We start from the raw sequence: 72089 nt of genomic DNA on the forward strand, positions 1-72089 counted from the left end.
AAAGCTTCACCAACAGTTCCCGTACATTTTGCACGTGAATTGCCAGTGAACGAAAACTCTCCACTTTGTTCTCCACTCAGCTTCACGAGCAAGTTCACCAAAAACTGAAATTTGTATGGGTTCACGAGATAGTTCACAAGTATTTACTAGGCTTAAGTAGTATTCACATGAGCGCGACCAACGAACGACGAATGAATTACAAAATGTGAGTTTATATACGTTTGAAGACATATTTCCACACAAATTCTTAACAAAACGATGGCAATATAGTTTCTATTTGATTTATGATACATACTTTTACTTTTCAATATAATATATTAATAAATTTAAGAAAACAAATGTATTCGTCGCGAAAAATATTATAGTTGATACGAACTGTCAAACTTTATTCGCGTTCCACATTATCCACACTCGCAACGAATAAAATAATCGCGCGTACTTAACCTAAAAATCATTCTTATTTTGATTTCGGTGATGAATGGTGTTCGACTCTCATGTGAAAGAAACGTCAAAATCGACGAATATTCGTTCATTCGTTGGTCCTTGGTCGTGCTCATGTGAATAGTACTTTATTTCTTCTTGCTAATCTTCTTACTTTCGTTGAATTATCCAGAGTTGCCAGATCTCTAACACATATTTTGAAGTATGGTCAAATGTCAAACAAACTTATGACATAAATAAATACTTGCATTCGGCCCATTTTTTTTCTCGAATTCGCTCAGTTATATCAGGTTCACTCCTGGGGTGGAATCGGCTAAGGTGATTGTTGACTATCAATTTTTTGATAGTCAAATTGACTATCATTTTCATTTCGTCTGCGTAAGATGATTCAACTCAATTCAATTCGATTGAACAATTTCAGATTCAAATTGTCAAAATTCGTTGTTGCCTTGGTGAAATTTTAAATTGATTCTTATAAAATATCTAAATAAAAGTTTCAAATTGGCTGATTTTGAATAAAATTCTTACTTTTCTTGCTTTTTTCGAATGTCGTAAGCTTTGTCGGTCACAGGAATGTGTTTTCTTAAAAGAAACATAGTGAACTAAGAAAATGTTCCAGTCGTTTGTGTAAGCGACTGGTAGCTCTTTTCGGAATAAACAAATTTGTTTGAAAACGACTATCACATTTTTTTGTGATAGCTTTTTAGGTATCAATTTGACTATCACTTTATGTAGATTAAATTATATCATTTTGATTGTCATTTATCAACAATCACCTTAGCCGATTCCACCCCTGGTCTTTCAAACTATGCAGACATTACGATGCCATAAACGTCATCTTTCTCATACTCGGTGTATAAGTACAAGCCTCTTCTTGTACTCATTGCGAATGGATGTACATATGGATTGAATATGGAACTTACAACTTACATTACATTGAATTGAAAATTTGTATTTCTGCAATCAGTTCGCATCGAATAAACATGTCGCTGATTTGTATCGTTTTCAATCCGGTTCATTACATTTTTCCCACACAATTTTTGGCTTCTTGTCTCGGCCTTTTTTCAAATGTTAAATGAGTTCGTGATCGAGGTTTGTACGTACATATGTATGTATAATTTTATTAACCATCATTGTAGACTTTTATTTACTATAAGTCTGAGTGCAAGGTGGTCAGATATAAAGTAAATTGGATTTTATGTAGCGAAAAGATTGTTATCGGAATTCACTGCAATGTTAAATTGTTAAAGTAGTGCAAATTATTATGCATTGAGGTATTTCGACTTTGTGGAATTTAAATTATTTTTTTTTGCAGGTATACATTTGTATAGAAGTTAACAAATTTTATCTTACAGCAAGGCCGTAAAGAAATAAAAATTTCATTGGTTAATGTAAGTTTTTGAGTGTCTAAGATCTGAAGGAGGTCATTGCATAATAATATTGATTTTGAAAGAATATGTACTAAGGCTAAGACTATAAAATTGTGTAGTTTAATTTAAAACGAGGACAAGCTCAACAGCCTGAAGCGTTCTTCATAGAGCCAAGCCCATTTCATACTAGTAGTAAATCTTAAGAAAAATTATCAGTATGTATTAGGAGCCAAGTGAATTCTTCTAAGACTAAAGCTAAACCGTAGATTCCGCGTCCGAAAAAAAAACATAATTTGACAGTTGACATTTTGATTTTGGATGAATGAGAGAAGAAATTGGGCAAGTTCAGGCGACATATAAAGGCATTGAAAGTAAGTCAAGTTTTTAGTAATTAAGGTAACTTTATTGGAAAGTTGACTGGAAAGTTAGCCAAGAAAAAACTCCCTAACAATTAAGCTAAGCTCACTTATGTCAAAGTGACAACCGATCATGCTTTTTTATTCAACTAAACGCTGAACTTATTTATTCGATTTACAATTCTTTTTATTGTTTTATGTAAAATGATTCCTTGTCAAATTTTAAATAGGAAAAATAATATTTCTGTACAGTACAGAATTGAAGTAATTGTGAACTTATAGCATTTTATAAGGAGTCTTCAATAGTTTTTGCACGATCAACAGAAGTAAAGTTTCAAGTTTAAAAATGATGACACTTGAAAAACTAAAGCTGTGGATGTTCACATATTTCGACTTTCCCTTCACATGGGCTTTATTTCTATTCACAAACTGCGACGAATTGAATTACTCTTTTCCCCATATTTACCCCAACCATGATCTATCACACAAAAAAAAAACAAGAGTGGTATAATTCTGAGATTATGTTGCGCGCGAACAATTTATTCTTTGCAGTGTGGATTTTATGTGGAACGCGAATAGAATTTGACAATTCGTTACAACCACACTGCAATTCGTTACTACCAAATTGTTTTTACAAAATTTTCTTATTTTAGAGAACAAAATGCAAATTTTTTTATCCTTACATTAGTGCCAATTGGTTTCTTATAACTTAAATGTATTTTTGTTTCAAATTGACTTTTTGAAATGTGTAAAATCACGTTTGTTCGTCCAATAGTTCATTCGTTGTTCGCTCTCATGTGCAAAGCCCTTTATTCGTTGCAGTGTGGATGGTATGTGGAACGAGTTTGACAGTTCGTAGCAACTTCAGAGCAATTCGTTACTACCAAATTGTTTTTACAAAATTTCCTTGTTTTAGAGAACAAAATGCAAATATTATTATCCTAACATAAGTGTCAATTGTTTTCTTATATTTTAAATGTGTTTTTGTTTGAAATTGACTTTTTGAAATGTGTAAAATCACGTTTGTTCTTCCATTCGTACATTCGTTGTTCGCTCTCATGTGCAAGGCCCTTAACTTGTCAATTTAGTTAAAAAAAAATTGAAATTGACATTTCACGCTGTCTTTTAAGAAAAGCCTTCACTTTGGTTCGAATCTCGCATAGATTTTGAGACACCCTTTATTTTCAACGAAAAGAGCTAATCTCAGGTTAATAAATAGAGAATTTTTATTTAGCAAACATTTCTTTGCCTCCAAAGGTAGGAATAAATTGCTACAATTTTGCATATGATTTAACAAGAATGCTTAAGGTCACCAAAATATTGCTTAGCCCTCTTCGCGGTCTAGACTTTTATATTGTAGTTTGATGCTACATATTTCCAAAAACTGGTCGAAGAAGATGTTATTGTTTTTTTTTTTTGATTTTAGGTTTATTATTGTTTATTGATAATTATTTTAATTATTTTGCAAATATGAAGTCACTAATTTACATAAATACAAAATAAAATTGTTCACAAAATAAACTTTATTTTAACATTTTGAATTCCATACTCGTTCAAGGAATAATTAAAAATTATTAATTTTGGAAACTTTGTTTTTATATTACAAATTATTTAGTTTCTCAAAAAAAAACTTATAATGCAACATAAATTTAGTCAGAAAACACATTTTTTAAGATTAAAATATTTTAGTTTGAATTTTTGACATATGATAATTAATAATAATTATGACATTTCTACCACAATGGCTTGTTTTTATTTGTCATTAGAGATGCACAACAAAGATTAGAATCGCATGTTTAGGTTAACCCGCACCCAAAAATTGTATTAGTTAAAGTGTGGATCGGATGTGGAACTCGAATTGAGTTTAACAGTTCGTGTGAATAGTCCTTTAAACTTAAAGAAACGTCATATTTGTTTCCAGATAACTATCAAAGTCTTATAAATCCATAGATAATGATTGAACAAAAAAAATTATAAAACAAAAACAATCTCGATTTCTTATAATTAAGCTTTGAAATTTATAATCCAATGAATATTTATTTATTTTTCTGAATATTTAGATTTTTGTCTAATTCGACTATTTTATTTGTTTATACTTTTTTGTGTTGAAAAAAAAATTACAAAATAACATAATTTAGGTCGAAGATTAATATAATGTGCTATATCTAATCAAAAAATGACGCGCTTTGATTTCTTATTTAAATATTTATTATTTCTTAATAAATAAACTTGAATTACAAAGAATTCTTCACGCTCAATTTCATTCATTCATCTGTTAATATTTATTATTTATTTAAGTAATTTGTAGAAAGACGGTACATCGTTCGTTCGTATGAGATTAAAAAATTACCACAATTCTGTTAACTTTATTTGTGTCGAAAAAAAACTGTAGAAAATTACTTAAATATGTGCATATAAATAAATGAAATGAATATGTATGTTTTTTTAATAAATATTTATAATGAGAGATGTTTCGAATATTAAGAACAAGTAAAGTAAATAATATAAGTAAAGATATATCGAGTACTTTTCCAAAAGTTCCCCGCGATGCTGTTATAATTTATCCAATATTTACCTATAGCTTTATTATTAACACTTGGATTTAGACATTCGCTAGACAGTTCTCACTTTTAGGGTTGCCATTTTTTAATAATTGACTAAGAAAAATTTTAAAATTCAATCAATTTATACTTTGACAGACAATTGTCAGATCGTACAACATTGTTCGATCAATCAGTTATCTGATAGTAGCTTTCAGACAATAGCCAGTTATGACAGCTATCAAATTATGTGTCAATAGGGAGGTGTCAGATGTCAAACGTTTCAACAAACTCTAGCATGCAAGGTCTTAGACGCAAAAAAAAAAATAAAAAACGTCAGCATCGTTCATATCGAAGAGATCTAATTCATAGATTCGCTTTTTCTTGTACATTTCTGACAACTCAACAACTGCATTACTCAACGGCGCGGCACACCGCCAACTTCCATTATTATCACTGTGTAATTAACGGTGTGTTTTGAAAGGACATCAAATGTTGCGACATCATAGTAGCCCCCTTCGAATGAATTCAATGTTAGACAACAATATAATGATACATAATATTAGTTTTGATTTTAATTTTGATCATCGTAAAAAAAAGTTAAAAACGTCAAAAATAAATTAAAATATTTTTAGGCAACACTAAAGGTTAATAAATCTATTCGAACTCTCGCAGTATTTTGATAAACAACAATAACTCTCATATTTGTAGAGTTGTGGAGACTTGATACATTTATTATAATGATGACGTTTATTTTTTATTACCGGTACTTTTTTTGTTGTTGGTTTAACTTCCTCTTTCTTCTCCTCATTCGTAACTGTTGTACATTGTATGTAGATATTTACTAAAAAAGTTAATCTTATTGTCAAATTTATTAAAACTGCATTTTGCATTTATTTTTTTTTAACGAAAGCTGTCAAATGTCAATCACTATAGTTCGGCTTAACGTTAACTATAAGTTTGCCACACGTCGACCTCTCTTTATCCACATTTACACATATGATGCACAACCCCTGTTTAGAAAATTCCTGCTTTGGAGAAAAGGTAGTTCATCATGCGAAACTTTTAAGTTTACCTGTTTGCAAAAAAATAACTAGTAAAAACTACTGTGTAAATCCCCTAAGGCCATGGACAATTCAAAGAGCTATACAATAATTGTTGTTAACATGACCAGAATGCCTTTTAAGGCACACCTGCAACTGTATGTATTAAAAAGCCAGAAGAGAAAAAAAAACGGTTTTAAAAAGAGTATCACAGGTATGGCCAGGCCAGAAGACCAGACCAGACAAGACCAAGACAACATAACGATCGCTTGGGATTTTTCATTCACTTTCTGGTAATCAAAGCGAACAGACGCTCTACGCTCCACGATCAACGCTCCAGCTTTAGAGCTTCTTAGAGCTACATATTTGTATACCTACTAGCTTAAGCTGGGTAGATCTCTTTCGGGTTCCAAAAGTGCGCTCTTAGAGGTAAAACATACTAGGTGCTTTCATTTTCATCTATATCCGCCGCATTTCAACAAATCAAACATAACTAAAAACTGTATAAACTGTCAAGAGCGCCATTGGTGAAGTTAACCCTAAGTGACATTGTTATTTTTATTTTAGATGTATAAAGTAAATCGTATTGGAATTCATTTAATCATTCCTCGTGTGATCGTCTGTTCCGTTGCGTCTTGTTGTCGCATCGTCGCTGTCGTGTCTTTTGTGTGCTGGCTCACCTGTTAACCGGGAAAGGCTAAATAAATTAAAATAAGGAATTATAACTGTCGAAATGTCGCTTAAAAATATTATTTAAATAATTTATTTTTTGTTTCTTACTTGTTTGTTTTCTTTGTATTATTAAGTTTCGTTTCGATCACTCAAAATTAAAAGTGTTAAGTTTTAAAAAGGGTTTAAAAGCTTATTTACTTTAAAAACGCTTATTGAAACCAAAATATCCCATTTTACAGTTAAAAATCTTGTTAAATGTTTAAAAGTTGTTTATGAAATTGGGCATCAGAGACTTAAATAAAATAATTAAAAATACAAAATGCGTTCACCACATGGTGTTCTGTTTTCTAAATTTTAGTGACTTTGATTGTTTTGTGTTGTAGCCGCGCTTCTTCAAATTTAATAAAAAAAGTAAAATCGAAGACTTTACAAAATTGCAGTGATATTTAAAAATTTAATAGTATGGGAGAACAACCAGCATGGGGAGTAAAAATATCGAATTGTAAGTGTAATTTGTTTATAATGTCATTTAAGTGACAATTTAAAAAAATAAGTTAGTTTTTTTCACACTTATTGATTTACATATGTATTTTCAATGACATGAGAAATTTGTGTGGCAGAACACTGTAGGTACAGACTTTCGCAAATTAAGTAATTAATTGTGCCATTTGGGAATATGTTATTAAACAAATAAATAGAATAATATGTCTTGGGGTTTTATGAGTTCGTTGGTGTTTATTTAATTATAAACATACGCTTATTTAATTAATTTAACCATAAAATAAATGCTACAGGTTTAAACTTTAATAAACGAAATTGGTTTTTGTCTTCAATATTAAATTTAACTATTTAGGTGTCTACTTGAAATTAAAAAACAGAATATTTGTACGCCATTAAGTAACGAAACAGTTTTGACTAGCGGTGTGAACAAATCTAAAGAAAGAATGTTATTGTCAACTCGTTGCAATGTAACGATTAATTAAATTATTTAAAGGCTTCGTTAGTTATTCAACAGTCATTCGTCATTTTGATTAGCGGTATTAAAAATCTAAAGAAAAAATGTTATTGTCAACACATTACAATGTAACGATTAATTAAATTATTTAAAGGTTATTCAACAGTCAAAAATAAATTTCGTTCAAAAGTTTCAAATTGAAATAAATTAAATATTTTACAGACATAAGCTGTAAGAGTAGACCATAGTGAAAAGGATATATTTATACATAACTTACATATTTTTAAAACTAAAAAAACATTTTTTACCAATAAGAGATGTCATTTTGAATAATGACAGTTATCACTTTTGATCCTGTCATCTTTCGACATTTGACAACTAAAAACTACATCTTTACTAAAAATAAAATGATACAAGCAATTTAATGAAATTGTTAAGACTCACTTAAAAAATTATGTACATTTTGAGGTCACATCACGCTGTTTTGAAAGAAAAGTTTCCTGGTCGTATTATTTCTTCAAGAGCTGATCACAATTGGCAACAATTGTGTTTAAACTTTTTTTTTCTTTTAGTCAAGGAAGTATTTCATAAAAAAAAAACCTGAAAAATAGAATTGTTAAGTCATCGCGGGTCAATTCGCTTTTTTGACTTTAGTCAAGAGCAGGATTAACGGTACTTTAAAAACCCCAGTCCTGCTCCTTCTTCATAAACATAAATTAACTTATAGATTGATAGATAGATATATTCTTTATTTTTTCTTATTAAAGTTTAACAATAATTCTTACTTAAAAATAAGCACTGGCAATTCTGTCGTCTGCTTGATGTGACATTTCATAATAAAACACAAAACATTGACTTATATTGTTTCCTTCTTTTTTTCATTAAAAGAATTTAGAAGACATGTTTTAAGACTCAAATATATTCCAAGTTTTTAGCCATCTCCAAATACGATAGCTAAACTATAAAAATCTTAACTTCCCATTAGAATTAATTGGAATCGGAGAGATTGTTTGAATCGGAAATTTTGACATTTCTTGACGTTTCACGGTCTCTAGAATCTACATCAAAGATTTTTGGAGAGATGTCTGTGTGTGCGTTTGTACATACGTTCGTTAGTTTGGGATTTCATTTTTTGTCATCTATATCTTTAGAACCAGTATATATATATCGACTTAAACTAAATGCTGCTATAAAGATAATAAGACAGAAAGATGCAGATAGGTCTTTCAAAAAACTTGATAGGGTGGTTGGTTTATTTATTTAACCAATTCATAAAAAAAGGAGTACCCGTTGCATGACGGTTAGTGCGTTGGACTGTCATGCAAGGGATCTTGGGTTCAATCCCTGCCTGTGCCACCTAACATTTTTCACGGGTACTGCCTCCAAGCGTAATTCTTGTCATGAAAAGTCCTTCCTCAAAATCAGCCGTTCGGATTCGACATATAAGCTGTAGGTCCCTTTCATCTCTGATAACATTAATCGCACACAGGAATGGTTGAGAGTTTTAAGTCACTAGGCCCTGGTTCTTCATGGACTGTTGCGCCACAGAATTTATTTATTTATAATTTTAAAAAAAGGCTGGGATGCGACCCACACTGATAATTTCCCATTCCGTTTGTCAATTTTTCTTTCTTAAAAGTTTGTAGATTTTTGTGTTTTGTTAAAAAAGTTGTCAATTGAATTATTCTAAGAAAATAAAAATTATTCATAATATTTTGCATATGGTGAAATAGTTTTACTTCAAAATCTATTTTTGCTAACGAGATTTCTTAGTCGTTAACAAATTTTTACCAATTTTAGTAGCATTTGTTAAAAGTTTTTAATCGTTATATAAACAAATACAAATTGGATGAATGAAATTAATTTGAAGTCAATACCTTCTATTGTTGACGTGATATCGAGAACTGAACAATATTTTTAATAAATGTTCGTACTGCTTTTTGTATAAATTATTTCTTATGAAAAAACCGAATGTTGGATTCTTATCAAAAATCCACTGAATGTCGAAAATAATTTGAGTCGAAAATCAATTTTTACGAACTTTTAGAAATGCTTTTTTTAGGTCTTTATTTGTTGTTAAGAAACTTTCAATTCGATTTTCAAAAATTTGTTTCGAACGTTCAAAACAATATTTTTCATAAGATAAAATTTGTTTCCAGGCAAAATTTCAAAGTATTGAAAAGATTTTTAAGTCGAAAACCAATTTTTGGATTTTATTTTTTGTAAAAAAAAACTGTCAATTCGATTTGTCTCCAAATTTAACCAAATGTTCGAAACAATATTTCTTTTAAGATAAAATAAGTTGAAAGCCAAAATCTCAAATTTTTGAAAAGATATTCGAGTCGAAATTCAATTTTTACCAACTTTGAGTAATGTTTTTTTAGGTCTTTATTTAAAAAAAAACTGTCAGTTCGATTTTTCTCAAAATTTTACCAGATGTCAAAAACTTTTTTTTCGTTGCACAAAATCATTTTTTAGTTCGTAAAATTTTCGAGGTTAAACATTTTTTTTTTATCAATAAAAAAGCCGTTAATTGGACTTTTTTTCAAAAAATATGTTTGTTTAGCATCAAGTTCAAAATATTATTACAAAATTTTATTCAAGTCTCTAGCGTTTTTGGTTGATGAGATGTTTAGAGTTAACCAACATTTTTTTGTCGAATTGTTGAATTGAAGATTTTGACATTTCTCGACGTTTCAAGGTCTCTAGAGTTCGAGTAAAAGATTTTTAGAAAGATGTACGTCCGTCCGTTCGTGACCTTTATCTCGTAGTCCATAGCTCAAGAAGCAAAAGAAAAGAGGAAAAGCTTATCAGGAAAGCTTTTCGGAACAGTCCGTTTTTACATACAAAAATAATATCTACAAAAAATACTACGCAAATTATTTCTCAAATTAATTTCATTCATCCAATTTATAAAAATTTAAGAAATTTTACTAAAATTGATACAAATTTGTTTTCGACTAAAAATCTATTTAACAAAACTAGTTTTTTAAACTAACCTATTTCTTGATATGAAAAATATTGTTGATAATTTTAAAACATTTAAGAATAATTCAACTGACGACTTTTTAACACAACACGAAAACCTATATACTTTTAAGCAAGACAGATCAACAGGCGGGATGAGAAGTTATTAGTGTGGTTCTCATTGCACCGTCTTTTTTCTTTAAAAAGCGAAAGCACAAAATCTTAATTTGTAAAAAACTTCTACCACATACAAATTATTTTGATTTGAACAATCCAATGACATTAAATTTTTATTTCTCATATGTTGGTACCATTGATATTACGTTTGTATCTCGAAGGCTGTGTTCGTTGAGTTGCTTTGAATGTATGTGTTTTCCATTGGGGAAAAAAATTAATCTGTTACTGTTGATATTATTTAGTTTTGTTAATGGAAATGGACTAGCTGGGCTTATTTTGCAAGGGAAACCAATAGAAAAAATAAAAAGTTTTGCTATGTTTCCACTAAAGGTTTATCTCAGTTTAGATTAAATAAATCTTTTTGTTGTTTCCACCGCACAAGAAGATTTAAAAATGATTATGTTTGACAGCACTTTCTTTAATGCAAATGGTGTTTCGATGTTTCTTATGAAGTGCAAGTGAGATACTTTGATTCGTGTTAAACAATGAATAATTGAATAGTTCAGCACCATAAAAGAATATGCTACCTACTCAATATGCAATTATTTTTTTTATTTAATTAAAACAAAACTATATTTTTTTAACACAAACATGCAAATAAAAAGACCATACTGCATTATCTGTAAAACCAACTCCTCCACATAGATTTTGACTTGATTCCGATCGGAGAATCAAGCTCATTTCAACTCGATTTAGGTATATAAAGAATTGAGGCGAGCTTCATGCTCACTTCAACACGATATGTTAATGTAGTAGCCTACGAACAAACCCCCTTCGTTTTAAAAGACTCTCAAATTCCAAATGTTTTCCTACTATTTCTTTTTTCGCTGAAGTTAATTTTAACTTTTGATTTTCACAAAACTTTCTTCTATTTGTGTTTTGTATTATTATTCTGACAAGTCTTCTTTCAGTTGTACCAATTTTTAAATAGAGAACTTTGGCTACTGCCGATGGGTTTTCTTGGGAATTTTCTACTATACTATTTATAGAATGCCAAAAACCACGGGTATTGGAAATTATTAAACTACATCTATGTATGCTGAAACTTGACAAAACGTTTTATGACTTCTTGTTTTACGTACACATCTTTTTTTATTGAAATGTCACATTCGATAAAATTGTCAGAAAGGAGTCGATATAGAATGTACATCCTCATAGGTTTGTATTAATTTAAAAGCTAACAAATTATTTGTTTATAACTTATTTCTGTTTGATAATACGAAAAAAAGAAAGAACTATCAGAAGAATAGAATTAGTTTTGCATAAAGTAAAACAATTTAAAAAAAAATTACGTATACGCCATAGTGACCATTTCAAATACGGTAATCAATTTTAACTAACTTATATTTGAGCTTGATGGGTATCAACAAAATACAATGTGCCTCACGCACTCTATATTTCAAAATTCACACGACAAAAGTTAAGTTCTCAACAATAACAATTTAAACGATAAAAAAAGCTGTACTAATTAAATAAAGATTTTAAACAATTATTAATATTTGCAAACACAATTGTTGTGGTGTTAAAAAAGCTTTGACCATGATTTTTCGGACCTTCCAATGAGAGCCTATATAATACCCAAACACCAAAAAATAACAAACGAAAGAAAGCTTTTGTTAATTTTTTTTATATTATGTTAACCATTTTAAAACGTTTGGGCATTATTATTTTTTTTAATTTTCCCTGACTATATTCTAATCAAAAGTATTTATAGACTCCAACAACAACAATAACTGGATGATGATGGTTTTGGATGGTGTGATGGTGGCCAACATAAAGGCTTATAATAATTTGAACTTGCTTATCTTCTTTTATAATTCTTTTATCGGTATCGATGACCATACGTATAACCGTCGTCCGTCCGTGCAGTGTCTAGCAGGGCTATCGCAACTTAATAAAATTTTCGGTTAACATAGTGAAGTTCAAGTCGTATAGTCGAATAGAAGTGTTGGACTTATAGTGATATATATTTTTATAAAAGTTTTTTTTTGTTTTCAAATTATTGTCAAAATGGCGAAAGATTTTTCTCCCGGTGAAGATAGAAATCTTATTCATCAAGCCGAAACACTTCCTTCAGGACGAGATTTGACTACAACTGTTCATCATTTTAAAGTTGATGGTAGTCAAGGGGCGCATAGTAGACCCGTTAAATATGAAAGATTAAGTAGATGTAAGTTTGACTTTTTTTATCACTCTTTACGAAAGAAAAAACTATCAATAAAATACTATGGTGTTGAGATAAAGAAACATCTAAAAGAACTATTTAGAAACTTAACTCTTCTTATCATTTTGAGTAATATTATGTGAAACATTAAGTTTTGAGTATTCTAAAAGCCGGCCGGCGTTCACTATGCAAGCATCATATAACAATAGTTAAATAAGTTTGGTTTAAACTTTCGCGGACTGTTTTTAAGAGGGCTTATATACCAAATAACAATGCCATGTGTTTTGTTCATTGAACTTCATTCAAGGCATACACAAAGCTTAAAGTCATTTCTCGCAAAACAAAGAGTTAAATAGTTCTTTTTTAGGTAAATGAAAAAAAATAATTATTGTATCTTCTTTGGGCCAGGTCGAAAGGGTCGAAAGAATAAAATGAACAATATTTGGTAATGACGTCACGATTAATAATTTTTTTCTTTGTATTAAAATACTCACAAATAAAAGAGTTCTTAACCTACAATTTAAAAATGAATGCCCATGTTCTGCATTTCATTTATTGTGAATAGACTTTGCGAAAGTGAATTTGGGTGTTCCACAATTCGTTATCGTGAATTGGATTTTCGAACAAGCAAATGGATGTTCTTTATTTCGGTTTGTTCCATTTTTTTAACGCATTCAAATCACATTTTTTGTTTCTATGAATTGATCTTTGATAGCTTCCTTCTGCTAGGAATCGGAGGGTTGCAGCAAGTCTTTGATTTGAAGGAATCGATGAAGGTTTTAAAAAAGGTTCTCTTTCCCTTAGAATACATAAAAAAGAGTCTTTGCTTAATTTAAAATTACAATGAAAGCTTAAAAAAGGAAATCAAGAATTTACTTTGTTTATGAGAACAGTTCTACATAATTTTCATACACTTACATTGTGTCAGGTAAATCCAATATATTTAAATTCTTATTTTTTCTCTTGAATTCTGTTTCCTTTTTTTTAATTGAAATTTCCAATAATAGGTCCGTTTGCGTACCCTTCTAAAACAGTCCAATTTTACGTAAAATAAGAAATTTAAACAAAACCTGTTCGCGTATTCAAAAAATTTCGTAGTTTTTCGTAAAAGAGAGCGCTCACGACAGAGTCAAATATTTCCCCAACCATCCATCTTAAAAACAGCAAAAATTTTACTTCAGAAACAAAATAAAAATGGATGATCCTTCAGTTCTGACAGTTCGAAATCGATCATGAACATGCAATTTTATTGCAAGTGGAATTGAAAAGTGATTTCAATTCACTTTCGATCGAAATTAGGAACGTTAGCTTCTTAAAATTGATTTTTGGAAGCATCTTGACAAACAAATAAACGTCATTTAATCAACAACTTGAAACAAAAATAATCAAATTGGCAAAAAAAAAATAAAGGCTGGATTGTCTGATAACTTGTTCTTTTGTGGTTCAAGGTTTCAAATTGGCTCTAAGCGTTATCATTTATCAAATAAGAATCTGAATAGCATACACATTATGTACGTAAACTCTTAATTGTTGCTACATGTTGTTTTTTTTTTCATTAAAGAAAAAGTATTTTTTTTTCGCAATTTATCAAAGGACTTCGAGAGTTTTTAAGATCGAGCTTTGTGAATCAGAAACACTCTTCAGCTTCGGCTTCGCATGACGTTTACGAATTCAGCCATAGGAATTCAATGCATGCTACCACAATGGAGCTTCGACCTCACGTTTCATTTGACAATCGTAAGGAAAAGAACGTAATGTAACGTAATGAGACTCCAAACAGAAGCTCTAGTTCAATTATCTGAACATTTGCTTTGTCTGACAGCTCAACAGCTGTTAAAAAATGTCAAGAAACAAAATATTTGCTCTTTGGAGAGATGAAATAATAGAAATGTCATTCAAAGCAACCTGGAAGCAGGCCCACCTTAAGGCTCCAGTTAAAGCTATAATTGGTTTTTTTCATGGGAAACAAACATTGGAATTTTGTTGGCAGGTCGTTTATAGCAATCATTAAAAATTTCTGTCATTGAAAAAATTTCCTCATTGTAATCCACCGAAAAATGTTTACTGACAGAAATCTGTCATTGGAATTGTGTGAAATTAAAACACAAATCACTGGAAGGATTCGTTTCACTTTTGAACATAAAAGTATCAGCTGTTCAGGAAAATGAATTTCCGTCAGAAAAATAGAAAAATATATTTTTAGAGAAAAATAAATGCGTAATTACACTTTCCTAAAAAAAAATCTTTTTGTGATTTCCGATCGATCGGTATATAATTTTTATTTCTAATCAAAGGAAAACACCGTCAAATATCGATTCAAAAATTTTTCCGGATCGATTTCAATGAAAGCTATAACTGGTCCCTAACGCAGGCGAAGTCGAAACTGAAGCGTGTTTGTGATTCAGCCATTAGGAGTTTTAATGTTTGAACAAAGTTTATTTCTGTCTAAAATATGACCCCTTTCCCCCATTTTATTGTAAAATTTTATTTTAAAAAGTAAATAACGTCTAAACGTCTAAAAGTTCATCTAGTATCGTGATTTTCTAAAAGTGTTGCTTTAATTTTTATGAAATTTATGTTTTGTTAGAAAATCTATCAATAGTATAGTAGGATTTTACACGAATAACAGAAAACAATATCCGTAGTAGAATCTTACTACAGATGGCTTTTTGATATTTATAAGAGTCTCGAACGGATCTTATGTGATTTCGTTGTCAAATGTTGGTACGATTGATATTGCATTTGTTACTCGATGGCTGTGTTCGTTGAGTAGATGTGCACTTAGAATCATGTGTTTTCCATTGGGGAACAAAATCAATCTGTTACTGTTGATATTAATAAGTTTTGTGAATGGAAATGGAATAACTGGGCTTATTTTGCAAGGGAAAACAATAGAAACAATAATTAAGTTTTGCTATGTTTTCACCAAAAGTTTATCTCAGTTTAGATTAAATAAATCTTTTTGGTGTTTCCACCGCACATGAAGATTTAAAAATGATTAAGTTTTACATCACTCTTGGATAGTATTGAACGTAGAGCATCTAAATTTATAGATGATAATATCATCATAAGTTCATTTACTTCGCTTGAACATCGTCGTAAGGTCTCTTGTCTGACTCCTTTTTACCGTTATTTTAACGGATTATGCTCTAGTGAAATAGCCAGTTGCATTCCTCCCCTTATACAGTTCAACCGTAATACTCGCGCTTCTAGGAATGCTCATCAGTATACCCTCGAGCCCAACTTCGGTCGTACTGTCAAATACAGAGATTCGTTCTTTAGCCGTACTACGCGAATGTGGAATGCCTTACCACACTCTGTCTTTCCTAGTCATTGCAATATTCAGGAATTCAAAACCAATGTGCACCGACATCTCCTTTTAAACCATCTTATTGGGAAACTCTTTGTTTTCATGAGAAAGGTGTAATTGTTTTATTTGCTGGTGATGTCATAACTTTTCACAAAATACAACCCAAAAACTACAATCATTCGATACCCATTCTTTGTTCGAAAGCCTCTGTTCTAATCTAATAATTCTCTGTTCATTATTTTGATATATTATATGTACATACGTATATTTTTAAATGTATGTACACATGAACAAAGTTTAAAGAAATGTCAATCATTTTCAAACTGTCGCATCATGTAAAAAGAATCATCTCACTTAATCTATATTGAAAAAATAATAATAATTAAATATTTACCATGTGCGATATGTGCTCTTAAAGATGTTCATCAACAAAAACCAGATCTTGTCGGTTTAACCCAGACTTTGAAATACGCTAAAAGTTCGGCAATTATTTCTTTTTATAGAAGAATTTTTTTTTTAATGTCAAACTCTAATTTCAATCAATCATATCTTAAGCCTCAAGTAAAGTGGCCTTAATTTTATAGTTTTTTTTTGTTATTGTCTTGTTATTTTGATCCTTTTAATATTTTGCATCGTTAATCATTTTATAGCTATATCACTTAATTTAAATTTAATAAGCTTTATTTGTTTGCTGGTATTGAATCAACGGAATTTTTGAATTCAATATAATTTGCAATAATTTTGACATATAAATAAATTCCAAAACCAAACCATGATTTTATTGATAAAATTCTTTAAGAAAACCGAAAAAGAAAAAAAAAAATAAACAAAATACAAAATTCAAAATACAATATTTATGAATGCATATACAATAAAGTCATTCACTTTTATTTCATTGCTTATAAATGAATAATCGAGCTTATTCAACTCTACCTTTGACCTTCGCATTGTGTTATATTTATTTGACATTTTGCTGTTGTCATTTAAAGCGTCATTTATTCTAATAATTATAATGTTAAATTAACTATTTAGTAAAAACAAATATATACGAAAAAAAAATCTCTTGGATGATTTTCTAGTGATTAATTTAAAATCGAAATTTAAATAACTTCATTAAAAACAGAAAGACTTAATATCCGTACCATGAGATATCCAGTTTTGTTTTTGCGCTTTAACCAAAATATATCTACGTACATACATTTCGATTTGTTATGAATTTTTTTCCAAAATAGTTTTTGATACTAATATAGTTTTAGATATTTCCCATATATACTTAATTTATGTTCAAGACAAAGCTTTAGAAAATAAAAATTGTGATTAATGCTTAAGGAAATAAGAAGTTAGTAATGGCGTTTAATTGTCAAATATTAAAATATGACAGCTTTAGCTGTGACAGCTGCCTAAATAGCGGGCTATTCAAAAATATTTGTTTGTAAACTCTATATAAACGCCATTAATGTTAGAAGCTAAAATTTCTGACGTTTCAAGTTTACTTTTAATGTACAAGTTTAGTAATAATTATTTGAGCAATTGGCTTAAGAAATGTGATGAGAATTACTTCAACAAAAAGACAATAATGAAAAATACAAATACTTTACATTATGTTACATTTCATAATAATCTATTAGTAATGGTTTCGAGACACCATGCCAGAGAGATACAGAAAGACAGAGAAAGAAGTAAAAGGAATAAAAAGTACGCATAGCAACAGCCCTCCATACGAAGGTTCTCCCGATCCATGTCTCTACTTACTTTAAAAGACTGTTGCCGAAATAAAATACAAAAAAGTTTATACAAATTTAGAATAATAAAAATACAAAACGCAAATAATAATAATAATAGTTTGTCGGTTGTAGGTGTAATGGCTGTTTTGAAAAGAAATTCAATGTCATATGTACGTTTTAAAAACATATGTTTTTGGTTGTTTCATTTTTAGTTGGCAATCCGGAATACCAATCATACGCTTTAAACGAATCAAAAAGATTTTTTTATCGTAAACGTCAAATGTGTCATTTTAAAGATGTGACATTTTGTCATTTGGAAATTTTGTGGGGAAATAAAATTTCTTGTCAAACTGCTGACTGTCAATATAATTTAGATGTGTAATGGTATTATTGAAAAAGTTGAGATAGATCCGAATTTAAGTCATTCGATAAACTTATTGGTATTTCATTCTGACGTTTCATTATTGAGCGCATTCGGGTGACATAAGGGACTTCATTCGCAGTCATTTGCATTCATTGAACACTAATTTATCCGAATGCAACAAGTGAGTTTTTAAGATGGCATTCATTTTAAACCTGGATATAATTTTGCCAGCTGGCCAAACAGAGTCTATAGACTTCTGTCATCTTCAAATCCCTTACATTGTCTGAATTAGTTCATTTTATCTCTTCGTCTTGATGGTTTAAAAGAGATAGGGAAGTAGACATACATTAAATGGCGATACCTCAAAATGAATATCATCAAAGGAGTCTAATCTGAAGTTTGAATACCGAAGTTTTAATCTAAGTATTTTTGTTATATTCGATTTGATAAAAAAAAATTTCCTTTCATTGAAGTTTAAGACTACTGCCACAACTTAACTTATAGCATATTTTATAGATTTATCGAAGGACTCTAAATCACTAGTAGGAAGCACGGCTTATTTAAGAAAGATTTGTTCATGAAAAATTATTATTATTGAATGAAATGTCAATTCCTAGCAAGAGGCAGCACCTGTGAAAAAATGTAGGTAACACAGACAGGAATTGAACAGTCCGACGCAACAATCACGCATAATTCATTTAGGATGGACAAAAAAGACAAAAATGAAACGATACGCCTAAGATTCTAAAAAACATTTTATTCGTTGAAATGTGGATCGTAAGTGGAACGCGAGTTTAGTTTGACATTTTGTTACAATCAGATTGCAATTCGCGTCGAACAATTTGTTTTCTTCCAGCATCTTGCACATGAGCTACGAACTGCGAACTGTGAATGTTCGCATATTTTGACTTTTCTTTCACATGAGCTTTATTTCTATTCGCAGACAGCGACGAATTGTCAATTTAAGTAGTATTCACATGAGCGCGACCAACAAACGACGGATGAATTACATAATGTGAGTTTATATACGTTTGAAGACATATTTCCACACAAATTCTTAACAAAACGATGGCAGTATAGTTTCTATTTGATTTATGATGCATACTTTTACTTTTCAATATCATATATTAATAAATTTAAGTTTATACGAACTGTCAAATTTATTCGAATTCACATAATCCACACTCGCAACGAATAAAATAATCGCGCGTACTTAACCTAAAAAAATCATTCTTGCTTTGGTTTCGGTGGTGAATGGTGTTTGGCTGTGGGTCCTTGTCAAACTTCATTCGCGACGAATTAAAAACTCTCATGTGAAAGAAATGTCAAAATCAACGAATATTCGTTCATTCGTTGGTCGTTGGTCGTGCTCATGTGAATATTGCTTTATAGTTACCCTTTTCAACAAACGAAACAAGAGTGGTATAACTTTGAAGTTAAGTTGAGTGTGAAAAATGTATTCGTTGCAGTGTGGATGGTACGTGAAACGCGAATAGAGTTTGACAATTCGTAGCAACCACACTGCAATTCGTTACTACCAAATTGTTTTTACAAAATTGTCTTGTTTTAGAGAATAAAATGAAAATTTAATTATCCTAACATAAGTGTCAATTGGTTTCTTATAACTTAAATGTGTTTTTGGTTGAATCTGGCTTTTTGAAATGTGTAAAATCACGTTTGTTCATTCATTGTTCGCTCTCATGTGCCAGGCCCTTAAATGTTGTCTTATTTTGGCAATACAAATAATTGTATTATTAAACTTTACTTAACTTAAACTTTAATTCTACCTTTTTCGTTACGATTTGTTGCACCTAATTTAAGTCGATAAATTGTTTACGATCACATTTATTTATTTATTTATCGGTCGTTGGTCGCTCTCATGTGAATAGTGCTTAAATCTAATTATTATGAAATGACAAATCAAACAGAGCATAAATCAAGTGACATCTCTCAAAAAGACTAACTCCAAAAAAAAATGTTGTCAGATTAAAAACTAAACGTCTGAAAAACACCCATTAAAATATTCCTAGGATATGGTTAGATCGAACACCATCTTTTAAATTTTTAAATTAAATGATTCCTTCTATATTAGAAAAACCTTTAAGAATCTATTAATTTAATTAAAGTGAGCCAGAAAATTTTAAATGCAAATAAATCAATCAATTTTAATTTGAGGTATTTGACATTTGTTTCCAATTTTTTTACTTTTATGTCTTAAAAATACAAAAGCAATTACAATAAGGTAATTTGTTTGTTCAGCACTAAGTGAGTTAGTTTAACAGAAGAAACATACCTTTTTTCTAGATTTTTCTAACGTCAGCTGGTATGGATATTTATTGATTTTATTTTATTATATAACAACAATAAAATTTACTTAAAAATTGAATATCAGACAGACAGAATGAAGAATGCAAATATCAATAAACAATAATTTTAAATATTTGTTAATGGTATACGAAATAAAAGTTGCGTTTTTTTTCAGAAAAAAAATCCAATCGCTGTCAGAAAAATTCTTAACCTATTTTTTAGAAAAAAGAATAATTTCTGGAAGGTTTTATTAATTCATGTTTGTAGTTATTTTGAAATATAAAAATGAACATTTTTAGAAACCAAATTAAGTTGGTTCGTTTATAACCTTGAACAGTAAAAAAAAGTAGATAAGAAGACATCAAACAAGCTGATGATAATGTACTTTGAAGAGATTTACTTTTGCAAGATAAAAAGAAGATAATTTAAATTATTATGACCCTTTTCACACTCAACTCATATTCAAAACAGAAAATCATTGGAACTAAAAATAAAAAGCATTGACAAGATTTATAAACTTTCAAAGATAAAAATTATAAAAATGTTATCAAGTATAGATAAAACAGGTGATATTCTATTTGATGTTTTAAGAGCGAATTATTTTCTAAAAGTGTAAGCCCATTAAAACAACTAGCGTCTAAACTAACTGTCAATATAAGTCCTGCAAACAGAAACGTTTCAACAATTAGTTAATTTATTTTAAAATTATTGCTTATATCTTGGAATCTACATACATATATTTTGGTATATCAAACGAAAAAACTTAAAGCCGACTTTAAATTTTATCGTATGTGAATAACATTATAGCTAGAACTTGTCACACAAATTATAGCAAAGATTTGATAAAGAACTAAAAATGGCAATAAATATGTTTGACAACTCAAATTATAAAATCTATCAAAATTATTACTCTCCTTTTTATGAGCATTGGAAAAAATTTAGTTTTCAATTTATTCTTCCAAACATTCGGGATTTGTTGAGGTTTCCATTGGTAATTTTGAATTTCAGTAAATTGTTAATTGACTTTTTTTTTCACTTGATGTTTTATAGAAAAAGTCCAACATTAAGTTGCAATTATTTAATAACACAATTTACTGTCATAGTCTCATTATTATACAAATCACAATCCATACTCATCAAACTAACAGATGCAAATAATTTTGTTGGTGTTTCGATTAATTTGACAGTTAAAATAAATCAATTTATTACTTTTCCCAATTGATTTTTTAACCAATAGAAAACTACATAAGAATTGTATTGGATAAGTAAAAGTCCATCCATAAAAAAAAGTAAAGGAAGCTTAAATTTCTGACTTATTTTTGAATTTAAAATTTTCTTAAGTAATGACATTTCTCTCAATGTCATTTATGGAAACTAGTATTAACAGAGCTTAACGATAGAAATTATAACTAGTACTCTTAAAGAGAATTGTTAACCAAAAGATTCTTCAAAAGGAGTACACATTTGAAACACCTTTAAAAATATTCACATATACTTAATAAGTGTGTAAGTCTCCTAACAATCCATTACTTTATTTGTTTTCACTTGAAAATAAATCAAAGTCTGCCATAGCCAAAGGTCATTATAAAAACATTGCCAATTTAAAAAACCATTCTTTGCTTTTTTTCTTTAATTTGTTGGTTAAAAGAAATGTTTGGCATAGATTTGATTGTTGATTAAAAAGTTATATGTTTGTACATATTTACATGTGTATTATTTTGTTTTTAAATAAATTCCACAAAGAAAAAAAACCAACAATGTAAAAGAAGCAACGTGATTTGAATGATATATACATAAATGTATAACGCATTCAATGAAAAGGCTCGTGTATGCGAAGTGTGACCACGGTATTATATTTTGTTCTTGGCACTATACCGATGTCAAAAGTCATATCAAATCAATTGTCAACTTTCTATGACATAAGACAAATTCATATAGCAGTATTAGTTTTGTGAATATTCACAATAGCAAGAAAGGACTTTTATTCACCAACATTTTGTTACAGTTGTTTTATGTGGATTTGGTAATAAATAATAAAAAATAAACAGTATTTTCTTTTCTCACGATATGGTGATTTTAAGAAAACGGGAAATGAACAAACAGATAGAGCAAAATAAGACATAACGGCGAAACGTGCAAATTTGAGTAAATGGAAGTTCTCATAAATAATGGATTTTTTTAACGGTTATAATTGAAGCAATGTTTATGTTTTTTTTTTAAGTTGTCAATTAAGAACCAAGCTTTCATAATAAAACTAATTTGATTAAGTTTTTTTTTTGTAAAAAGCATACAATTCTTTCCTTTTGGGAAATTTTACTAAAACATGTACTCATTTTTGCTCGTCACTGTAGATTCTAGGGACACTAAATTAACAATAAATGTCAAAATTTTTACGTAGAAAATTGGACCGATTGCAATAGCTGCTTATGGAAAGTTCATAAAAAGAATTACTTCCTGTAAAAACATTACATTTAATAGTTTTTTAACAGAGTCCTCAAAATTTAGGACTATTTTCAAGGAAAATCTCACATTTAATGTCAAAAATTGTGGCAATATTTTTATGCATTCAAAAGTTATAATTTTTGCAAGGAAACATTTGTTTTGGGACCAGAGTGTGTCGCTTACCCCAAACATTGTTTATTTGCTAAAATAGATTCTTTTTAGGAAAAAAAAAACAAAAACAATTAAAATATTTTGAAGTAAGAACAAAATTTTTGTATAAAACGTTCAAATTCAACTGATTTCTGAACAAAATAGTCTTATTTAGCAGACAGAGAGTAAATATAAACAAAAACAATGTGTGATGTTTTCTTTCAAATTTAATCAAATGAAACGTGCTATTTGTTAATTTAGAAGTCTTCCAATAATTTCAGATATACATATATAGAAAATTTAATTGTTTTTTGATAAATATATATTTTTGAAAATAACAATTTCCATTGCAATTCAGTAATTTAAGGTATGAATCATAATAATACGAATATTGTTTTTGTTTATAAAAACAAGCAAAACAATAATAAAAAAGGAATTTTGTTGATTTGTAAACAGAAAAATTGGAAACATTTCTGGTTAACCACGAAAGAGTGATAATATAATATGCACTAGGCTAGGCAGTGATATACTCAACATCCCTACCAAAAAATCTAAATAAATAGGTTCTTATGACATAATCATGTTATAGGCATCATTGGTTTTTATCATTAAAATCAATTATTAGAATTTGTTTGACAGGTTGGTTACAGCTGTCATTAGGTTAGGTTAGGTTGAGGGGTTGACAGTTGAAGTCTTTACCGTCACACTTAGATCAATACAGATCCATTGTGATACCCGTGAGTATTGCTACACAAGCTAATAAGAAAAACCTATGTGTTCAGTCAGTCAAGCCATTTAGAAGCTTTGACGAAGTTCAGAATGTTAGTACCTGGCGTACTAGAGAGTTCTTCTAACTCCCCGAAGAAATAGTTGCCAAGCAGTTTCTTCCTTTGATGGGGGAGAGCTGGACGGTGACACTGCCCGCAGATGTCAAGAAGGTTCCACCTTTCATCGGTCTTGATAGTTATTCTTTTTGAGATTTCCTGTTTTAAGTAACAGGTAGGGGAGCTAACTAGCTGAGCTTGGCTTACGTCAAGCATTGCCCCTAATCTTACTAATTCATCGGCTTGCTCGTTGCCTAGTATTTCGCTGTGGCCTGGAACCCAGCAGAGTCTAATGTTGTTCTGTGCGCCAAGAACCTTAAGCTCTTCGCGGCATCATAAAACAAGCTTTGATTTTACCTCAGTTGCAGTAATCGCTTTTATTGCAGATTGGATATCAATGTAAAAGGTGATATCAGCTCTTAGTATAGCCATCATTGATACCTTTTTAGCAGCTGTTGTCACTGCAAGGACCTCCGCTTGGAAGACGCTACTGTAGTTTGCTCCTGCACCAGTGTCCATTTTAGAGCCATCAGTATAGATAGCTATTGACGACTCACTGAAGTATGGTATATTATCTATCCATTCCTCTCTGCTTAGGATGGCAACCTGGAGTGGTTTATGAAAATCAAGTTCGGGTATTTTATAGCCTGTTGTACTACTACGAACCATAACTTTATGAAGGATCTGGGCATGTCCTATGGAACTGTTAATCCAGACTTTAGTTTGACTAAGTCTCAGGGCGCTTTTAACCGCAGATTCTTAAACAAGGAGGTCTAGAGGAATTAGATTCAGTATAACTTCTAGTCCCGCAGTTGGAATGGATCTCATTGCTCCCGTAATGACAGTGCACGCAAGTCCTTGAACTTTTGTCAAATTTTTCGGTTCGCGCTCTTTTCTAAAGCTTTCCACCATACCAAATTACCATTGGTTAGTATTGATCTATATCACGTTATTGAAGGCTCCCTCAATATCCAAGAACGTTGCAAGGGTGTATTCCTTGTCATTCTGTGATTTTTCTATGACGCTGACAACACTGTGCAATGCTGTTTCAACGCTTTTTCCTTTAATGTAGGCTCGTTGAAATTCCGATATACAGTCCGGTTTCACGGTGCTTCGGATGTGTATTTCAATAAGCCTTTCAAAAGTTTTCAAAATAAACGATGTTAAACTAATGGGGCTATAGTCTTTGACCTCCGTATGGGTAGGTTTACCAGCCTTAGGGATGAAAATCACCTTTACCTTACCCCACGATAAGAGAACAAACCCCTTTTAAGGCTTTTATTGAAAATGCTGGCTAGGTGTGGGATGATAAGGTTTATGCTCTTCTGAAGCATCATAGGAAAGATTCCGTCTAGACCAGGGGATTTGTATGGGGAAAAGAAGTGAATGGCCCATTTTATCCTTTCTTCCGTTATAATATCCGATGGTTCTAGGGTTTCTGTATGAGACTCTGTTTCTGGACTGCGGATATCAGCTGTCATTGGAAACACATTTCCTGATAATATATCAAGCATTTGATTATTGAAAGTTCAACTGACAGTTGGGAACACAAAGAAAATGGAACGCTTTCCATGGAACAATTGTGTTCAGAAATGTGAAATTAACCATCAAATGTTCATTGAAAACAGATTCATCAGTGTTCTTCTGTCTTGTGTTGTTATCACCTTACATAGTCTAGTTCTATTATACTAATCGTTGGACACAAAAGCAGATAAGTTGATCAATATGAAATACAAATTATCAATTAATAAAATTTAAATAGAAAATAACTCATATACAAAATAGTTGACAAACGATTAAGTTTTTGTTCTTTATTTTTAAATTAACAATTTGAATAGTTACTTTCAAACTCAATATTTAGTTTATCATTAACATTAATCATTTTTTAAACAGTTCGTTGCAGGTAATTATTATCTTTTTTTCACAATATTCATGATAATCAATTATAACTATTTTAATTGCTTGCTGCCAATTAAAAACTGCATTTTTAGTAACTTTTGTATACTTTTGTTTACTTCAACAAAACTAATACAATTCAAGGTTCTAGACATTTAGCGCATATAAATTGAATTTTATCTTAAGGTTAATGTAATTTAGAATTACAATTTTTATTTTTATCTTCTATGATATACTTTTATTTAAAAAAGACAACAATAATTTGAGTACTATATTTTTCATTTGTTTTATAATTATTTAATTGTTATAGTATAGTTGTAAAGGTTTCGTTGCTATCATGAATACTATATTGTAAATTACGCTATTGTAAATTATTGTTTGATGAATACAATAAGTCTAATAATAACCATAAATAAAAAAGTTTTAATGATGAACTGAATAAACAAATCTTTATCGTAACACAAAATATTCCAAAGTTTATTATTTAAAATGTACGTATTTAGTGTATTTTATTTATGTACGCATACGTAATTTTGAAGGGGTCCTTTATTAACGGTTATATTAAATATTTTTTTTTTAAACGTGTGATTTGCAATCTGGCAATACTTTTTTCGAAGTTCGTCTTTTTGGCAGCTGTCACTTCATTTATACTCAGTTTGGTTTGTCATTTTATAATAAATAAACTTACATCTGTACATCATCATCGATGAAACAAGTATTTCCGAATGGAACGCTTTCATTTTGATTTTCGAAATCAGCTGTTTTATGTCAAAATGAAATTAAAGAAATTACAAATTGCATTCAATTCTTATTTCAAAACCGTCGCTATTTTGATTTTCAATAAAGGTAACAAGTGTATGGTGCTAAAACTCAAAACAAAATCCTTTAGTATATAAATTAACATAAACTTGATCATATTTCTAACAAAATGGGTTCATTGGCCTTTGCAATTATTGCCATCACTTCGCTTATTAGCTGATAGAGCCTTTCATATTGTGCCTTGTTTGTCGTTTTTGCCCTTTAAAATCAAATAATTATTTATAAAACAATAAAATTTGTAAAATTACTAAAATTTTTCCTTAAAATAAACGTTTTCTTTGAGCGTCCGAAACAAATTATCTAACGTGGAAAAAGTTGTTTTCATTCCATTCCATTCGAATTCAGTGATGCCAATGTATACGAACTTCGAAAATCTTAAATGATTTTTTCACTCCGAATCTGATACGATGGAATTTGTGATACTTCAATCGGGAAACGTTGCATATTTTTGATTACGATGGAATTTGTGATAGTGCTGAATATTCGGCCCAAATTTCTGCAAAGATCATTTTTATAAAATAATGGCTAACTCCCTTCTTTGTAGTAAAGCTAATTTCTTGAACAAACGTTAAATTATATGTGTTTTATTTCTTCTTTAAAATCACACGTCTAAAAAACTCCCTTTAAACTAACAAATTATAAGACAAACTATATGCAGCACAATATTTTGTATGAAATTTTCCATGACCAATTCGTAAATTATCGGTTTGTAGTGAATTTTATTAATTTCGACGTGTGTTTTCATTTTAAGTAATGCCCTAGTTTTTATCTGTCAAATGTGAAAATATGACTTTAGTAATTTTTTATTCAAACAAACTACAAAAGTTTTTGAACCAGAAACAAATTAAAAATCTACTTGACATAAATTATTCTAATTGCTGTTTAAAATTGTTTTTATTAATAATAAAGATAAAACTTACCTACTTGACCCAGGTTCGATAAAAATACAAAAATTTCCATGCTCCTCTTATCGAATTCGAAGCCGCAATAAACATTATCATCGGTCATGTAGTAATGTCACATCAAAAGTCAAGAGAAAATACACAACTGGGACTGGATATCATAAACTTGCTCTTCTTGTTCAAGGCTAAGTGTAGCTTAAAATTGCAGTCTTGATGAAAAAAGACAAAGTTGAACAATTTAAATCAAGGTGTTGAACTAAGAGAAATTATACTGTCAGAAAACTTTTCTTTCAAGAAAAAAACAATAACTGCAAAATGTTCAGTATTTTTAAAGTGAGTTTGAACAATGCCTTACGAGTGATTTGTTCCATTTTTAGTGGTGTTGACAGCTTCAAAAGTGAGAAACCACATCTAACATGGTAGTTTTAAGGATAGGAGTTTGTTTATAAACTTCAGAGAAATGTCAGTATACTTAATTTTGTAGTATACCTCTTCTCCTGAGTTAGCTGTCAATTTTAGTTGACAGATTCGTGAAATTCTTTTTAATTTTTCGGAGGTTCTTGGAGAAATGTTAGTATTGTTTCGGTACTTAATTTTTGAATGACCATCTCTCCCTGAGTAAGCTGTCACTTTTAGTTGACAGATTCGTGAAATTAAATTTATTTGCAGATTCTTACAATATGAAAATTATTTTTCAAAATTGCATTACCCTTTTTGGCATTTGAAAGAAAGTAGTAACAATCTATCAAAACCATATGTCATGTCACACTGTGTTAAATATTTAAAGTGACATACAAAATGTTATTAATAATGTTGTTAAAACTTAAAAGTATCTAGTTTAAACGTATATGTTATAAAATGACTGATTGTCTAAGAAATAATATTTAATAAAACTACATGAGTAGATGACTCACCAGGTTTGGTATTTCTTAAAATCACTCGGGCATTACATTTGTACTAGATAATTTCCTCAATATTACACTTTTGTATTCAATATCAACTTACATAAAACAATTATTATTTTAATGTATGCAATATTAGAAAACAATTGAATTATTTCAAGACAGAAAAAAAGCAAGATGACGTTTTTGACGAGTGAACATTGAAATACTTAATTGGTTAATAACCTGTCAACTGGTATAATATTTGCAGTTCCTATTATCAGCAAAACAATTAATCAATTTTTATTTGCCACACACTGCACAATTCAACATTTCTTTCCATCAATTTTAAGTCAGGTGTGAACTGACTGGTTTTAACTGATAATACACGTTTTCTTGTCACTATAATAGCAGAATAAATTATGACTGTGAATAACAAAAGCTCAATGATTGTGTTGCATCTAGTTGCTGATATTTTAGCTTGAAATTATGACCTTAAGTCAAATTCCAATAATTTAAATCAATTCTTAGCTAACGCTTTGAAATGCTTAAATTGGTTTAAGGTTTAACCACAATAATTGTCACAGTAATGCATTGTCTAGATGACATAACCCCGATTGTTTCCTGAAAGTGATACTTATCCCTTAAGCTACGTTAACACTAATTATACTTTAGGTGGCATAATAATATTGAATACAGCTTTAGTATTAAAAAAAAATCTGCATTGAAATTTTAATTTGTGGTTTACTGTAGTTAACTCTGCAATGACAACAAAGCACAACAACTTTTGTAGATTTTATTTAACGAGCGTAAAATAATCATTTCCGATTACCTAACCTTGAAAGTGAAATAAAGTTAGTAAACACCCGCCGCAATCCATCCACAAATAAAACATGTGTTTGCAGTTTATTCCATTATACTTGTGAAATTTTATTTTATTATACATATTTGCAAACTGTTAATGTTTTTCACTTGTTTGTTTTTTTTTTTTTAATTTAATTTATTGTCTTCTTGAAATTTTATACAATAAAGAGAGTTTCCATATGCAATTGTGAAAGTCAATGAAATAATAATATTGAACAAATAAATTATAAACTTAAAAAAATGAAATTAAATGTATTATAAAAGAAAACTCGTGATATCGTATACAATAATATTTGAGGGTAATAAAATCGATTTGTTCTTCCAAAAGAACTTACGTTTTTATATAACTTATGAATGAAACAAATGAAGTTAATACCGCAATCGTGAAAGAACTATGTATTTGCAGTCAACTACATTTTTTGAACGAAAATTTCAAATAAGTCAGTAATTATGTTTTTTAGATGTCTTTAATTTCAAACTTAAAAGATAACTTCACCAACCTCTACCTTCGTAGCTTATGCTACAAAAACTACCGAAAAATTATCTACAAAAAACTTCCCGGTTTTTTGTTGTAAAGAAATATTCTTAAAACTTTTTCCAATTTGAAAAGGAAATCTTTTACAAACACATCATAGATCAATAAAGTTAAGCTTTAAGTCGAGTAAAAAAACATGATCACCTGTCATTTTGCCATAAGCAGACTTGACTGGACATCTAATGACATTATTTATGACTTTCTTTCCAGACAATTTTCCAATAAAGTTGCCTAAACTGGAATGACATTTTTTTATCTGCTTGCTAAGTCCCTTATGTCGTCTGAACATAACCTATGTCACTTTTGTCATATTATTTTTGTCAAAATGACATCAATGCATATGATGGTAAAATGATTAAACCGTTCAAAGTTTACTTCCTTTTAACTTTGTTGCTTGAAAAGGGTGATTTTTTTGAGGTTAGGATTTTCATGCATTAGTATTTGACAGATCACGCGGGATTTCAGACATGGTGTCAAAGAGAAAGATGCTCAGTATGCTTTGACATTTCATCATGAATAGACTTACTAACGAGCAACGCTTGCAAATCATTGAATTTTATTACCAAATTCAGTGTTCGGTTCGAAATGTGTTTCGCGCTTTACGTCCGATTTATGGTCTACATAATCGACCAAGTGAGCAAACAATTAATGCGATTGTGACCAAGTTTCGCACTCAGTTTACTTTATTGGACATTAAACCAACCACACGAATGCGTACAGTGCCTACAGAAGAGAATATTGCGTCTGTTTCTGAGAGTGTTGCTGAAGACCGTGAAATGTCGATTCGTCGCCGTTCGCAGCAATTGGGTTTGTGTTATTCGACCACATGGAAGATTTTACGCAAAGATCTTGGTGTGAAACCGTATAAAATACAGCTCGTGCAAGAACTGAAGCCGAACGATCTGCCACAACGTCGAATTTTCAGTGAATGGGCCCTAGAAAAGTTGGCAGAAAATCCGCTTTTTTCTCGACAAATTTTGTTCAGCGATGAGGCTCATTTCTGGTTGAATGGCTACGTAAATAAGCAAAATTGCCGCATTTGGAGTGAAGAGCAACCAGAAGCCGTTCAAGAACTGCCCATGCATCCCGAAAAATGCACTGTTTGGTGTGGTTTGTACGCTGGTGGAATCATTGGACCGTATTTTTTCAAAGATGATGTTGGACGCAACGTTACGGTGAAAGGCGATCGCTATCGTTCAATGCTAACAAACTTTTTGTTGCCAAAAATGGAAGAACTGAACTTGGTTGACATGTGGTTTTAACAAGATGGCGCTACATGCCACACAGCTCGCGATTCTATGACCATTTTGAGGGCAAACTTCGGAGAACAATTCATCTCAAGGAATGGACCGGTAAGTTGGCCACCAAGATAATGCGATTTGACGCCTTTAGACTATTTTTTGTAGGGCTACGTCAAGTCTAAAGTCTACACAAATAAGCCAGCAACTATTCCAGCTTTGGAATTTCCGAAGAAATTCGGGCTACTCCGGCCGAAATGCTCGAAAAAGTTACCCAAAATTCGACTTTCCGAATGGACCACCTAGGACGCAGCCGCGGTCAACATTTAAATGAAATTATCTTCAAAAAGTAAATGTCATGGACCAATCTAACGTTTCAAATAAAGAATCGATGAGATTTTGCAAATTTTTCTGCGTTTTTTTTTTTAAAGTTCTCAAGCTCTTAAAAAATCACCGTTTCTAAACATCTTGAGGAACATATTTGATGCCTATAAAACGCATGATTTTATTATCAAATTTGATATTTTTTTTTTAATTAGTCTCAATTGTTAATAAATTCAAAGTTTTATGAAAAAACTAAACATCTGGGCCCTATCGCGTACAGCATAAATAAGAGCTCAATTGTCATTTCTACAAATATTTTCTCTACCAAGTTTATAGAGAATGTAGAGACACCACGAGTCAAAACAATAATCAGCAAATTGACAATCAACTACCGGCTTAGCCGATTCCCACCCCTGGTTGAAGAATTCACATTTAATTATGTAGATTGTTTATGTATTTTTAAATTTTTGAGATAGAATGTTTATACAAATTTGTATTTGAAAAAGCTGTTTCATAGTAGAGAAATTTTGTAGACTTGACAAATAATATAGGTTTTTAATAACCTAGACTATTTGTTTTACCATAATGTTTTGTATATTTAGAAATAAGCGCCTAGAGAATTCTTTTTTGGGCTATAATCCAGCTTACAGATTCGGAAATAAACTAAATTTGATCTCATTTAAAAAAAATCTGTGTACTAATTTTTCAGTAAGAGTCATAAATAGAATTCTTATTTTATTGCTCCTAAAAAACAATCACAACAAACAGTTCTCGGGTAACCTGTACAAAAATGGTTTGAACCAGAAGAATTTTATAGGCCTGTTTGGTAACCTGAATCTTTAAGTCAAACATCACAATTTCGCATGTAATGGAAAACAAAATTCTGTCCCGGGGAAATATGTTTCTTATTTTGTTTTTAAAGCCTGTGATCGTAGTAAGCTATGTTAAAATTGATTAAGATTTTACAGCCATAGAAAATAAGAATTTTTTCTCAAATGACTGATGACTTGTGTATAAAATCTCCAAAACAATCAATCAATCAAAAAATCATAGAAACCAAACCTCCACAACTTGAATATTGTTAAAAACTACACGTACTTTTCAAAACTATTCCTACCAATTAAATATTTTTTTTTTACTCAAAGGCTATTTAAAATTTATCATATTCTAATCACATGCAGTAATTATTCAATTATCTGATAAACAATTAAAGGGATATATTTATCACTGATGTAAATCGTAAACTAAACAAAGAAATAACTATTGAATAAATAATATAAACTTATTTTTATAAACACCCTTAATGATTTCAGGTGTGTTTTACAATATTAATAAACGTGTGTTTACATTTTGTATTTGTAAAATATTCAATCTGTAGGCGCTTGATTTATTTTTACTCAAGATTATTTATTTTTGACAGATGAAAAACAATTTATTATTTCTGACATGGAAAACAAATTCAAAATATTAAATAATAAACATGTTTTAACAATTAAAAATTAAATTTTGAAATACTTGCAACAAATACCGTAAAGTTCAATTGAGATTTGAAGCAAATTCGCACGTGCCATATTTAAGTGCCGTTAACACTGGGGGTTAAAATACTCATTATTTTTATTTGTTTGTCACATTTTAATACATAAAATATTGTAATAGAGGTAAAAAGGGTAATGTAAATTTACAAAAACTTTGGAAAGGGTGTTTTTTGTTTATCTAGTTCAGAGAAGATTCTAGTCCAACAGAATTCGGTAAAATGGCGAGTTTTTGGTAGCTGATCGATTGTAACGAATCCTATAGATTTCACCCTTCATCTTTTAAGTTCACACTATGAACTATAGTCTACAGGAAGCTATAGTCCAGTCCTGTAAGCAGGAATGAAGGGTGTTCCGGTATCTCTTTGGCTGGCATGCTTGCAATGGGCTTAGCTCGTCGAAAATGGCTGGGTTCTTGCCAAGGGATACCAAAACGTGTGTTACGTAAAATCATGCCGAGTTGTAGGTATAAAAACACAGATAATACAAAATAATTTGGATCTAAAAAATTTTAGGACCCTAAATTCATCCTTAAGAAAAACAAATGAATTACTATTCGAATTTTGACAAATTGAAAGGATTGATCGAGAAAGAAATTTTAAGCAACAACCTTAGAGAAGGAAAGACTCGATGTTATGTCCATAAGAGGTATATCCCACCCACGCATTACTAATGTGGTACGACCTTGGCTACTGCTACCTCGATGTCGTTTGCAGTAACCCCCTTACTTCGTAAGTGGTGACTTACCGAAGGTTTTCTAAAATGGTCACATTTACCCTATGAATAATATTTAGCAATCCATGAAAATTACTAACTCGTAAAATTCATCTGTTTATCAATTTAAAGTTGTAATTCATTATTTTTTTTTTTAAACTTTATAAATTTCATTTTATTTTGCAAAGAAAGTAAATAAAATATGCATATATAAAGGAGAGAAAAACTATAAACTAAAGAACAAAAATGAGATAAAAATAATAATATGCAATTAGGATGAAAAATATATGTCTAAATCCTTATGTTATTGTATGTTTTCATATACAAAGATTATTCTAACAAATTTTAAAATTGCTATTGGAAGTTAAAAACCGTTTCGGACAAAAATTATGTTGGTCCTTTTTTGATACGAGTGGTAATTTTTATTTTCAGCTTTGGTCATGCAAATTTTTTTCAAGTGGCAACCGTGGTTACAGTGCTAGTGGTTGTGCATATCACCTTCATGCCTTGGTGTCAATCTCTGCATGTGTCAGTTTAAGTTTTTTTTTTACGGATACTATCCCTTTCGAGGTGCTGACAAATCCTCCAATAGTAATTGTTATCATAAAAATAAGTGCTTTCTCGAATAAGAATAAAGGATAAAAACATTAGGTCCCTCCATCTCTGACAGGACTCGGTCAAAGGAATGGTTAAGAGTTGTAAGTCACTAGACCCTTGTTGTCTTCGGACTATGTGCGCCCTTATTTATGTAATTTATTTGTGATTTATTAGGTCCCTTAAAAGACAACGTTCAGCAGAACAATAAACTAAAGCTCTAAACTGTTAAAAGAGATATTTCCACCCAAAGCCGGATTTAGGTGAGGGCCTCCACAAATGGGGGACCCACAATAGAGGCTTGGAAAATTCAAATTCCAACTAATAAACACTAGTAAACATCTTTTCCTTTGATATCTTTTTTTTTGCTCTTTTACCTTTACCTACAGCCTGCAGTACTTTGTATATATGTACATGATTATTTAATTATATAAATCTTATATAACGGAAACCATTGATCTATATTTGTTCACTCAAATCAAGTAATCAGTGAAATGTCAAAATATCAAATGGAAGCACTTCCAATTCACTGCCCATCTTGATGGAGTACCCCAATCGTTTGATGGCTGAGTGGGGTGGTACTTTCCAGCAACCTTGGGGGTTGGGTATTCGATTCCGTGTCTCGGCAATATTTGTTTCCATATATATACATACATATGTACTTGCATTCGGCATTGAGAAATTGTCGGAGAAGTAAAACGGACAGTTTTTAGTCTTGAAAAAGCTCAGCGATACGCGTAATTCTTGTCGAGCTGAAGCTACGAAAGCCTTAGTCAACGGCTATTCGGAAATCGAAGAACCTCTAAACAGCATATCTTAAAATAAACAGCAAAAGAACATCGTGAGGAATGAAGCACCTATATCTTGGAGCGATTCAACGCTACAAACAAGATGTTGCAAGACCCGAAAATGATTCTTGAATCGGCAATGCGTGCAATGATTTCAATCATTGAAATCATTCGTGGAATCCAAACGAAATGATTTTGATAAATACAAGGAAGCAGCCAAAATAATATCCCATACTGATGAATATGTACAATCACGCACCCGCACCAGAATGTGAGGTTGAATCCACTCGATTACGGGAAAGCACAAGACGCAAATCTGTCACCGAAGGAAAAATAAACGGTGATTTTTTAAGAGCTTGAGAACTTTAAAAAAAAAAAAACGCATAAAATTTGCAAAATCTCATCGATTCTTTATTTGAAACGTTAGATTGGTCCATGACATTTACTTTTTAAAGATAATTTCATTTAAATGTTGACTGCGGCTGCGTCTTAGGTGGTCCATTCGGAAAGTCCAATTTTGGGTAACTTTTTTGAGCATTTCGGCCGGAATAGCCCGAATTTCTTCGGAAATGTTTTCTTCCAAAGCTGGAATAGTTGCTGGCTTATTTGTGTAGACTTTAGACTTGACGTAGCTCCACAAAAAATAGTCTAAAGGCGTCAAATCGCATGATCTTGGTGGCCAACTTACCGGTCCATTCCTTGAGATGAATTGTTCTCCGAAGTTTTCCCTCAAAATGGCCATAGAATCGCGAGCTGTGTGGCATGTAGCGCCATCTTGTTGAAACCACATGTCAACCAAGTTCAGTTCTTCCATTTTTGGCAACAAAAAGTTTGTTAGCATTGAACGATAGCGATCGCCATTCACCGTAACGTTGCGTCCAACAGCATCTTTGAAAAAATACGGTCCAATGATTCCACCAGCGTACAAACCACACCAAACAGTGCATTTTTCGGGATGCATGGGCAGTTCTTGAACGGCTTCTGGTTGCTCTTCACTCCAAATGCGGCAATTTTGCTTATTTACGTAGCCATTCAACCAGAAATGAGCCTCATCGCTGAACAAAATTTGTCGAGAAAAAAGCGGATTTTCTGCCAACTTTTCTAGGGCCCATTCACTGAAAATTCGACGTTGTGGCAGATCGTTCGGCTTCAGTTCTTGCACGAGCTGTATTTTTTACGGTTTTACACCAAGATCTTTGCGTAAAATCTTCCATGTGGTCGAATAACACAAACCCAATTGCTGCGAACGGCGACGAATCGACATTTCACGGTCTTCAGCAACACTCTCAGAAACAGACGCAATATTCTCTTCTGTACGCACTGTACGCATTCGTGTGGTTGGTTTAATGTCCAATAAAGTAAACTGAGTGTGAAACTTGGTCACAATCGCATTAATTGTTTGCTTACTTGGTCGATTATGTAGACCATAAATCGGACGTAAAGCGCGAAACACATTTTGAACCGAACACTGATTTTGGTAATAAAATTCAATGATTTGCAAGCGTTGCTCGTTAGTAAGTCTATTCATGATGAAATGTCAAAGCATACTGAGCATGTTTCTCTTTGACACAATGTCTGAAATCCCGCGTGATCTGTCAAATACTAATGCATGAAAATCCTAACCTCGAAAAAATCACCCTTTACATACATATATGCACAATGGTTTGTACTATGAATACAAAGCTACGATGCGATTTTTGTATTGCAGATCTTTGTAAAGAAGAAGAATATGGGGGTAGTTATACGTTTGGATATAGTTATGTATATAAAGGGTATTTGTAGGTAAGAAGGTATGTCATTCAATTTGTTTGAGATTAGTAGATAGGTTGGTACAGTTTTTTATAAATATGGAGTTTAAAATAAAAACAAAAATGAATTCTTCATGTTAGTCCAGATAATTTGATAGTTGAAATAAATGTCTTTTATTTATGTTCCTTTAGCTATAATTTATAATTAACTAGCAGACCCGACCACGCGTTGCTGTGGCTGAGTAATTAAGGGAGGACTTAATAGACAAAATTGAACACTAATTTACATAACATCTTTAATTTTATTTTATTAATAAATACTATGAGTAACATAAATTAAATAAAATCACAGTTAAAATTTACTGAAGTGCCAACCGATGAACAATATTTTTGGTCAGCCTGTCTTTTGTCAACACAAATAAACTCGATGGTCTCCCTACACGTGAACAGGACACGTATAATTGCCCATGAGAGAAACATGGATTCTCTAAGTCTAAGCCGCAAATAGACATTGTTTGTCCTTGTGATTTGTTAATAGTCATCGCGAAAGCTAAACGGATAGGAAATTGCAGTCTTTTGAAAGGTATTGGGGAATCTGACGGTATCATTGGAATGCGTGGTAACAGAACGATTTCTCCTTTAAACTTTAATGCAAAATAGTTGCTTCGAGAACATTTCCGGTGATTTTTTTGATTACCAAACGTATACCGTTGCATAGTTTAGGGGGTGGCATGGTGGCATTCCTGATATGTCTAAAGAATTCAAAAATTCAATTGGAAAAATCACTGCCTCGTCTTCATCGACAGTAGCGTCGATTGACTTAAACGACATTATATCGCCTGGTAATAATTGTTGTATCTGGTAGTTAATTAGATATGCATCAACATTTTTGCTGCCAAAATAGCACGATTACTGAGCCAATTGTGATTTAAATAGTTATTTATTATATCTGGGAAGACACTCCCGATCAGATTATTTTTAGTTTCAACAAAAGTACAGAAATTGTCTGGGAATCTTATGCATTGGGTATCTTGATTAAATTCCACTTCACCGTCTCCAATATCTAATAGTTGCTGTGAAAATACTCGTGTTGTCGGATTATTTTGGAGTTGTACTCGCATGTTTTTTGTCAACCTTAGTGTTTCGACGTTTCTCCATAAAAATGATTGTTTTAAACATGCATTGATTTCATCAGCAAAAGTAGAGCTAGCAATCACTGGCAATGTTTGCCGAAAATCACCAGATAATGGTAGAATAGCTCCACCAAAAAGTCTGTCATTACTGTTTACTGTTAACACTGTAGCCATTCCACTCCTTTTCTTAATGTAACACAAAGCATTTGGATTTTTATGGACATCTAGTGGTAACGTAAAAGCAGAATTTGCTGTTCGACCACCATCTAATTGCTAATGCAATTTTCTTTTGTGACCGTACTTTCGCAAGGATCAACGATATCAAAAATGTTTTGCCGATTCCACCTGGTGCATCCAAGAAAAAGAAACCACTTTGTTTAGCATCAACAGCCAAAATAATCCGATTGTATACATTTTTTTGTTTGTCAGTTAATAATGGTTCATTATTAGCAACAATTGTAGCTAAATCAAGATTATTAAATTGTTCTTCTCGCTGAAAATCGCTATTCACTAAGTCTATAGCTGGACGATTAGGTGATGGCATACCATAATGACTAAGTGATGAATTTGGTTTCATAATATATAAGTTTTCAATTAATATCAATGCTTCATTATACATATCTGGTGAGAAATCTAGATTTGGAAATGGGTTTGTTTGTTTAAGTCGGTATAGTATATCTTCAGTCATGTAGTTTTTATATTTTTCCCACAGTATAGATGACTGTGGGAAAAATATGTGAAAACATGTCGTCAATATGATGGCAAATAGTTGATGAATACAACTTGTCGAGGACGTTAACAACTTGTCGAGGACCTTAAAGCTGCATCAGCAAGTGTCACATCCCAATGATTGTCATCTTCTAAAAGTTGCTACTCACGACATGCATCTTGATACGTACTGAACACTCGACCATTAACTTTTCGTAAAAATTGGAAAGAGATTGGTCCAGGAACATTAACCAACAACAAACGCAAAAAGAAGCATTCACGTTGTTTTGGATGTACTGTATAAAGTCGCCCCAGTGTCTAAGCTTTAAATATACCTGCTATAGAAGGATGTGGTTCTACTTTTTTACGTGGCTCCCATTTTTTTGTTGACATGTTCCATGTAAAATAGCATGGAATATCGGTATGGAATTGGCCAAAGGCATCAGTTTTTTGACAAAGTGATAAAAATCCAGTAAACGTCGTTTTTGGTGGTTCAAATGCTCTTTGAAAAACATTCTCTTCAGTGAAATATACACGTTGACCATTTTCAACATGCACTGCAAGATGTTGGATAGATGGTTCTCTGTGGTGTTTGGGGAAACTAAGTATACGCCAGATAGCTTCGTTGCTGCTAATGTATCTGCCCATTTGGTATCGTCCTATTTCGTTTCATTTATGATTTCTAATCTAAACATGGCTAAATCACTGCCCTTATTGACGGACTTGCAAATGCATTTAATTGAACTACAGAGCTCAACATTAATATGAGCCTTGTATGTTTTTGAGAGCAGTGGTGAGTACGGTACCACCCATTGATTGTAAATTTCTAATTGGTTAGAATTTGACGTTCTTATTTTAAATGTATGACCACCGTTATCGGCGTTTCTACGGTTATACAACGGATAACTTGACTTGGTGAAGAGTTCACTGGGAACATACATATGACGCTGGATTTTTATATATTAAGATGATAATACACCTTAGAGGGCATAAACAACCTAAAAATGTAGTATATATTTAGGTATGTTATGTACATATATGTTGTTTGCTGTTGTAAGTACCTTTAATACAATTTTATCAGCTCGTCTATTTTATGATGTGTGACTTTAAGAAAAATCTCCAATTAAAAGTTTTTTTTTAACTTATTATTTATTAGTAAGTAGATATAGTTTCATAAATGTAGTGCAGAAGAAGGTATTTTTAACTTTTCATAGGAAGTCCAAATTGTCGAATTAAAAATATTGACATTTCTCGAGGTTTCAAGGTCTACCCAGTCGAAATAAAAGGTTCTTAGAAAGATGTCTGTGTGTGCGTGCATACGTCAGTACGTTCGCGAAGTTTTTTTTAGTCTTCCATAGCTAAAGAACAAGTAGAATATCGACTTCAAATAAATTTTTGTATGTAGATAATGAATCAAAAATATGCGAAAAGGGCTTTAAGAAAATGAGTGGGTGGTTCTCGTACCATAGCAATTTTAAAATGTTGGCTAAAATTTTAGTTGACTTAAAATATCAAAAAATGATTTTATCTCCAAAATAATTGTGTGCAACAAGTATAACGTTTTTGACATTAATGTTAAAATTTGGGGAAAAATCTATTCGACAGTTTTATTTGTAAAATTTTGGACTCAAATATGTACATATTATGGTTCAAACTAATTACATCTTATAAAAAATTAAACTATTTCATCATATGCAAAATATTGTTGGTAATTTTAAAATTTTTAAGAATAGTTCAACTAATAACTTTCTTAACAAAACACGAAAAGCTACAAGCATTTTTATGAGAAATCAAATGGCATTAACAATTTTGAAAACAACATTTTTCAACAGGTGGTTCAAAATGACCAAGGTGCAGAATTGGCTTTGCTAGCAATTTAATGCCTTAAATCTTGACTTAATTTAAAAAATATGAATAAAATAGTAAAACTAGTGTCCATCAAACAATATAATTATTAATAAGGTGAATTCAAATGTAATCAATATACATGCATAGAAAATCATTTCGGGAACACGCCTTAATTTACAATCTTTAACAACAAGTCCAAAATATGATTGAAAAATTTAAGATATTTAACCCCGTTCATTACTCAATACATCGTATATATTTTCTGTGCGCTGCCCTGTCAAAGTTTATTAATATACAAATTTTAAAATAGTATAAGGTAACAGCCATCATTGTAGCTTCCAATTTTTTTTTTGTCATAAAACCAATTTTGAAATTTCCTACCTTGGTGATTTTGAGCCAGGTATATTTTTCAATCCTAAAATTTAGGAAATATTTTTAAATAGACTAGGTATAGGTTTTTTTCAATCTAAATCATTACTTCTAAAATTGCCTTTACTTACTGCACGAAAAGAAATAAAACCCCGTTTCGATAGTCAAAAGCGCACGCTTTTGACCAAATCTTGGCGGCCAAGCTATTGTACTCTCCCATTATGTTTACAACCTTTGACACCTAAAGCTTAAAAATACTTTTTCAACATAACTTATCTTGGGTGATCTATAGCATCATTAAATGTTTGTTTTTTTCGTAAATTTCTCTTGGAGTTTAATTTTATTATTAGTACCTTTATTTTAAAACAGTAGTTATTAACTTTATGTTTATTCCAAATGTATAGACAAATTACCCCAAATTTAAAAACTTTGCTCTGACATAAAAAAATTGCATTTTCTAAAATTTAGATATGTTACGACTGAGACAAAGTCATACAATTTATGTAGGTATGTACAATTACAAAGTCTAATATTTCTCTAAAAATAAAGATCTAAACAAAGTTTATGTAAGTTTAAAAATGGGCCAGGGTAGGTTTACTAAAATAAAAGAAAGAACTTCCTTACATCCTTGATAACTTGCTTTTGTAGATAGATTATAATAAATATCTACATATAGCATAATATCATAAGAACTTAAGTAAAACTGTCTCCAAACTTGACCTTGAAACACTTTTTTGACCGGAAGTTATAACTACCTAAATACTTTATAAACTCAATTATTTGTATTAATTTTTAAAACAAAAGATTTTAAAAGTTCCTCATCCAATTTAAAAAATTCACAACCATAAAAAACGGCCAAGCTAAAATTTCTTTCAATTATGCGATAATGGTAGGTATGTTAACTATCTTTTAAAATGTGTACAAAATTTAACATGCATCAAAATATTTTATTTCATTATAAGTTGTCAATAATTGTGTAACCAGCTTTTGAATTGCGTTTAGTTTCAATCAACAAATAATTATTTATCAAAAAAAAACATCGTTCTAAGACTTTGAAGATTTAAACTTCTTTATGCTCGATTTAAAAACAAACTGTAAGAAAAGTTTAGGCGATCAAATTAAAAAAAAAATATTTATCATGTGTTCTTTCATAACAATACAACAATACCTACATATTTACTTGCCTATAATAGTTCAAATTATAATTCCCTATTACAATCCTCAAATCATCAAAAATATAAAATCTCAACCAAGAATATAAAATTTCTACACAAAATCGCGATTCAACTGCTTTTGTATTATCATCTTTGTATAGAAAGTCTACCGTTTTGCGTATATAAAAATACAACCAAACCAAAATACAAACACAAAGATACAAATGTGTATTCCCCTCGCACTCAGACTTTCGTTAATTCACTATAGTCTTTCTCTATTGCAAATTATAACATTTATAAGTCTCCCGACTGCAATCGATTTCTCCATTAATGTCTTCGCTAGACGTTCCACAAAAAATATGTAGATGCCGCCCTATTCGACTACCACCATGAGAGTACTATGGTTTTTATATACAAAGATTAAACAATTTAATTTTAGAATAGATCTGATAACAAAAGCCTACTTTTAGACAATTTTTTGTTTGTTTCTTATTGCCTACTTTCAGGCAAACTTTCTTGTAATTTCAGGTTTTTGTCTTGTTTCCAAACTATGTGTGTATTGAGTGTATATATTTCAAAGCAATTTCCAACAATAAAATTCACGATCAAATTTAAATAAGTAAAAATCACTTACCGAGCTTTTTGATGGAATTCTGGACTTTGTTGGTAAATGGAGTATGGTATAGATGGTCGTATATACTTGCTGTTAGATGTTGATTTTGTTGGCTTGTACGGGCTTTCTTTGACCAAATAGTTCAGTGGCGTTTCTTTTGCTCGAATTCCGTCAGCCCTTAAAATTCCTGGTCCCTCGTGGTGACTAGACTATGAGTCTTGTTGGATGACTTTTCTTTTTAAAAACAACATTAGAAAAGAATTTTTTTTTAAATTTTTTTTTTCACATTTTTTCTTTCTTTCACTGTATTATATGTGTACCTTTTTCAAAATGATGTTTTTCTTTAATCTTAATTCTTCTGCAGTTGCAGGTGAAACTTCACTTTGAAACTTTTGTTACTACTTTTTTTTTTCTTTCTTAAAGCTTACACTATGATATCATCTCTTCGCGCACCAGGGACCAAATGAAAGATTTGTCCTGGCCTTTTTTCGGCTTTTCCATTGTCGAAATTATTCGACGAAACTGGGCATTTAAAGATGAAAATGGATCCGGTCATTGTTTTTTTGCTTTTTGACGCGATATTTTATTTAGAAAAATCCAATTGCATTTCAAGATTGAATAATGGATTTTTCTTCACATAAGTGTGATATAATCTAATAATTTTGGGCAAAATTCTTGAAATTTAAGAAAACACGCAAGACCATACGTTACCAATACTAATGATTTTCTTTGTTTTAGTTACCGATCACGATTCCTTTGTACTTTTTCTATTTTGTTTTTCTTTTATTTCCTACATCCTTAAGGTTGCTCCTTCAAGTGTTTTGCCTTATACTTTCATTTTTGATTTCCTTTCGATGTCCTTGACCATGGTCTAGTGGTCTCGACGCTGGATCCCATCATCACTATTAGACTCCTCGGGTTTAAATCCCACTTCTTCCAGTTTAACCTTTTTTTCTTTTAACAATTCTGAAACCCACGACGAATTGTGTTCGTCATGATCATTATCGTTATACGACAATCTTCAACTACAATATTTGAATGCATTCAAAAAAAAACAAAACAAGTCCGAAAAGATGACACCCTGAAAGTATGCATCAACCTACAAGCTTCTACAAAAACCTTTTCATTCCAATTTCCAAACTGTTATACTCTCTTATACATTGCTTCATCATAGCAAATTAAACAAAAATAATATTGGGACATGCTTACGTATTCGCAATTTAAATTTTTAATTTTCTATGTACGAGTATTATATTTCTATTTAAAAAATGTCATTTCTCACACGATTTATATTTGAATCTTAAAATTTCACATTTACCATTAGCGTTGTTCAATGGGTAAGCGATAAATAAGTGGCAGAAAATTCAAATAAAATTATGACACTTCAAATGAAAGAATAGTTTGACAGGTGTCAAATGTTATAGCAACCAATTTTGAATTTAATTTTAAATATCTGTGTTCTTGTGACAAGCGACACATTCTAAAGCCTAAGAATATATTTCATTATTATACAATTTTGAAGGAAAACATTTTTAACGAAAAATTTAATGAAACTTCTCACTTGAAGTGAGAATTCATTTCACTTTTAAAAGTGGAATATATCTCAACATAAAGTATAATAGCTTGTGCTTGCCATGTGGGGAATAATTTTGTGTCCTTTATCAGAGAAATAGAAACAATGTAAAATAGTGATCTTCAACATCTTGCACATGAGCTACGAATTGCGAACTGTGGTTGTTCGCATATTTTGACTTTGCTTTCACATGGGCTTTATTTCTATTCGCAGATAGTGACGAATTGTCAGTTTCGTCTCCATATTTTCCTCTGCCATGGCCTTTCGCACAAAAAAAAACAAGACTAGTATAATTTTGAGGTGTGGATGGTATGTGGAGTATGACAGTTCGTTACAACCACACTGCAATTTGTCACTACCAAATTATTTTTACAAAATTTTCTTGTTTTACAGAACAAAATGCAAATTTTAATTATTCTTACGTTAGTTTCAATTGATTTCTTATAATTTTAATGGGTTTTTGTTTAAAAATTGACATTTTGAAATTTATAAAACCAAGTTTGTTCGTCCATTCGTTGTTCGCTGTCATCTGCAAGGCACTTTATTTAAAATTAAGACGGAAAGAAAAGGGTTATAAGTTGGGAGACGGGATATTATTGAAATTGAAGCTAGTATTGTAAAGGTTTTTTAAAAAATTCTTAACAGCGTGAAAGAATAAACAAAAATAGACAACGAAAATAACTTCACTGGGATAAGCTTTTCCCGGAAAAGGAAGTCACAACTAGTGTGAAATTGTTTTGTAAAGTTGTCTGGGAAATTATTTAACTATTTGATATTTTTGACATTTAAATTCCCTTTTAAGTTGGGAAATATTTAAGTTTTGAATCAACTTGTTAAAATATTTGGGGTTTTATAAGATATCAACGTTAAAGGCTGTTTCTTTTTTAAAGTATTTTTAAGTTATTCTATTTTTTTTTATTTTAAAACATTACAAATATTATATTTTGTCTCTTTTTTTATGTATTTCAGGTTTCATAATACCCCAGCGGGTAATTTTATCTATTATGGGCTTCTTAGCAATTCTAAATGCATACACGATGCGAATTTCTCTCTCAGTAGCCATCACCCAATTGGTTGTTGCCAAAAATCACACAGGTTCCAATCATAATGAGGGTGTTTGTCTGCCTGATCCACTTGAACCAGGCGAAGAAGTCGTAAGTAATTCAGAAAACATATTTCAACAGTATTATCCTCATTTAAAATTTTACGCAGGTTCCTCATGGTGGTGAATATAATTGGTCAGAATCACATCAGGGATTAATTTTGTCCTCATTCTACTGGGGTTATATAATAACTCATATTCCCGGTGGAATATTGGCTGAAAAATTCGGTGGAAAATGGACTCTATGTTTGGGAATTCTATCGACATCTGTTTTCACTTTACTCACTCCATTGGCTATACGTCTGGGAGGATCATATGCTTTAATTGTTGTTCGTGTTTTGATGGGTTTGGGTGAAGGAACTACATTCCCGGCCTTGAGTGTACTCATTTCATCATGGGTGCCACTAAAAGAGAGGAGCAAATTGGGAGCTTTAGTGTTGGGTGGTGGACAAGTTGGTACCATTTTGGGTAATTCGATATCTGGATTGTTGTTGGACGCATATGAATGGGATTATACATTCTACTTCTTTGGTTTAATGGGAGTTATTTGGTTCTTAATTTTTGTATGTTTATCTCAGTTTGGATACTCAGAAAGAAAAAGTTCTGATTGTATGATTTTGCTCTAGACTGTTCTTTGCTACAGTGACCCTGGATCTCATCCTTTCATCAAGCAATCCGAAAAGGAATATCTCATCCGAGAAATGGGTTCAATTGATCGTAAAACTGACCTACCACCTACACCATGGAGGAAAATACTTACCAATGCTCCAATGATTGCATTGATCTTCGCACAAATTGGTCACGATTGGGGCTTCTACATTATGGTCACCGATTTGCCCAAGTACATGGCTGATGTCATGCAGTTTTCTATTAAACAAAACGGAATCTACTCATCACTGCCATATCTGATGATGTGGATTGTATCGCTTCTTTCTGGAGTATTTTCGGATTGGTTGATAACAAAGGACATCATTCGCATCACAAAATCGAGGAAGATGTTTACCTCAATTGGTAAGAATTTTTAGTCTTCTATTTTGTTCTTTGTTAGCAAACTAACTCCTTCTTTTCCAGCTGCAATTGGGCCAGCAATATTTATTGTGGCTGCCTCGTACGCTGGTTGTAATAGACTCGCAGTTGTGGTGTGCTTTACAATTGCCATGGGTCTCATGGGTACCTTTTATGCTGGCATGAAGTTGAACCCTCTCGACTTGAGTCCCAATTACTCAGGAACTTTGATGGCCATTACGAATGGAATTGGTTCTATAACTGGAATTATAACACCATATCTTGTAGGAGTAATGACACCCAATGTAAGATTCTTTATTAATAATCAATCTATTTAGTGGTGATTAATATTTTTCTTCATCATTTTTAAGGCAACACTTCTTGAATGGCGTCTAGTATTCTGGGTGGCATTTGCTGTATTAGTATCAACTTCGATTGTCTATATGATATGGGCTTCAGGTGAAATTCAAGACTTCAATGATTATCGACCAGAAAAAGAAATCGAAGCCGAACAAGGTGGTCGAAAAAAGAGCACCAAATAATAATTTAAAACATAAAATTATTTCAATAAAAGCTCATTATCTTTAGTCTTCTCTTTTCCAGTTTATTTGTAGGGTTCTTATGAATAAACAAAAAGAAATTTGTAGCCTTAAAATAATTCATAGTAAAACCACAGGTTGGAACTTAAAAAAAAACACACACAATTAAGTATAAAACAAATTTAAAGCTTTCGGCTGCAATATGCTTATGCATATTTATATTATTTAAATTACTGTATTAAAATACCTTATTGCATAAATTTTTGTTATTATTTTTTATTATTATATTAACTTTGTTACAAAGTGTGTAGAGTTTTAGTATTTGATTACCTTCAGACTTTAACAATAAGATATTATTTAACTAAACAAAAAAAACATAAATTGTAAATATAATGCTTGCCTTCTCATGTTATTAAGTAAATAAAGAGATTAGTTAAAAAAAAATAAACAACACACCAAAAGTAATGTACTACATTTAAAAAAAAAAAATTGTTCACTTTTGTAAAATATATTCTAATTTTGTTAAACCTTAGAAAATAACCGATTTTAGTTAACTAATAGGAAGAAACAAAACAAACAAAAGAATATCGTTATTGATGTTCTACAGTATGAGTATTTCGCAATTAATATATTTGTTTATAAAATGCATGCTAAGTAAAACGACAAAAATACATAAATAAATAAAATTGATTTAATACTGCAAACTGTTTTTTGTTAAGGTATACAATTTAAAACCAACTGAATTGCGTTTAGATCGAATTGAATAGTTATATTTTGGGAAACGGAGTATAAAGGTATAAAAAAATAAAATAAATTGGGTGGCGCAACAGTCCATTGGGCACTAGGGCCTAGTGACTTACAACTCTCAACCGTTCCTGTGTGCGAGTAATGTTGTCAGGAATGGAGAGACCTACAGTTTATATGCCGAATCCGAACGGCTAATTTGAGAAAGCACTTGTTCATGACAAAAACGAAAAACAAAACGAAATCCTGCAGAACAGAATCCCGCATAACAAAATCCCGCCGTTTCGCTCCCTTTTCAAATTATTTCAACACCGCTGTTTTTATATGAAAGGAGACACTCTTCGATGAGAATCATGGATACTTTTTAGATTGTTTGAAAGACAGCACTGTATTGGTTTTGGTGTACCAAATCGTGAGAATCTGTGGAACGAAGGAAAAAAATTCGTCGTTTCAAAATTATACTTAAACAAGAATATTTTTGGCAAATCTTCAGTAGACGGCGGGATTCATGCAAATGCAGTTGGGAATGAATGCTTCTGAATAGGTAGGTATGGAGTGAGGGGTTTATGGTAAGTAAAGCATTGCTTGGAATGTTCTTAGCATTCAGGAATAGCAAGATTCCTTGGATGCGTAAAGGACATTTTTAGCATGCTTAGGGGATGGGTCAAGGACGCTTAAAATGGCGTTTAAGAGTTTCAGAGTTCCGTGGGATGGAATTCTCTTTTTCGCTTCAATACCATTTTAAGCGTTTTGTGGCGATTGTGTTTCGGGTTGAGAACGCTTAAAAAGGTGTTTAAGCGTTTTAGAGTTCCGTGGGATGGAATTTTCGTTTTCACTTCGCCTACATTAGTATTATTTTTTAATAAACCCTAATCGAAGTGAACAAATTTTGTTTGAAAACAGTACCTGTGGTTGTACCGCTTCGCGGGTTCTCAGGATTCAAACTCCCTTTTTCGGCGTCACAACCGCTTACGCAACTCCGTTGCTCCGCTTAGGATATGTAAAGTCGCCAGGCAGGCGCCTATATCAACAACTTTTTTTTAATAAAAGCACCGTGGGTGGCCCTCTCGCCCGCTCAGGATTTAAACTTCACTTTTCGAGATTCACACCCGCTCACGCAACTCCGTTGCTCCGCTTAGGGTATGTAAAGTCGCCAAGCAGACGCCTATATCAACAACTTTTTTTAATAAAAGCACCTGTGGGTGGCCCGCTTCGCGGGATCTCAGGATTTAAACTCCGCTTTTCGGGGTTCACACCCGCTCACGCAACTCCGTTGCTCCGCTTAGGGTATGTAAAGTCGCCAGGCAGGCGCCTATATCAACAACTTTTTTAATAAAAGCACCTGTGGGTGGCACGCTTCGCGGGATCTCTGGATTTAAACTCCGCTTTTCGGGGTTTACACCCGCTCACGCAACTCCGTTGCTCCGCTAAGGGTATGTAAAGTCGCCAGGCAGGCGCCTATGTCAACAACTTTTTTAGACAAAAGTAATTGACTGTAATCCTGTATGATTGCTTTCGCAAAATTTTCTACCTCACTCTCAATTATGAGAATCAACAAGTACGAAGGAGGTGTATCCAAATTCAATTGAAAAAACTGCTATGCATCCTTTGAAAAGAGTATAAGAGTAGTGCTCATTTCGCATTATTTTCAGTTCTTCTTAGAACTCCGTGAGGTGAACACCTCAAACAGAGATATGACCTTGTAGTCCAACCAGCCAGCGCTCTGTTTAGAGTGGCGACAGCGCTCGAAGTGCTTTTTCGCGTTTTGGTTGATTCAATATGTGAATCTTCCTTTAAGCTTAAAAAGCATTTTAAGCGTGTTGAGTTCGCTGCCCATTCATAGACGTTTTTAAGCGTTTTAGAACGTTTATTCTGGGAATGTTCTCAAGCGCTTGAAAATTTACTAGCTTAAAACGGTGTTTAAGCCTTTTAAAAGTTCTTTTGAGAGCTTCAAAAAATATTCAAAGAGATGAAAACAAGATTTCTACTTTTGGAGCGTTTTTTCCAAAACTCTAATCGAAGTGAACAAATTTTGTTTGAAAACAGTACCTGTGGTTGTACCGCTTCGCGGGTTCTCAGGATTTACATTCCCTTTTTCGGCGTTACAACCACTCACGCAACTCCGTTGCTCCGCTTAGGGTATGTAAAGTCGCCAGGCAGGCGCCTATATCAACAACTTTTTTTTAATAAAATCACCTGTGGTTGTACCGCTTCGCGGGTTCTCAGGATTTAAACTCCCTTTTTCGGCGTCACAACCGCTTAGGATATGTAAAGTCGCCAGGCTGGCGCCTATATCAACAACTTTTTAATAAAAGCACCTGTGGGTGGCCCGCTTCGAGGGATCTCAGGATTTAAACTCCATTTTTCGGGGTTCACACCCGCTCACGCAACTCCGTTGCTCCGCTTAGGGTATGTAAAGTCGCCAGACAGTCGCCTATATGTGAACTTTTTTAATAAGAGCACCTGTGGGTGGCACGCTTCGCGGGATCTCAGGATTTAAACTCCGCTTTTCGGGGTTCACACCCGTTCACGCAACTCCGTTGCTCCCCTTAGGGTATGTAAAGTCGGCAGGCAGGCGCCTATGTCAACAACTTTTTTAGACAAAAGTAATTGACTGTAATCCTGTATGATTGCTTTCGCAAAATTTTCTACCTCACTCTCAATTATGAGAATCAACAAGTACGAAGGAGGCGTATCCAAATCCAATCGAAAAAACTGCCATGCATCCTTTGAAAAGAGTATAAAAGTAGTGCTCATTTCGCATTATTTCTTATTTGCTTTTGCAGTTCTTCTTAGAACTCCGTGAGGTGAACACCTCACACAGAGATATGAACTTGTAGTTCAACCAGCGCTCTGTTTAGAGTGGCGACAGCGCTCGAAGTGCTTTTTCGCGTTTTCGTTGATTCGATATGTGGAAGATTTACGCTTAAAAAGCATTTTAAGAGTGTTGAGTTCGCTGCCCATTCATAAACGTTTTAGAACGTTCATTCTGGGAATGTTCTTAAGCGCTTGAAAATTTACTAGCTTAAAACGGTGTTTAAGCGTTTTAAAAGTTCTTTTGAAAGCTTCAAAAAATATTCAAAGAGATGAAAACAAGATTTCTACTTTTGGAGCGTTTTTCCAAAAAAATCGACTTTAGCTTAAATACGACTTTAAGCGTGCTAAAAATCAATTTTTTCACAAATACCCTGAAGAGGCTATCTTAGCCGGAATAAGTTTCAAAATAAAATTTTACATACGAAAAGCCTAACAAACCATGAAAATAAATTTTCAAAGAAAATAACAAGCGATAAGCGAGAAGAAGGAAAACAATATTTTTTCAGACAAAATAATTTTCACTACTTTTCCATAAAATATTTTTTCCAGATTACTTTTTTATGCCGTACTAGAAATCCTGCCAAAAAGGAGTAAAAAAATTCCGCGGCGACCGGTGAGATTTCGTTACCCCGACCATTTTCTGTGCGTGTGTCACACAAAAAATATCAAATTCAATCGGCGGGATTTCGTTACGCGGGATTTTGTTTTGCGGGATTTCGTTACGATCCCAAATTTTACCTATTTCTAGGTTAGTTATTTTTAAATAAAAATAAAATTGTATTTAATTTTATAATAGTATATTATAAACTGTGATTTTTTAAGAGGTTGAGAACTTTAAAAAAAAAAAACGCATAAAATCTGCAAAATCTCATCGATTCTTTATTTGAAACGTTAGATTGGTCCATGACATTTACTTTTTAAAGATAATTTGATTTAAATATTGACCGCGGCTGCGTCTTAGGTGGTCCATTCGGAAAGTCCAATTTTGGGCAACTTTTTCGAGCCTTTCGGCCGGAATAGCCCGAATTTCTTCGGAAATGTTGTCTTTCAAAGCTGGAATAGTTGCTGGCTTATTTGTGTAGACTTTAGACTTAACGTAGCACCACAAAAAATAGTCTAAAGGCGTCAAATTGCATGATCTTGGTGGCCAACTTACCGGTCCATTCCTTGAGATGAATTGTTCTCCGAAGTTTTCCCTCAAAATGGCCATAGAATCGCGAGCTGTGTGGCATGTAGCGCCATCTTGTTGAAACCACATGTCAACCAAGTTCAGTTCTTCCATTTTTGGCAACAAAAAGTTTGTTAGCATTGAACGATAGCGATCGCCATTCACCGTAACGTTGCGTCCAACAGCATCTTTGAAAAAATACGGTCCAATGATTCCACCAGCGTACAAACCACACCAAACAGTGCATTTTTCGGGATGCATGGGCAGTTCTTGAACGGCTTCTGGTTGCTCTTCACTCCAAATGCGGCAATTTTGCTTATTTACGTAGCCATTCAACCAGAAATGAGCCTCATCGCTGAACAAAATTTGTCGATAAAAAAGCGGATTTTCTGACAACTTTTCTAGGGGCCATTCACTGAAAATTCGACGTTGTGCCAGATCGTTCGGCTTCAGTTCTTGCACGAGCTGTATTTTATACACCAAGATCTTTGCGTAAAATCTTCCATGTGGTCGAATAACACAAAACCAATTGCTGCGAACGGCGACGAATCGACATTTTACGGTCTTCAGCAACACTCTCAGAAACAGACGCAATATTCTCTTCCGTACGCACTGTACGCATTCGTGTGGTTGGTTTAATGTCCAATAAAGTAAACTGAGTGCGAAACTTGGTCACAATCGCATTAATTGTTTGCTCACTTGGTCGATTATGTAGACCATAAATCGGACGTAAAGCGCGAAACACATTTCGAACCGAACACTGATTTTGGTAATAAAATTCAATGATTTGCAAGCGTTGCTCGTTAGTAAGTCTATTCATGATAAAATGTCAAAGCATACTGAGTACCTTTCTCTTTGACACCATGTCTGAAATCCCGCGTGATCAGTCAAATACTAATGCATGAAAATCCTAACCTCAAAAAAATCACCCTTTATTTATTTATTTTTAAATATTTATGACGAAATTTGTTGGCCATTAAGAAAGTAATGAATTGATATCGTTAATCAATGTTGAAACCGAAGGAATTTTTTTGCCATCGTGAATATTAAAAAAAAAAGATTTAATAAAAACCCATACTGAAAAACATTGAGTAGGGTATTCAATATTTAAAACGTATGCAAGCTTTAAATAAAAAATAATACAATGCAAATACGTACCCAATTTTAATTTAATGTGGTCCAAGGAAAAGACAAAATTTTTGTATTTAAATTTCTCACCAATAACAAATATAACGGGTTGAAGTTTCGTGCCGGATTTTGATTCATTTTAGGACTTAGGACTAAGGCAATTTCAAAGAACTAACATAAAATCACATTAGGAATAAGGTGATTTTATGGCGTCACCTAGAAATTAGCTTAGGCCTAAGGTGATTTTACCTTAGGAGTTAACATAAATTTGCCTTAGGCCTAAGCTAATTTCTAGGTGACGCCATAAAATCACCTTATTCCTAGGTGATTTTATGTTAGGTAGTTCTTTAAAATTGCTTTAGTCCTAAGGTAAAATAGAATAATTTTGGATGGAAAACAACACATGAGCGTATCCCTTAGGGATATTTTGTTCGTTTTCTATTGGAAAAAGTAAGAAAACAGCGTCAAATAGTCATCCAAAAATGAGGATTCCTTTTAATAACATTCATTAGATCTTGGTAAAATTAGATATAGCGTAGGTAAAATTAGCTAAGGACATGGTCAAATTTTATTTGGTTAAAGTTACAATGAAATAATATGGGTGATGCAAAATCAAATATGAGCGTATCCTTAGAGGGGCATTTGAAAGGAAAATTGAAGTAAAATTCAATCATTTTAATGATTTTACGTTCTTATTACATTTTTCACATCATTACCTCTTTTAAAATCAGTTTTTTTTAAGGGATTTTTTCTAATTACAAGTTTCCCTATTCCATGTTGGAAAAAGAAAACATCTGACTTGTTTAATTGAAATTTTGGAACATTATATCATTATTTTCATATTGATTTTACATGCTAAACATGCTTAAAAATCCATTTACACAATCCAATTATGCTTTTTCAATGAAAGCTTTAATTTTCTCTCCAAAACTCGAATCAGGGTTGATTTATTTTATGAAATAGATTTTTATATTAAGAAAAACAAATCAAAGTGTGTTTTGTTTTATACTTAATTTGCATTTGACTGAAGTTAAAAGCTTTATTCATTACTAGCGGCTCGGTACGTGCTTCGCTACGTATGTATAAGGCATAGTAATAAAAAAATGACTATTAAGTTCATTTATTTAAACAAAAAAATTCTTAAATTGCTAGCTATTTAAAAGTCCAAATGACCCAAATAATATATTGTTTATATTATATTTGTCAGCAAAGAGTAAAAACTAAAAAATAAAAATGAATTGGGTACTCTTACTATGGTGGGTCTATATGGGTAAGTCTAAACAATATTTTTAGTTTTTCCAATTTGAGCATGAATAAATAAACAGTAGGGTGTATCGACTCTGAAATAGGCAACATAAAGTTGGCCATGTGAAAAACATGATTCCTCCCAATTGAAGCCACAAACGTGAAGTGTTTGCCCTTGGGCCTTATGTATGAACATCGCAAATGATAAACGCACAGGGTATTGTAATCTTTTGAATTCAAATGGCATATGACATATCAGTTCCAATCATAGGGATACACTTCTCCTTTTGATTTACCAGTTAAGATTGTAGCTTCAATCAAATTTGGCAATAGCTTTTTCACTGCCAATCTGGTGCCATTCCACAGTTTTTGTGGTTTAGTTTTCGCAATAATATAATCAAAGCACCAATTTTCAGATCCAAGCAATGCGGTGGTATACCAACCGGTTCCAATTAATTTAAAAATTGAATTGGATAATTCATTGCCTCATCTTGATTCATAACACTGTCAATTTATGTGTCGTGACTACAAATGGCAGTTTCGATTGAATTTGAAAATTAATGTTTTTCGGTGCTTAAATGGTGCATTCTCTCAACAAATCATGATTTCTTTAATTCTGAAGAATATTCGGAAAAACACATTCAATCAACTCATCTATAGATTGCGCAATTGTACAAAAATTGTTCGGTAAAGTGATCAATCCGTTGGTATTGTCGATTAGTATTTTGCCATCACCAATTTCTAACAGTTGTTTTGGTAACTCATGGGCAGTTGCATCATGTAGGTGAATACGCATATTAATGTTCAGTGTCAATTTTCGTACATATCTCCAAAGAACTGATGACTTTAAACAGGCGTTTTATTTCATCAGTAGGAGTTGATCGAGGAATGAAAGGCACTCATCTCATATAATAATTGACGTTAAAGTTCTGCGATCGTCTGTCATAGCAGAATTTATCGAAATATTGCAAGTTGGAGTTTCAATCCCCGTACATTCAATGGCAATTTTAATGCAGTCGGTGCGGTCCGATCACCTTTTAATAATGTAGCAGCAATTCCCGAAGATGCAAGTGCCAATGTAATGTTCTGTTCCCATCGAATAGTCGCTAAAATCAATGATACAACGAAAGTTTTGCCTGTACTGCCAGGTGCAACCTAGAAATATAATTCACCTGTATTATTGGAAACGGTATGCATGATTGTGTCATCAATTTGGTTATATTCGATTGTACAAAAAACGTAAATCATTAGAATTGAACTCCTTCAAACGATTTGGTGCGGTCATACCCAATTGTGATAATGCTTTATTAACAATCGTAAGACACATACCTTTAATTATTACATTTCCAAGTTAATCAACAAATCGGGATTTGTTTAAGTATTAGTACAAATTCTTTGTATATGGGAGTATAGAAAGATGTTGATTTTACATCTTTTCAAGATTTTTTTAAAAATTTTTTCTACGTACAAACCTTCTCTGGACTTCCACGAATAATTCAAGACCAAAATTAGCCAAATCGGTAAAGGCATTGTTGAGTTATAACATTACAACGAAAAATGGCATTGATTTTTACATATATAGATAAGGCGCATATTATATAGATATCATTGAAAAAGCAAAATTGAAATGTTTGAAAGGATTTCTTAGCATGCTATCTTTTGACAAGAAATGCGAATTTGGTACCAATCGATCTGAAATCAACAAAATAATTGTTTGCCATTAAAAAAAGTTCAGACGGAATTTTTTTTCCGGAAAGATGATTCTGTCACTGAAATAGAAAATCCCAATTTAAACAAGGAATAAATGCGGAAGTGATATTTTTTTTCTCAAAACAAATTACATATTTGACTAATTTCCCATCAATTGGAATAACATTTTCATTCCTGGCCAAAGGAAAACATGCTAAAAAATCCATTTAAACAATCCAATTTGCTTTTTCAATGATAGCTATAATTTTCCCTCCAAAACTCGAATCATTGCTTTTTGCGCTTTTGGTGGGAAAATCACCTTAGGCCCTAGGTAAAGTTTATTTATTATTTTTATATAACAACAATACAAAATTTCTTGAAGGTAAAGAAAAAAAACATTTGTATATTTTTTAAAACTATAATAAATGTTTTTTTTTTTTCCTTTATAATGACATTTGAATCGCTAAGTTATTGAAGCATATTTCTTTTTTTTTTAGGAAGAATTCAGAACTTTTAGCCGAACAAAAAAAAAACGTTAAATTAACGTAGGTAGAAGTTGCCTTAGTTCTAGGCAAAATTATTTTAGAAAAAAATAATTCTACCAAAAAAAAAAACTATGTAAAATTTACCAAGGTCTAAGGTAAAATTACCTTAGTCATAGGTAAGAGTCTAACATAAATTGCCTTAGTTCTAGGCAAAATCATGTTAGGAAAATAACATTCTAAGTAAAAAAAATGCCTAGGTAAAATTAGCTTAGGCTTAGGTGAAATTACCTTAATTCTAGGCTAAAATTTTACAATTAATTGCTTAGTCCTAAGGTAAATTTACGTTAGGAAATATTTTAAATACAAAAATATTTACCTTATCCACCTAAGGTACGATAGCCTATTCTAGGTAAATTAAGCTTAGGATTTTCGACCATAAATTGCCTTAGAACTAAGGCAAAATTATGTTAAAATTTAACTTCCATACAAAAAAATTCACCTCAGGCAAATAAGGCAATTTTACACAGTCTTTTTCTCTGGGTGCGCCTTTTAAAATTAAAGCTAAATATACACGATTATAAGATTTTCCAATATTGAATATGATAGAATTATGTTTACATTTAAATGCTGATTTTGAAACGTCAAAAATCTATTCAACTAACTTTGGACAGAAAATTTTAACTCACTTTATAGTTCCATGTAGCCAATCGAAATGACTTGACTTGCCTTTAACCATTCCGCCCAGATAAATTTAAAAAAAAAACATAATTTAATCATCATCAATTTATCGACGGAATATCAATTGCCACCCAAACACTTGATGGTAATGGGGAAAAGATCCGTCAAGACATTTGGCTAATCGGTGGAAGTTATTGGGCGACATAATGGCTGAAACACAAACACGCTTCAGCTTCGGTTCACCATTCCATAGGAATTCAATGCATGCTATCACATTGCATTTGACAATCAAAGAACGTAATGTTACGTAATGTAGCTCCCACATGAAACGGAAGTTCTAGTTCAAATTTGCTGAACATTTGCTTTGCCTGACAGATCAGCAGCTGTAAAAAAGTCACCAAACAAATTACATTTGCGTTTGAAGGCATTCCCATTGGTTATTATAGTCTGTGGATGCTACTTCAGCGATAAATTTAATTTTTGCTACGTCAAAACTCATATTTTTTTTGAAAAAAAATAACAGCTGCTAATGACAGAAGTGTCATTCAAAGCAACCTCAAAGCAGGTCCATAGTAACCCAGACGAAGCCGAAGCGGAAGCATGTTTGTGTTTCAGCCATTCTGATTGGCCAGCTATCAAAAAATGGCCTTCAAATTAAGGCAACTTTATGGAAAAGTTAGTCAAGTTTTTTCTCTAACTATCAAGTCAAGTCAGCTTATGTCAAAATGACATCTGATCATTGCTTTTTCATTGAACTAAAAGCTGAACTTTATAACTCAACGATTTATTTATTTTCAGCACAATTTCATTTGATGTTTTGTGTAAAAGGGTTCCTTGTCAAATGAAAAAAAGAAAAAGTAATATTTTTTTAAATACAAAATATAGAGCGGATTGGAATTGTAGCTTGCTTGAGGAATGTTTTAGCATAGCATATTATTAAAGCTTAAAGCGCTTTAGTTAAAATTCTTTTGACCATCTCTTGATAAAACCGAGAGAACTATTAGCTTTATTAATAATTTGGTCAAAGTGGAAATGGAAATTCAAGTTTTTTCTTTTATATGTGAAAAAACTTATCTGTTGAAAAACCAACAGATAAGACAAAGAGAAGGGGGCCAAGATGACTACCTCGTGGGACTCCAGAAGTTGAAATCATCTTGAGATTGGAGACTGAGCTACGGAAGAGGACTCTTTAAGTTATATTTGTAAGGTAGGATCTTATCCAGTTTATAAATATAGATGAAAAGCCTAGGGCTCTAAGTTTGAGATAAATAATCTTATTGATGCAAACAATGTGAACTGGAACCAGACTACTTTCTTGCAGCGCAGATATTGCTTGCTCTACAACTAAATACTAAAATTCCTTGAGCATTGATTACGAGCACGTTTGTAGCGGGAAACTTGGAACAATGCTTTACTTCACCGTAATCTTCAAGACCAATGATTGTATTGTTCGTCCATTGTAGTCTAGATGAGCTTTTAATGACATTTCATCAATGGCAACTGAGCAAAATTTAAACATTTTAGGATATTGATTAACCCTGAGCTCTAGGCTTTTAACGTTGAATTTAAAGTTACCTGGAGCTTTCGGCCAATCAGAAATGAAATTTTTTAGTGTAGACATCGAGGGAAGAGATAGTTGATGCAAAGTATACAGAAAGTCCAAACTGATAAAATTTATTTGCGAATGAAAAATGGAGTTTATACATTTACATTTGGTATAATGGTAGGTATAATATAAAAAGTATTAATGATACCAAGTAACAATTACATTATAGGTATACGTTTAAGAAAGTGATGCCATACACGTTGTATTGCCAGCTAAAACACTTTAACAGTTTTGTCATACCTTTTCCCTGTACCTAGTTTTTTAAATTCTTCAAACTATTTTTAACAATTCCTTGGATTTCATTGACATTTGGTTGTAAAATTTCGCTCTAACTTCTTAGCTGTTCTGAAGTCTTTCTATTTGAGCTTTCAACTCTGAAATTTCGAAATCTTTGCCACGAATTGTTTCTTCGTGCTCTTTTTTAAATTTTGTACTGCATTACAGAACAAACGAATCACAAAAGTAAATTATTTGCCAACCGTATCTGTGTGTAATGTGAATAATATGATCCAATCCTACTACTAAAACAGGATAAAACTTACCTTTCATCTTCGTCTTGGACCTTAAAAGTTGTTTGAAAGTCTGTGCAATTCAATGCACATCCTCTTTTCGTTCGTTTCGAATGTTCATGACTCATTCTTATATTAGAATCACTTCACTGAACACTTTTATAAATACATTTGTTAAAAAATTTGAAAACCCCGTTAATTTAACTCTTGAACTCAAAAACGTTTTTCAAAGATGCGTTTCAGTTTCTCAATCTGGATGGTAGGACTTCGGTTTGGTGTTATCGCTGTCAGAATCGAACTGGCGCCCTATGCGGTACTCTGGAGCATCCCCAGCTATAACTTTGAAAGATCTTCCTTCAGGTTGTATCCAATGATCCAAAATACCTCGATCGAGGGTAGAAAAATCTGGGTGAACAAAAAAGTAGCGGCGGTCAAGCACCTGTGATTACATCTAAGACCACCGAGAAATCGCCTAAGAGTTTATATTTCCTTAATTATTTTTTAATACAAGTTTTCTTTGTCAACTCACCACTATGATTCGTATCCAAGTTTTAATATCTCTTATTTTTGTTTGTATCTTTTTATTTTAATTCGCAATACTCGACACTCATGTTGCTTTTGCTTCTTCCATAAACTATTATTAATTGAATCTCGGAATATGACTGACTACTATACATATTATCAATCGGAACCCTTTATTACTTATACACACAAAAGCTATCAGAAGATTTCTCCTAACGAAAAAAAACCTCGTACCATCCGCTCCTCAGTATACGTACGATCCTACTAATACTAAATGCATTTATTCGAATTTAATCATCCATGTTCCGAATTTCGATCGAAAGTGAATTGAAATCACTTTTCAATTTCACGTGGAATAAAATTGCATGTTCTTCATTCGATCGGTTTCGAAAACTTGGAAATTGCATCGAACTGTCAGAACTGAAGGATCATCCATTTTTATTTTCTTTCTGAAGTAAAATGTTTGCCGTTTTGCAGATGGATGCAATATTATTGGCAATTTTAAGTGAAAAAAGGAAGAAGAATTCAAGAGAAAAAATAAGAAGACGAATTTTGCGAGACAAATTAAATAAATACAGCTGTCAACAAAATAATAGCAGCGCTATTTTTTTTCTCATTTCTTTTTATTATATCTCCTTTGTTATTGCTTTTTTCTCTCTAACTTAGATTTTTCTGAAACTCTTAAGTACTATTCACATGAGCACGACCAACGACCAACGAATGAACGAATATTCGTCGATTTTGACGTTTCTTTCACATGAGAGTTTTCAATTCGTCGCGAATGAAGCCACAGCCGAACACCATTCACCACCGAAACCAAAGTAAGAATGATTTTTTAGGTTAAGTACGCGCGATTATTTTATTCGTTGCGAGTGTGGATTATGTGGAACGCGAATAAAGTTTGAAAGTTCGTATCAAATATAATTTTTTTCGCGGCGAATAAATTTGTTTTCCTAATTTTATTAATATATTATATCGAAAAGTAAAAGTATGTATCATAAATCAAATAGAAACTATATTGCTATCGTTTTGTTAAGAATTTGTGTGGAAATCTGTCTTCAAACGTATATAAACTCACATTTTGTAATTCATTCGTCGTTCGTTGGTCGCGCTCATGTGAAAACTACTTTAATCTAAGCTTTCATTATCATCACCATAAATCATATCAATATGGATTATATCAATAAAATAAGGGCACTTTGTTTAAAAAATTGCAAATTATGGACACACAAAATAATAGCAGCGTTAATGCAAAAAATAGTTAAAATCATTAAAATAAAGTATAATTCAACTAAAATAGCCAACAAACAGTGAGTATTTTCTGCAAATATCATTTTTTGTTATTTTGCATGTTTTTTTGTTAAATTTATTAAACAGTGGGACGAGGAAAACACTGCAGTCAAGAGCTACGCCAAATGAGGAGCACCGGACAATCGTACATGCAAATCCAAAAAAAATTGAACGTTTCTGCAAAGCTGATCCATAATGCCATCAATTTTGTGGAAAAAGTAAAAACCATAGGTCGAAAACGCAAATTGGAGGACGGGGACCATAGGCAAATAGTCAAAATGTTAAAGAAAGACCCTTTAAATCAGCTGTTGAGATAAACAAAGAGGTCGAGCACAATGTGCGTCGCACTCTTCGCACAGCTAGTTTGAAGGCATTCCACCCAAGAAGAAAGCCACTCCTCTCCAAACGCCATCTGGTTCAACGCCTTGCTTTGCAAAAAAGTGTGGTGGTTGGACACGAGAGAAGTGGCGGAACGTCTTGTTTTCAGACGAAAGCAAAATCGTTCTTTTTGGTGGCACTGGGTCTAGAAATTTTGTTTGACGTCCACCGAACACAGAGTTCCAATTTAGAATTGATGGCATTATGGATCAACATGCCTATGTCCAAATTTTGGAGGAAGTGATGTTGCCTTACGCTGAAGAAGACATGTCTCTCGCATGGGTCTTCCAGCAAGACAATGACCCAAAGCACACAAGCCGTAGTGCGAAAGAGTGGTTCTCGCGCAAGGATATACAGCTCTTAGATTGGCCAGCGCAATCTCTAGACCTGAATCCCATTGAGCATTTGTGGGGGGATGTTGACTTTTTAAAATGTGTAAAATCACGTTTCTTCGTCCATTCGTTCATTCGTTGTTCGCTCTCATGTGCAAGGCCCTTTATTCGTTGCAGTGTGGATGGTATGTGGAACGCGAATAGAGTTTAAATATAATTTAGTTAAAAAAAATTGAAATTGACATTTCACGCTGTCTTTTAAGAAAAGCCTTCACTTTGGTTCGAATCTCGCATAGATTTTGAGACACCCTTTATTTTCAACGAAAAGAGCTAATCTCAGGTTAATAAATAGAGAATTTTTATTTAGCAAACATTTCTTTGCCTCCAAAGGTAGGAATAAATTGCTACAATTTTGCATATGATTTAACAAGAATGCTTAAGGTCAACAAAATATTGCTTAGCCCTCTTCGCGGTCTAGACTTTTATATTGTAGTTTGATGCTCCATATTTCCAAAAGCTGGTCGAAGAAGATATTATTGTTGTTTTTTTTTATATTTTAGGTTTATTATTGTTTATCATACTTCATGTCATGCTAATATTATAAATGCGAATGTAAGTTTGTTTGTTACGCTTTCACCCAAAAATTACTTAACCGATCATCATGAAACTTTGCACATACACTCTTGAAGGTATTAGAAGTAACATAGGATACTTTTTATTAATAAAAATAAAAAAATATTTGTCAAAAAATCGTCAAATTTAGCTACTTCAACGCCATCTAGCATCATAGTAATGAAGTTTCAACCCTGAATACTGTAATACCAACCCACTGTATTACCGACGGTGACGACAATATCTAATTCAATTGAATATAGTTCCAACTGTTTCTAATTTTTCTATATTTACCGTATATGTAACGAATGTCTGCGCATGTTGTTGCATCATGTTAGAGGTCCAATTAGCTTTACAGAACTTAAAATTTTCAATGGTCAGGAATGTCAAACCTACCGAGAAGCATGTGAAGCTCGGCGACAGTTAGAAAATAATATTAATTGGGATGAAACTATGGAGGAAGCTGTACAATGCCGATCGCCAGATAAAATCAGGGAACTTTACACTACGCTTTTATCTTCTTGCGGTCTTTCTAACCCTCAAACTCTTTGGAATAAGTACAAAGAATACATGGCCGAAGATATTTTACATCAACTGCAGCAAGTACACACAGACATTACTTTCAATGAACATGTCTACAATAAAACGCTAATTATGATCAAAAACAAGGTTTTTACGATGGTTGGAAAAAAATTATATGATTTTGGAATGTCCAGCCCTCGACGAGACAATGTGGATGATTTTGATAATGAAATTGCACGAGAGCTAGATTATGATTTCATAGCACTGCAACATCAAGTGGCAGAATTAGTCCCTCAATTACTTCCAGAGCAAAATCATGTTTTCCATCAAGTTTTACGTAAAATAGACTCCGGCAGTGGTGGACTCTTCTTTCTTTAGAATTCAGAATTATTTATTTTTGTTACGGTGAAATATATTTTAACATTTGTTGTTGCATTTCAATAAGCATTTATTAAGGTGTTGAAACTTCACTGTCTGTAGTAATTTTTGAAAATTGTTGATCTCACCCAAGCAATAAAATTTAGTTATTATATTGGCTCATTTCTATTATTATACCCTTACCCTTTATCTCTCCTACTTATTTAATTTCTCCACTGCCAGCGAAGCCACGGGTAAAAAGCTAGTTGATAATAAGTTTAATTATTTTACAAATATGAAGTCACTAATTTACATAAATAAAAAATAAAATTGTTCATAAAATAAACTTTATTTTAACATTTTGAATTCCATACTCGTTCAAGGAATAATTAAAAATTATTAATTTTGGAAACTTTGTTTTTATATTACAAATTATTTAGTTTCTCAAAAAAAAACTTATAATGCAACATAAATTTAGTCAGAAAACACATTTTTTAAGATTAAAATATTTTAGTTTGAATTTTTGACATATGATAATTAATAATAATTATGACATTTCTACCACAATGGCTTGTTTTTATTTGTCATTAGAGATGCACAACAATGATTAGAATCGCATGTTTAGGTTAACCAGTTAAGTAGCTTTCAGACAATAGTCAGTTATGACAGCTAACAAATTATGTGTCAATAGGGAGGTGTCAGATGTCAAACGTTTCAACAAACTCTTGCATGCAAGATCTTAGACGCAAAAAAACAGATTTAAACTGCATAAGAAACGTCAGCATTGTTCATATCGTGAGAGCTAATTCATAGATTCGCTTTTTCTTGTACATTTCTGACAAATCAACAACTGCATTACTCAACGGAGCGGCACACCGCCAACTTCCATTATTATCACTGTGTAATTAACGGTGTGTTTTGAAAGGACATCAAATGTTGCGACATCGAATGAATTAAATGTTAGACCACAATATAATGATACATAATATTAGTTTTGATTTTAATTTTGATCATCGTAAAAAAAAGTTAAAAATGTCAAAAATAAATTAAAATATTTTTAGGCAACACTAAAGACTGAACCTTCAACTTTGTTGAAGGTAAATAAATCTATTCGAACTCTCGCAGTATTTTGATAAACAACAATAACTCTCATCTTTGTAGAGTTGTGGAGACTTGATACATTTATTACAATGATGACGTTTATTTTGTACTAGCGGTACTTTTTTGTTGTTGGTTTAACTCTTCCTCTTTCTTCTCCTCATTCGTAACTGTTGTACATTGTATGTAGATATTTACTAAAAAAGTTAATCTTATTGTAATTAATTGTCAAATTTATTAAAACTGCATTTTGCATTTATTTTTTTTTTTAACGAAAGCTGTCAAATGTCAATCACTATAGTTCGGCTTAACATTAACTGTAAGTTTGCCACACGTCGACCTCTCTTTATCCACATTTACATATATGATGCACAACCCCTGTTTAGCTTTGGAGAAAAGGTAGTTCATCATGCGAAACTTTTAAGTTTACCTGTTTGCAAAAAAATAACTAGTAAAAACTACTGTGTAAATCCCCTAAGGCCATGGACAATTCAAAGGCTATACAATAATTGTTGTTAACATGACCAGAATGCCTTTTAAGGCACACCTGCAACTGTATGTATTAAAAAGCCAGAAGAGAAAAAACAACGGTTTTAAAAAGAGTATCACAGGTATGGCCAGGCCAGAAGACCAAAACAGACCAGACCAGACCAAGACAACATAACGATTTTTCATTCACTTTCTGGTAATCAAAGCGAACAGATGCTCTACGCTCCACGATCAACGCTCCAGCTTTAGAGCTTCTTAAAGCTACATATTTGTATACCTATTACCTACTAGCTTAAGCTGGGTAGATCTCTTTCGGGTTCCAAAAGTGCGCTCTTAGAGGTAAAACATACTAGGTGCTTTCATTTCATCTATATCCGCCGCATTTCAACAAATCAAACATAACTAGGTTGGGTTAGGTTAGGTTATAGTGGCTGTCCAAGATGGAAACGGACACAGTTTAATGGCCCATTGTGATACCACATGAATCTTGAGGCTTCCTCCTAAGCTCAATGGAATCAGCCTGAGTCCCTTACGAAACGTGAGAGGCTGATTATACCGATATGATTTAGATCGTTTAGATCGTTAAAGAAGAATTCTCATAGGTAATTCTTGCGTTTTCGAGCTAGAGCAGGGCATGTGCAGAGAAGATGAAGAACCGTTTCTTCCTCGTCCATACAGCTTCTACAAAAGTCATTTGAGAATACGCCTAGTCTCGTGGCGTGCTTTCCTATTAGACAGTGTCCGGTTATGACACCTATTATCGAGCTTATATGCGATCTGCTAAGAGAGAGCAAGCACCTTGAACGTTTTATATCCAGTGTTGGCCAGATGTTTTTTGTGGCTTGACACGTGGTGATGTTGTTCCACCTGGTGCCTGCCCTCCTCGCAGCGTCTTGCATTAGCAACAATTTACAAGTAGCGATTGGTATGCCAGTACTTGCCAAACGTGGTAGGATGGGCTGTACTTTACTGTTCCTGGCGAGTTCATCTGCCTTACAGCTACCTGGAATGTCTCTATGGCCCGGCACCCAGCAAAGGTGAATATTAAACTGTTGCGCCATCTCCATTAGGCTAGGTATTTAGCCTCGTCTGAGAATTTTTATTGGATTCCTTTAATATAAGAAGGGTTCACAAATGGAATTTTGTATCTCTTCGAAAATAAGACCAGATCGGTTTTGTGTGGGTTAACACCCAGTCCACACCGATCAGCCCAAAGTATTAGTCTGTCTAAGGCATTTTGTAAGAGTTCTTTTAGGATATTAAGATGCTTTCCTGAAACTTCTATAGAAACGTCGCGACGTCCGCATAGCCTATCACTCTGAAACCCTCCGCATCCAGACTAGTTAGGATTTCATTCACCACTAGGTTCCAGAGGAGAGGGGATAGAACACCACCTTGCGGTGTCCCTCTACTAACGAATCGTCTGCTAGAAGAGTTGCCCAGTTTTGAGTTAGCATTAAATGAATTAACTCCCGAAGCGAACTCTCTACATTTAGAGATGTCAGTGCAGATTTGATTGCAGATGTGTCCACGTCGTTAAAGGCACCTTCGATGTCAAGGAAAGCAACCATAGTGAACTCTTTATCATGGAGGGAATATTCGATGGTGCGTACTAAATTGTGTAACGCTGTTTCCACCGATTTACCTTTACAGTAGGCATGTTGAGACGAAGACAGAAGTCTTGTATCGATACGTGCCCTTAAATGGATATCAATCAATCAATGGATATCGGTAAGAGAACTACCAGGAAAGTGAGTGTCCAATAGTAAGTTCAGCGATTCATTACTTGAATCTGTCCAGGAGCCGTCTGTATTTTTCAAGCAGCTTGGCATAGCTGGATTAGTTGAAAGAATTTTCCGTAACCTAGAGGCTTCAGAAGTTTCTTTTACCATGCATAAGGACCGCCAAGAAGATCGCTTGGATTTCCTTAGTGCCTTCTTTTAGATTCTTAGGGATTCTTTGTAGGAGTCCTACTGAGAGGCTAGTCTTGCAGCTTTGCCCCGGTTGAAAAGTTTCCTGCATTCCTTCCTGAGCGAGTCAAGCTCTGAGGCCCACCATTGGTTTCCTCTTTCCTCTTATGTGTATAAGTGGACAAGCAATTTCTAGCGATCTGTTCATAGCTCCGGTAAGGTCATTGACTTTGTTGTCAAGTTCGTTAGCGTTAGAGGAAGGACTAGATAGTCCAGGTTCTAGTAAACTCTGTAATGAGTTCCTGTATGAAGCCCAGTCAGTTTTCCGATAGTTTCGAAAAGTCAATGGACAAGGGTTATCATCCACATTTATATTGATCTGGATATATCTATGATCAGAGAACGAGTGTTCTTTGGATACTTTCCAGTCCAAGATCAAGTCCGCTCCCAATAATTAGGCGGATCCTTTGCCTTTCCGCTTCAGCGACGACTTTCTCCAGGGTTTTTCCAGGGAGAGGGCCAAGGTGGTCATGCCCAAGATACGCCGATACCAGCCAGAAACTTCCTTTGGTTGTTTCCAGCCTAGCTACGGTGGTATCTCTGTCACTGAAACGATGGAGTAAAAATACATTAATGCTACGTTTCACTAGTATGCAAGATCTAGGTTCACCTTTATCTGTCATCTGTCTCAGTCTCCATTAAGGATGGACTGTATATGACTTTTGTAGAGGGTGCAGTCGCGATTGGAGAGGACAAGGGTGCATCGTCACCCTCTGTTAGGAGAGAAGACGACGTCCTAGGTTCACCAACCGCTAGTTCACCTTCGGTAGTTTTTAGAGGCCCGCTTTCCGCGTTAACCTCATCTTTTTTATATATTCGAATTTTAATGGTTTCGAAACCATAGTTTATGGAGCCCTCGTTTAGGGCTAGAGGAGCCAAGGATTCTTTATTGACTACCACAATAACGCTCTTATAAAGACCCTTCTCTTCCTCTAGCTTGGCTAGTTTGGGACTGGTTGCACACTTTGACCATTTCGAGAATGTCCTCGATACCAGCAGGTTCGATCGGTATCTAGATGCGGGATCTAGGTCTGCTAGGAATGTCTTCCACAGCGACAACCTCGAACTTCGCACCTGGCCAAACTTCACCTAACCGGCTGACAGCAATCTTGTAAAGGTCACAAGATCTCTGGTCGCCACAAACCATGAGTGTGACATGGCCTTGATGCCAACCCCCATCGCTTATGGAAGGAAGTGGTCCTGGAAGCTCTCTCAAAATGCTCAAAAAGCCACCCGAGAGCTTAACCTTGACCAACTGCCAACGATCAGCCGATATTGTGCCATCATCATCGCTCCTGTCAATGACCGCAACCACAACATTGCCCTTCGCGACGTTACTGAAACTGGATTGTTTCCTGATGGGATTGAGGGGGGTGCTGGTGTTATGCACCCGAGGCGGTTTTGGTGTCAGTGCGGCCCCCTCAAGAGACCTTTCTCTTTTGGACGTAGAGTCCTTATTGGATCTTGTTGTAGCAAGTATGCTCTCGGCCCATTCGACGCTAGCGGTTTGCTGCGGTGTCTTTTCAGCCCGCGAAGAAAAAAGGTCCATCTGCACAGAGATTCGCATGTACAGATAAGGCTAGTTAATCCGGAGGTCGCCAGGTATCCGGGTACTCCGTTAGAGACTGGGCTATTTTTGAATTGGGCCCCCAGCCAGGCTGATCATCGGCACGGGTCGTTTAACACCTTAGATCCAGCCTAATAATGATAAGAGGTGGTTGGGGAGGAAGAGAAAGGGAGTCAGTTGATGTTAATTCATCATTCTGACGTGTAAGGAAAAGATTGGGATTCGGTAACAGGAATTCAGCTAGGTTACCTAGAGTGAGAAGGAGTATAGGAGTAGGAGATAGGACCGTTGCTAGCTTTTTCGCCATTACAAACGTGGGAGGTGGGATGGGAGTTGGTGATTGGGGAGGAAGAGAAAGGGTGGGGAGTCAGTTGATGTTAATTCATCATTCTGACGTGTAAGGAAAAGATTGGGATTCGGTAACAGCAATTCAGCTAGGTTACCTAGAGTGAGAAGGAGTATAGGAGTAGGAGGTAGGACCGTTGCTAGCTTTTTCGCCATTAAAAACGTGGGAGGTGGGATGGGAGTTGGTGACATAAACGTAGGCTGGTATGCCTTGTTTATGTGGGAGTGGATGATGATTTTGGGAAGGTAAAGGGATAAGAACGTCCTTTAGTTTCAGGACTCATCTGGAGAAAATTCTCGAGAATCATTGACCTTACTCAGCTTCTACAACTCGACAAGTTCGACGTTCAGAGTAGAAGTAAGAAGAAGAAACATAACTAAAAACTGTATAAACTGTCAAGAGCGCCATTGGTGAAGTTAACCCTAAGTGACATTGTTATTTTTATTTTGGATGCATAAAGTAAATCGTATTGGAATCGTGTGATCGTCTGTTCCGTTGCGTCTTTTGTGTGCTGGCTCACCTGTTAACCGGAAAAGGCTAAATAAATTGAAATAAGGAATTATAACTGTCGAACTCTCGCTTAAAAATATTATTTAAATACTTTATTTTTTGTTTCCTACTTGTTTGTTTTCTTTGTATTTTTAAGTTTCGTTTCTATCACTCAAAGTTAAAAGTGTCAGAGACTTAAATAAAATTTTAGTGACTTAGATTGTTTGTGTTGTGGCCGCGTTCTTCAAGTTCTTCAAATTTAATAAATAAAGGAAAATCGAAGACTTTACAAAATTGCAGTGTTATAAAAATTTAATAGTATGGGAGAACAACCAGCATGGGGAGTAAAAATATCGAATTGTAAGTGTAATTTGTTTATAATCTTATTTATGTAAGTAACAATTTAAAAAAATAAGTTAGTTTTTTTTTCACACTTATTGATTTACATATTTTCAATGACATGAGAAATTTGTGTGGCAGTAAAGTAAATGTTAATGTATAAAAATAAAACAGAACTCTGTAGGTACAGACTTTCGCAAATTAAGTACATAATTAAATATTTGGCGGGCAGTGAAGTGAATGAATAGAATAATATGTCTTGGGGTTTTATGAGTTCCTTGGTGTTTATTTAATTATAAACATTTGCTTATTTAATTAATTTAACCATAAAATAAATGCTACAGGTTTAAACTTTAATAAACGAAGGTGGTTTTTGTCTTCAATATTAAATTTAACTATTTAGGTGTCTACTTGAAATTAAAAAACAGAAAATTTGTACGCCATTTAGTAACGAAACAGTTTTGATTAGCGGTGTGAACAAATGTAAAGAAAGAATGTTATTGTCAACTCGTTGCAATGTAACGATTAATTAAATTATTTAAAGGGTTCGTTAGTTACTCTACAGTCAAAAATATGTGTTGTTCAAAAGTTTCAGATTGAAATAAATTAAATATTTTACAGATATAAGCTGTAAGAGTAGACCATAGTGAAAAAAGGATATATTTAAACATAACTCCTTAACAATTAAGCTAAGCTCACTTATGTCAAAGTGACAACCGATCATGCTTTTTTATTCAACTAAATGCTGAACTTTATTACTCTGCAAATTACTTATTTATTCAATTTATAATTCTTTTTAATGTTTTATGTAAAATGGTTCCTTGTCAAATTTTAAATAGGAAAAATAATATTTCTGTACAGTACAGAATAGAAGTAATTGTGAACTTATAGCATTTTATAAGGAGTCTTCAATATTTTTTAACGGATCAACAGAAGTAAAGTTTCAAGTTTAAAAATTATGACACTTGAAAAACTAAAGCTGTGGATGTTCACATATTTCGACATTCCCTTCACATGGGCTTTATTTCTATTCACAAACTGCGACGAATTGAATTACCCTTTTCCTCATATTTACCCCAACCATGATCTATCACACAAAAAAAAAAAAACAAGAGTGGTATAATTTTGAGATTATGTTGCGCGCGAACAATTTATTCTTTGCAGTGTGGATTTTATGTGGAACGCAAATAGAATTTGACAATTCGTTACAACCACACTGCAATTCGTTACTGCCAAATTGTTTTTACAAAATTTTCTTATTTTAGAGAACAAAATGCAAATTTTTTTATCCTTACATTAGTGCCAATTGGTTTCTTATAATTTAAATGTATTTTTTTTTTGAAATTGACTTTTTAAAATGTGTATAATCACGTTTGTTCGTCCATTCGTTCATTCGTTGTTCGCTCTCATGTGCAAGGCAATTTATTCGTTGCAGTGTGGATGGTATGTGGAACGCGAATAGAGTTTGACAGTTCGTAGCAACTTCAGACCAATTCGTTACTACCAAATTGTTTTTACAAAATTTCCCTGTTTTAGAGAACAAATTGCAAATATTGTTATCCTAACATATGTAAGTGCCAATTGTTTTCTTATATTTAAAATGTGTTTTGTTTGAAATTGACTTTTTGAAATGTGTAAAATCACGTTTCTTCGTCCATTCGTACATTAGTTGTTCGCTCTCATGTGCAAGGCCCTTAACTAGTCAATTTAGTTAAAAAAAAATTGAAATTGACATTTCACGCTGTCTTTTAAGAAAAGCCTTCACTTTGGTTCGAATCTCGCATAGATTTTGAGACACCCTTTATTTTCAACGAAAAGAGCTAATCTCAGGTTAATAAATAGAGAATTTTTATTTAGCAAACATTTCTTTGCCTCCAAAGGTAGGAATAAATTGCTACAATTTTGCATATGATTTAACAAGAATGCTTAAGGTCAACAAAATATTTTAGGTTTAGGTTTATTATTGGTTATCATACTTCATGTCATGCTAATATTATAAATGCGAATGTAAGTTTGTTTGTTACGCTTTCACCCAAAAATTACTTAACAGATCATCATGAAACTTTGTACATACACTCTTGAAGGTATACCGACGGTGACGACAATATCTAATTCAATTGAATATAGTTCCAACTGTTTCTAATTTTTCTATATTTACCGTATATGTAACGAATGTCTGCGCATGTTGTTGCATCATGTTAGAGGTCCAATTAGCTTTACAGAACTTAAAATTTTCAATGGTCAGGAATGTCAAACCTACCGAGAAGCATGTGAAGCTCGGCAACTGTTAGAAAATGATAATCATTGGGATGAAATTATAGAGGAAGCTGTACAATGCCGATCGCCAGATAAAATCAAGGAACTTTACACTATGCTTTTATCTTCTTGCGGTCTTTCTAACCCTCAAACTCTTTGGAATAAGTACAAAGAATACATGGCTGAAGATATTTTACATAAACTGCAGCAAGTACACACAGACATTACTTTCAATGAACATGTCTACAATAAAACGCTAATTATGATCAAAAACAAGGTTTTTACGATGGTTGGAAAAAAATTATATGATTTTGGAATGTCCAGCCCTCGACGAGACAATGTGGATGATTTTGATAATGAAATTGCACGAGAGCTAGATTATGATTTCATAGGACTGCAACATCAAGTGGCAGAATTAGTCCCTCAATTACTTCCAGAGCAAAATCATGTTTTCCATCAAGTTTTACGTAAAATAGACTCCGGCAGTGGTGGACTCTTCTTTCTTTAGAATTCAGAATTATTTATTTTTGTTACGGTGAAATATATTTTAACATTTGTTGTTGCATTTCAATAAGCATTTATTAAGGTGTTGAAACTTCACTGTCTGCAGTAATTTTTGAAAATTGTTGATCTCACCCAAGCAATAAAATTTAGTTATTATATTGGCTCATTTCTATTATTATACCCTTACCCTTTATCTCTCCTACTTATTTAATTTCTCCACTGCCAGCGAAGCCACGGGTAAAAAGCTAGTTGATAATAAGTTTA

The 72089-nt window shown here is 32.6% G+C and overlaps 2 protein-coding genes across 3 annotated transcripts in view; both read left to right on the top strand.

Annotated features, from left to right (window-relative positions):
• The first annotated feature begins 5988 nt into the window (after nucleotides 1-5988).
• LOC129949460 (putative inorganic phosphate cotransporter) lies at nucleotides 5989-47389 on the top strand. Of its 2 annotated transcripts, none has more exons than XM_056060938.1 (6): nucleotides 5989-6924; nucleotides 45009-45193; nucleotides 45252-45704; nucleotides 45768-46152; nucleotides 46213-46451; nucleotides 46518-47389. In XM_056060938.1, exons 1-6 carry the CDS (start codon nucleotides 6885-6887, stop codon nucleotides 46686-46688), a joined length of 1473 nt encoding a protein of 490 aa, XP_055916913.1. In that variant the 5' UTR covers nucleotides 5989-6884; the 3' UTR covers nucleotides 46689-47389. The 2 variants fall into 2 exon arrangements, with proteins under 2 accessions (XP_055916913.1, XP_055916912.1); XM_056060937.1 differs by lacking the exon at nucleotides 5989-6924 and adding an exon at nucleotides 12439-12691.
• Nucleotides 47390-68763: 21374 nt separating this feature from the next.
• LOC129951884 (putative inorganic phosphate cotransporter) overlaps nucleotides 68764-72089 on the top strand; it is a 16540-nt gene continuing 13214 nt past the window's right edge. The window contains exon 1 of the mRNA XM_056064242.1: nucleotides 68764-69086. Coding sequence (XP_055920217.1) covers nucleotides 69047-69086 — 40 coding nt within the window. The 5' untranslated portion in view covers nucleotides 68764-69046. The remainder of the gene's footprint in view (nucleotides 69087-72089) is intronic.

Source organism: Eupeodes corollae, chromosome 3 (assembly GCF_945859685.1).
Source record: "Eupeodes corollae chromosome 3, idEupCoro1.1, whole genome shotgun sequence".
NCBI lineage: Eukaryota > Metazoa > Arthropoda > Insecta > Diptera > Syrphidae > Eupeodes > Eupeodes corollae.

What these genes read in the sequence shown, in the direction of transcription:
- LOC129949460 (XM_056060937.1), top strand. Translation starts at nt 12,532, where the DNA reads ATGGCGAAAGATTTTTCTCCCGGTGAAGATAGAAATCTTATTCATCAA. An exon ending in ATATGAAAGATTAAGTAGAT is followed by an intron (nt 12,692 to 45,008) that starts GTAAGTTTGACT and finishes TATGTATTTCAG; the next exon opens with GTTTCATAATACCCCAGCGG. An exon ending in TTGAACCAGGCGAAGAAGTC is followed by an intron (nt 45,194 to 45,251) that starts GTAAGTAATTCA and finishes AATTTTACGCAG; the next exon opens with GTTCCTCATGGTGGTGAATA.